This window comes from Hyperoodon ampullatus, assembly GCF_949752795.1.
Source record: "Hyperoodon ampullatus genome assembly, chromosome: 11".
Classification (NCBI taxonomy): domain Eukaryota; kingdom Metazoa; phylum Chordata; class Mammalia; order Artiodactyla; family Ziphiidae; genus Hyperoodon; species Hyperoodon ampullatus.
In genome coordinates, this window is record NC_136924.1 from 75,425,793 (window position 1) to 75,497,881 (window position 72,089).

Sequence of the window (72,089 nt, forward strand, 5' to 3'; positions counted from 1 at the left end):
GAAATAAATGACATAGAAACAAACAAAAATAACAAAGATCAATAAAACTAAAAGCTGGTTCTTTGAGAAGACACACAAAATTGATAAACATTTAGCCATACTCATGAAGGATAAAAAAAGGGAGAGGACTCAAATCATTAAAATTGGAAAGGAAATAGGAGAAGTTACAACTGACACAGCAGATGTACAAAGGATTATGAGACTACTACAAGCAAATATATGCCAATTAAATGGACAACCTCAAAGAAATGGAAAAATTCTTAGAAAAGTACAACCCTCAATGACTGAACCAGAAAGAAATAGAAATTCTGAACAGACAAATCACAAGTAATGTAATAGATCCTGTGATTAAAAATCTTCTAACAAACCAAAGTCCAGGACCAGGTAGCTTCACAGGCAAATTCTATCAAACATTTAGGGAAGAGCTAACACCTATCTTTCTCAAACCCTTCCAAAAAATTACAGAGGGAAGAACACTCTCAAACTCATTCTACGAGACCACCATCATCCTGATAACAAAAACAGACAAAGATATCACAGAAAAAGAAAATTACAGGCTTATATCACTGATGAACATAAACAAAACAGTCCTCAACAAAATACTAGCCCACTGAATCCAACAACACATTAAAAGGATCATACACTATGATCAAGTGGGATTTATCCTTGGGATGCAAGGATACTTCAATATACACAAGTCAATCAATGTGATACACCATATTAACAAATTGTAGAATAAAAATCATATGATCATCTCAATAGATGCAGAAAAAGCTTTCAACAATATTCAACACCCATTTATGGTAAAAACTGTCCAGAAAGTGGGCATATAGGAACCTACCTCAACATAATAAAGGCCATATATGACAAATACCACAGCAAACATTATTCTCAATGGTGAAAAACTGAAAGCATTTCCTCTAAAATCAGGAACAAGGCAAGGGTGCCCACTCTTGGCACTGTTATTTAACATAGTTTTGGTAGTCCGAGTCATGGCAATCAGAGAAGAAAAAGAAATAAAAGGAATACAAATTGGCAAAGAAGAAGTAAAACTGTCACTGTTTGCAGGTGACAAAATACTACACATAGAAAATCCTAAAGATGCCACCAGAAAACTACTAGAGCTAATCAATGAATTTGATATAGTTGCAGGAGAAAAAATTAATACACAGAAATCTCTTGCATTCTCATACAGTAACAACAAAAGATCAGAAAGAGAAATTAGGGAAACAATCCCATTTACCATTGCAACAAAAAGAATAAAATACCTAGGAACAAACCTACCTAAGGAAGAAAAAGACCTGTACTCGGAAAACTATAAGACCCTGATGAAAGAAATCAAAGATAACACAAATAGATGGAGAGATATACCATGTTCTTGGATTTCAAGAATCAATATTGTCAAAACTACCCAAAGCAATATACAGATTCAATGTAATCCCTATCAAATTACCAAAGGCATTTTTCACAGAACTAGAACAAAAAAATGTAAAATTTGTATGGAGACAGAAAAGACCCCAAACAGCCAAAGCAATCTTGAGAGAGAAAAACGGAACTGGAGGATTCAGGCTCCCTGACTTCAGACTATACTACAAAGCTACAGTAATCAACACTGACACAAAAACAGAAATATAGATCAACAGAACAGGATAGAAAGGCCAGAGATAAACTCACGCATGTATGGTCAACTAATCTATGAAAAGGAGGCAAGAGTATACAATAGAGAAAAGACAGTCTGTTCAATAACTGGTTCTGGGAAAACTGGACAGCTACATATAAAAGAACGAAATTAGAACACTCCCTAATACCATATACAAAAATAAACTCAAAATTGATTAAATACCTAAATGTAAAACCGGATACTATGAAACTCTTAGAGGAAAACATAGGCAGAACACTCTTTGACGTAAATCACAGCAAGATCTTTTTTGACCCACCTCCTAGAGTAATGAAAATAAAAAACAAAAATAAACAACTGGGACCTAGTGAAACTTAAAAGCTTTTACACAGCAAAGGAAACCATAAACAAGATGAAAAGACAACCCTCAGAATGGGAGAAAATATTTGCTAATGAAGCAACAATGAGGGATTAATCTCCAAAATATACAGATAGCTCATGCAGCTCAATATCAAAAAAACAAACAACCCAATCAAAAAATGGGTGGAAGAGCTAAATAGACATTTCTACAAAGAAGATATACAGATGGCCAAGAGGCACATGAAAAGATGCTCAACATCACTAATATTAAAGAAATGCAAATCAAAATTACAATGAGGTATCACCTCACACTGGTCAGAATGGCCATCATCAAAAAATCTACAAACAATAAATGCTGGAGAGGGTGTGGAGAAAAGGGAACCCTCTTGCACTGTTGGTGGGAATGAATTGATACAGCCACTATGTAGAACAGTATGATGGTTCTTTAAAAAACTAAAAATAGAATTACCATATGACCTGGCATATACCCAGAGAAAACCATAATTCCAAAAGATACATGCACCCCAATGTTCATTGCAGGCCTATTTACAATAGCCAGGTCATGGAAGCAACCTAAATGCCCGTTGACAAATGAGTGGTTAAAGAAGATATGGTACATATATACGTGGAATATTACTCAGCCGTAAAAATGAACGAAATTTCATCATTTGTAGAGATGGACCAAGAGACTGTCATACAGAGTGAAGTAAGTCAGAAAGAGGAAAACAAATATCGTATATTAACACATATATGTGGAATCGAAAAAAATGGTACAGATGAACCTGTTTGCAAGGCAGAAATAGAGACATAGACGTAGAGAACAAATGTATGGACACCAAGGTGAGGACGGGGGATGGGATGAACTGGGAGATTGGGATTGACATGTATACGCTAATCTGTATAAAACAGATAACTAATGAGAACCTTCTGTTTAGCACAGAGAACTCTACTTAGTGCTCTGGGGTGACCTAAATAGGAAGGAAATCTGAAAAAGAGTGGATATATGTATACATATGGCTGATTCACTTCACTGTACAGTAAAAATTAACACAACATTATAAAACAACTATACCCCAATAAAATTTTTTTTAAAACCATAAAGAAAAAAGAGATTAACTCAAGACCAAAGGAGGTTCGCCTAATTACGATGTCTTTCCAAAGGAATAATAGTACAATATGTAAGTCCTACTGGTACTATAATCTAGAATTATGTATAAAACTGCCCAGTTGTTCCAAAATTGGGGATTGCTATTTTGCATAATGCATGAATAAAAAAGAATATACATTATTTCAATTTACTAAATATTCATATCAAGCTATGAAAAAGTACCTGAATCACCACTATAATACAATATGCTTACATATAAAATGGTGCAAGTTTCTAAATGATGCCTTGTTCATCAGAATTGGTCAAATTCTAATTTCTTTTGGAAGTTTGGCCAGTATTATTGTAAAACTACTTTTAGAGGGAGAATTTTAAAACTTATGTGTTACTACCTACACCAACGTTTTTCACTCTCTCATACTCTACCCATCCACAGGTAGAAAACAATAGAAATGTTCCTGAGACACAGAGCACAAATATAAGACCTGTCCACTATGCAGAGGATCATCACCTAGAATAATAATAGAGCAGTGGGAGAAGTGGGCTTCCACAATTACTGCTGCCAGCTGTACAAGGTACTTCACACCTGCTACCTTAATTCTATAGACTCATTTCTGGATAGATATTTACAGATATGGGAGTGTAGAAAGAAAATATTGCCTTGAACTTGGTATTTGGAAATTCAATTAGATTGAAGATTGGATTAAAAAGGTATATGTTAACTATTCTTCTCTCTCTTATCTCTGGCCTACGTCAACCATGAACTAGAGCAGCACTTTTCAAAGTCCGACCCCAGGATACCTCTGGGAGATGAGGAGGGTTAAAGGTTTCCTTTCAGGGCATAGATGAGGTCAGCATTTATTTTTATAATAATACTAAGCGTTTGGGGGGGAGCTTTTTTGCCCTTTTCAAAGAGTTAAAATTTGTACTGATAGTGTGAAAACAATGATGGAGAAAAGTGCAGGTGTTCCAGCATGAAACAAAAACAAAACTGTGCTGAAGTCATGCTAGTCTTTTTCTTTTAACTTTTATTTTATATTGTAGTATAATTGATTAACAATGTTGTGTTAGTTTCAGGTGCACAGCAAAGTGATTCAGTTATACATATATCTATTTTTTTCAAATTATTTTCCCATTTAGGTTATTACAGAATATTGAGGAGAATTCCCTGTGCTATACAGTAGGTCCTTGTTGGTTATCTATCTTAAATATAGCAGTGTGTACCTGTCAGTCCCAAACTCCCAGTCTATCCCTCTCCCCACTTTTCCCCCCGGTTATCATCAGTTTTTTCTCTAAGTCTGTGAGTCTGTTTCTGTTTTATAAATAAGTTCACTTGTATCATTTTTTATAGATTGCCCATATAAGTGTTATCATATGATATTTGTCTTTCTTTCACTTAGTGTGATAGTCTCCAGGACCATCCATGTTTCTGCAAATGGCATTATTTCTTTCTTTTTAATGGCTGAGTAATATTCCATTGTATGTATATATGTATATATATATATATATATATATATATATATATATATATATATATATACTACATCTTCTTTATCCATTCATCTGTTGATGGACATCTAGATTGCTTCCATATCTTGGCTATTGTAAACAGTACTACAATGAACATTGGGGTGCATGTATCCTTTCAAATCATATGTTTCCCCAGATATATGCCCAGGAGCACTTGATTATATGGTGGCTCGATTTTTAGGTTTTTTAAGGAAGCTCCATACTGTTCTCCATAGTGGCTGTACCAATTTACAATCCCACCAACAGTGTAGGAGGGTTACATTTTCTCCACGCCCTCTCCAGCATTTATTGTTTGTAGATTTTTTGATGATGGCCATTCTGGACAGTGTGAGTTGATATGTCATTGTAGTTTTGATTTTCATATCTCTAATAATTAGTGATGTTGAACATCTTTTCATGTGCGTGTTGGCCATCTGTATGTCTTCTTTGGAGAAATGTCTATTTAGACCTGCTGCTCATTTTTTTATTAGGTTTTTGGTTTTTTGATATTGAGCTGCATGAGCTGTTTGTAAATTTTGGAGACTAATCCCTCGTTGGTCAAATCATTTGGAAATATTTTCTCCCGTTCTGTGGATTGTCCTTTGGTTTTGTTTATGGTTTCCTTTGCTGTGAAAAAGCTTTTGAGTTTAATTAGGTCCCATTTGTTTATTTTTATTTTTATTTTCATTCCTTTAGGAGACAGCTCAGAAAAGATATTGCTGCTACTTATGTCAAAGAGTGTTCTGCCTATGTTTTCCTCTAAGAGGTTTATAGTATCCAGTCTTAAATTTAGGTTTTTAATCCATTTTGAGTTTATTTTTGTGCATGGTGTTAAAGAATGTTCTCATTTCATTTTTTTACATGTAGATGTCTAGTTTTCCCAGCACCATTTATTGAAGAGTATGTTTTTCCTCCCTTGTATATTCTTGCCTTCTTTGTCATAGATTAATTGAGCATAGGTGCATGGGTTTATTTCTCAGCTTTCTATCCTGTTCCATTGATCTATATTTCTGTTTTTGTGCCAGTAGCATACTGTTTTCATGACTGTAGCTTTGTAATATAGCCTGAAGCCAGGAAGCTGGATTCCTCCAGCTCCATTTATCTTTCTCAAGATTGTTTTGGCTATTTGGGGTATTTTGTGTCTCCATACAAATTTTAAGATCTTTATTCTAGATCTGTGAAAAAGACCACTGGTAATTTGATAGGGATTGCATTGAATCTGTAGATGGCCTTGGGTAGTATAGTCATTTTGACAATTATGATTCTTTCAATCCAAGAACATGGTATATTTTCCCATCTGTTTCTTATTCTTTTTTTTTTTTTTTTTTTTTTTTTTTTTTTTTGTGGTATGCGGGCCTCTCACTGTTGTGGCCTTTCCCGTTGCGGAGCACAGGCTCCGGACGCGCAGGCTCAGCAGCCATGGCTCACGGGCCCAGCCGCTCCGCGGCATATGGGATCCTCCCAGACCGGGACACGAACCCGTATCCCCTGCATCGGCAGGCGGACTCTCAACCACTGCGCCACCAGGGAGGCCCTGTTTCTTATTCTTAATTGCTATATACTGACAGAAGAAAAGTCACCTGCTCCACTTAACAGTGATTCAAAAGATTGATGAAGTAGTAAAAATTGTTAATTTTACTAAATCTCGACCTTTGAGTGCACAACTATACATAAAGCAATTTGCTGCATAGTGAAGTACAATGATTGCCTCAAACACTTGTGTAATTTCTTGACCTGCAAACTCAACTTGCCACTTTTTTCATAAAACACTATTTTTACCTAAAAGACTGACAAACTATGATCATTCAGTCTTGGATATTGGGTAGAAATTTTTTTTAAGTGAACAACGTGTGCTCATCCATTCAAGAAAAATCACTGAAAGTATTTGTTGCCAATGATAGAATTGAAGGTTACAAGCAAAAATTAAATTTGAAAACTTTATCTGCCACCATGAGCTTGACAGCTTCCCAATACTTAAAGACTCTCCTGATGACATCAGCAGAAATATTAATAAATGTGATTTGTTGGGGGGGGGCAAGTTATATAATGAAATGTGTCAACATAACCCTGTGAATTAATATTTTACAAATGACCAATGTAATATATTACAAAATCACACATGAGGAAAATACCCACCTATTCAAAGTATAAGATAGATCAATGGTGTTTTAAATCAATAAAGTATAGAAAATTCATTGATGTAGTCTCAGATTCCACGTTGCAACTAACCTTAAGAAACTACAACTTGTCAATTGGTTAATAGCAAAGAAGAATAGCCACAATTATCTGAGAATGCTATTAAAATATTCCTCCCTTTTCCAACTGCATATCTGTGTGAGGCTGAATTCTCTTCATATACTTCAACCAAAATAACATACCACAACTTTTGAATGCAAAGAGGTTATGACAACCCAGATATTTTATATTAAAGCAGACATTAAAGAGATTACTGAAATGTAAAACAATGCCACTCTTCTCACTTATTTTGTTTTGGAAAATACTTTTTATTTTATAAAGACTTTTTTAGGTTAACATATAATGGAGTTATTTTTATTATTTTTAATGCAATAATTGGTAAATGTTTTCTTAATTTTTTTAGTTTTGATTGTTAGTACATTAAATATCATAGCTATAACACATAAACAAAACCTGCTTGGGTATGCTCAAGAATTTTGAGGGTAACAGGATCCTGAGACAAAAAATTGTAAATACCTGCCCTAGGCAAACTCCTCACCTTCCACACACTTCACCAAACCATTCTCTTGTTCAGTCAGTCACTCAGCCCACAGATATTTATTTAACACTTATTGCTAGCCAACATTATATGTACTGGGGCCGAGGCAGTAAATAAAATAGACCCAGTCTATGTTCTCATGGAGTTTATGATCTAGTGGAGTTATGTAATACACAAGTAAACAAATATATAAGTGAGGCAAATTCTGACAGTGATAAATGACATGAAGTAAACAAAACAGAGTGAGGTGATAGAGAGTGACTCTCAGGGCTATTTTAGATTGGATTTTGAGGAGAGACCTCTATGACTAGATGATATTGGAATTGAGACTGAATGACACTAAGGAGGCCATGCAAAGATCTGGAAGAAGACTGTTTCGTGAAAGAAAGAGGAAGTGCAAAGACTATATACAAAAAGGTGGGCCTGAGCTAGATCAGGGAGTGTCTTGCAGGTCAGGGGAAGGAGCTAAAAGTTTATCCTTAGAGGGATATATCTAATCTATATGTTTTTCCTTCAGTCAGCACACTCCCTCCCTCCCTCAACACTTGTATTCATGAAATTCTTTCAGTCACCCCAAAGACCTCTCACTTCCCCTGCTCTAAACCCACACTCAAATCATATGCTGAATGATAAAGAAGCAAACCCTTCCCAGAATAGGAAAACTCCTATGCACACATGCAAAGTGAATTTTTCTACTCAAAGGGTGATAATATAAAGGGCAGCAGACTGATAGCAGGAATATTTCTCTCCCCTCCCATTATCTACCTGAAGGCAGGGCATAAATTTCCCTTTGTGTCCCCTTCTTTTATACCTGGAAGAAGAGAGCAACTCTTATCACTAGAAACAGAAAGGGAGCTTCAAAATGAGTTTGCATAAACAAACCTTATTAAACCCTTATCTTCCATTAGTTTCCCCATGTATTAACTAGTTACTTCCCCACAATCCCTTGAAGCCCAAATCCCATTTTTTGTTAAAATGGTATATAAGTCCCTGAGTCTAAGCATTTCTCTGAGTTTCCTTTCTTTTCTACGAACTCCCATACACATAAAAATTATTTGCCGTCTCTCCTGCTAATTTGTCTTTTGTTAGTGTAATTCATAGACCCCCAGTCACTGAAGCTAAGAGAGTAGAGGACAAGTTATTCCTCCTCAACAACAATTTCAATCTATTCTTCTCCATATATAAGACCTTTCCTCCTTAAATCAAATAAAACTTTTGTTACAATGGGGAGTAGTATCTCAGTGCAAAAAACGTTTGTAGTTTTACTAGTAAACATATTATTACCAAGTATTTTGGTAATTTGTGGCACATCCAAACAGAGGTAAGTCTTATAAGCTAGCATTTTGTTGGCATGCTTCTTAGATGGATTTTTCCACTCTGTATACAAGAATCTTTATTGTAAAATTCAGGCAGTGTCCATTCATCCTACAGGCATACTTATTGAGAATGGTTAAATACATATCCTAGAATGATAACTATATATTCTTATAATAATTCATGTAAATATTATCTGTGCTGTAAATAATCTACAAAGAGGTTCTCAATTTGGAGGGGGTGGGGATCATGTCATTTCCAAGAATCTGATGAGAGTTAAGGACACTCTCACTATAAACTTTTGTACACAGAAAAATGTGCATAGAATTCCAAGTAATATTTTAGACTCCTAGAGCCAAGTTAATAACCCATGCTAGACAGTAAATTATGATATCTTTCAGGTTTTTAATAAGCAAGTGATATGACCTGAGATAGAGATAGATGGATGATAGGTAGATAGAAAGATAGATAGATAGATGATGACAGATATAGAGAGAGAGAGGTAGTAGATATTTGTAGAAAGTAACTCTGGTAGTTATTTAGAGAATGAGTTTTAGAAAAGCAAAAAGTCTTGTTAGAACGATAGTGTAATGGTCTAATGATGAGTAGAGATGCAAACTGAGAAATGACGGTAGCTTGGACTACATAAATTTTAACTGGAGACCTGGTATGAAGAAATTTCTAAAAGATATATTTCAAGTAAAAGGAAAATAATAGTTACCCACAGGTAGGTATGATTATTATCATTACCAAATATAATAATGCAAGAAAATGTAAGAAAAAAATAGAAACATGCATTGAACCATAATTGTTAAATAAGTCAAAGTGGTGGTTTAAATTTTTCCATAAACACACACCAGGCTCAGATGGTATTACTGCAGAGTTCTATAAAACTGTCTGTATCTATAGGATCCAATCTAAAATTTTCGACAGGGAAAATTTCATTAAAAGAATTATTAACTTTTAAAAGTGGTGGAATACAAAAAGAGCACTCTAAAGAATATAAGGAGAACAAACACAGGAAGCAGAACTATTTCTAGGGTCGAGAGTAAACAGGGACAGAACTAAGAACTGTAGAATCCATCCCCATGCCGGTTTTCTAAGGTCCTACAGGTACAAATTGGCAACATCTTGTAACTCCTTTCATATATATGCTATCTCTTCCTAAGAGTAGACCTTACACTTTTCCATCTGGACTATGTTGGACATTAACCCTCATTACAAACTTCAAGGTAATGACATATGCAAAGAAGGTAACTATAAAGTCATTGAAGATTATTAACACAAAGGAGTAATTGTTTGTTTAAAGTGAGATGGAGGGACCTTTCCACTAGCAAAGAAGTTTCAAGATATTATGGAGACCCAAATTTCTCAACTTGGCCTTCATCTGTCCAAATTCTCCACTCAAGGTAGGGTAGTACTCCTTCCCAACCAGTTGCCTTAGCATAAGGGACTTAACAGGTTAATAGGCTTTGCAACTCTGCACATCTACAATCAGATCTGGGATCTGATGGTCAGCAATATCTGCCTTGTGGCTACATAAGATAAGGAAATTCTTTAAGGCCATCATGGAGGCTTTCTGATACTCTATTTATGACATTACTTGGAAATCCAAAGCCTTAATTTTATTTTTATTTATTTAATTTTGTGCTTTTATTTTCATAAGCTCTCCAGCACATTCATAAATGACCAACCTACCTCAATATCTTTGGAATCAACACTGTCACCATAGCAACTAAATCCCAGAGGCGCTATGCCAATAACTTGCCCTCTTCCATCACTCCATTTCATGCCACACCAGTGATAGTTTAAATAATTATAAAGCTGCTGTGTGCCATGGAATACTTCTGCCACATTTCCTCTAGTAAGGAGATTATCTGAGTGCTCATGTGAACAACTGAAACTCAAAGCCTCATTTTGAAGCTTTACTTCATGATACCAGGTCAGGTTTAGAACCAACTTACTTATCAGTCAGGATCCTGACAGAAAGATGGCACACCTTAAAAGGCTTAACTGAAGAAAATTTAATGAGGTAACAATTCACAGAGGTGTGAACATGGTTAAGAGTACAAACCAAAGATGGTGAGGCACCCCTGGCCTTGCAATAGTGGGAAACCACCACCAGCACCAGATCTAAAGGGGCAAGAAGAGGGAATCTGGTTACCAGAGGGCCATGAGAATTAGAACCACACAAGAAGGGATTCCTAGAATAAACTGTAGTTTAAAAGAAAAGCAGCCACTGCTGAACCTGGAGAAATTGGGAAAGTACCTTAATCACTCAGTCCTCCTGTCTTCTCGTCTCCAGTCCTTACTTCCTATACTAAACCCAAATAGAAGGCAGAGAGCAGGGTATCCTGGGTGATTCAGTCCCTAGCAGTTGACCTTTCTGAACATAGAAAAGGGCAGAGTAACACAGAGAAATGATCGGAGGGAGCAAATGGAAAAAAATCATAACAACTCCCAAATTCATTTTGTGAGGCCAGCATAACCTCGATAATAAAACTTAACAAGGACATTTCAATAAAGAAAAATTACAGCCACACTCAAAAACACAGAGGGAAAAACGCTAAACAAATTATTAGGAAACTGAATTCAGTAATATATATTTAGAAAGATAATAAAAGAGAAACAAGTTGAACCTAATTCGAGAATGCAAAGTTAATTTAATATCTGAACATAAATCAGTGTAATTCAACATATAAACAGAATAAATAAGAAAAACCAGGTAATAATCTCAATCAATGCAGAAAAGAATTAAAAATTCAACATTCAAAAAACATTTTAAAATCTATTACTAAACTAAGAATTAAAAATGATTTTCTTAGAAAAAGGAACCTTCCAACACTGTTAGTGGGAATGTAAATTGGTATAGCCACTATGGAGACCAGTATGGATGTTCCTTAAAAAACTAAAACTAGAGCTACCATATGATCCAGCAATCCCACTCCTGGGCATATATCCAGAGAAAACCATAATTCAAAAAGATACAGGCAACCCAATGTTCATTGTAGCACTCTTTACAATAGCCAAGAAATGGAAGCAACCTAAATGTCCATCGACAGATGAATGGGTAAGGAAAATGTGGTATATATATATATATATATATATATATATATATATATATATATATATATATATATATATGGAATATTACTCAGGTATAAAAAGGAATGACATAATGCCATTTGCAGCAACATGGATGGACCTAGAGATTATCACACTAAGTGAAGTAAGCCAGACAGAGAAAGATAAATATCATATAATATTGCTTATATTGGAATCTTTAAAAAAAAGATACAAATGAATTTATTTCCAAAACCGAAAGAGACTCACAGACACAGAAAACAAACTTACGGTTACCAAAGAGGAAAGGAGGAGGGAGGAGGGATACATTAAGAGTTTGGGATTAACATGCACACACTACTATGTATAAAATAGATAAGCAACTAGGACCTATTGTATAGCACAGGGAACTGTACTCAATATTTTATAATAACCTATAAGGGAAGAGAATCTGAAGAATATATTTATATATATATATATGTTCAGTGATATATATATATATATATATTCGGTTATATATATATAACTGAATCACTGTGCTGTATACCTGAAACTAACATTATATTGTAAATCAACTACACTTCAATAAAAAAAATAAAACAAAATTTTTAAATTTTTAAAAAGATGACTTCCTGGGGCTTCCCTGGTGGTGCAGTGGTTGAGAGTCCGCCTGCCGATGCAGGGACACGGGTTCGTGCCCCAGTCCGGGAAGATCCCACATGCCGCGGAGCGGCTGGGCCTGTGAGCCATGGCCGCGGAGCCTGTGCTCCACAACGGGAGAGGCCACAACAGTGAGAGGCCCGCGTACCGCAAAAAAAAAAAAAAAAAAAGTTTATAAAAAAAAGATGACTTCCTTAATCTTTTAAAGTGTATCTGTAAGAAATCAATACCAAACATCATACTTAATGATAATATATTTTAAATTTTCTCATGGAATTTTTTTTTAAATACTAAGTTCACAGCAAGTGAATAAGGCAATAAAAAGAAATATGTTAGAAGGATTATGTACATGTTGTGATTATATATGTAAAACAATCCAAAAGAATATAAAATTAAAATATTAGGATTAGGATTAATAAGTTTATTTAGCAGGATTTCTTGATACTAAGTTAATACCAAAATCAATTGTCTTTATACACACCAGCTGCAAAACACTTAGAATATAAATTTTTTAGTGATGCCATTTCCAACAGCATAAAAAAATCAAATCTCTTAGAATAAATCTAATAAAATTCACGAAGAGCTCTGTACAAAATATTATAAAATATTATGGAGAGAAATTAAAGATGACCAAAACAAGTAGGAGAAAACTATGTTCATAGATTGAAATATTATGTATTGCAAAGATATCAATTCTCTCTAGATTGATTTCATTTCCATGTAATACCAGTCAAAATTCCAAAAAATTTTTGATAAATTGTAACAAGTTGTTTCTAAAATATATATATGGAAATGCAAAGAATCAAGAGTAGCCAAGGCACTATTGAATGAGGAGGAGGAGAAGGCAGTAGTGGTAGTGGTGGTAGTGGTGATAGTGAAATCATATATCAAGTCTTGCAATAAACATACAATAGTGAAGAAAGTGTGTTATTTTTGCAAAGATAGACAAGTAGATCAATGGAATAATATAGAGAGCCCAGGAACAGCCCCCACACATATATATGTACACTTGACCTAAAAGGGAAAAAAAGGAAAAGATATTTTATTTTTTTTAAATTTTTTTATTGAAGTATAGTTGATTTACAATGTTGTGCTAATTTCTGCTGTACAGCAGTGACTCACTTATACACATTTATACATTCTTTTTTTATATTCATTTCCATTATGGTTTATCCCAAGAGATTGGATATAGTTCCCTGTGCTATACTGTAGGACCTTGTTACTTATCCATTCTAAATGTAATAGTTTGCATCGACTAACCTCAAACTCCCAGTCCATCCCTCTCCCTACCTCCAACCCCCTTGGCAACCACAAGTCTGTTCTCTATGTCTGTGAGTCTGAGGAAAAGATATTTTAAATAAATAATACTGAAATAACTGGATGACCATTTGGGATAAATGAAACTTGAATCCAACTTCAGGCCACACACAAAAGGCCCAGCTGATTTGAATGACCTTCTGGCATCTCAGCTAAAACTGAATACTCCAGGATAATCTAGGATGGCCATTCTGGGAGGCCTAAGGGGATTGCTCATCTCTGCTCTACACAGCCTCTCATCCTCTAGTAATCCAGCCCAGCCTGGCTCACATGGCAGCAGCTTTCCAATGGAGCACTGGTTCTCAACTGGGGTGATTTTGCCCCATTCCACAGGACATTTGGCAATGTCTACAGACCATTTTTGTTGTCAAAATTGGCGTTCGAGGCTGTGAGGTCCTGTGTAAGGAGGCTCGCTCCTGACATCTAGTGGGTAGAGTCCAGGGGCTCTGATAAACCTGCTACAATGCACAGGAGAGGCCCCAACAAAGAAGTATCAGATCCAAAATGTCAGTAGTGTTGAAGTTGAGAAATATTGCAATAGAGTGAGTAGAAACTCTAAGGTTTCTTGAGGCCTAGGCTTGGATATCATAAAATATGATTTTCACTTCATTCTACTAAGCAAAATGTCACAAAGTCAGTCCAGATGCAAGGGGTTGGAAAATAGATTACACCTTTTGGTGGGAGGAGCTACAAAGAATTTATAGACATTTGTTAGCTACCACAAAAGCTGATGTTTTAGGGGTGGAGTGGGAGATTGAACTACTAGGTTTTTATGAAATGGAGAAAATTGATCCACATAAGTTGAGGTTAGGCAGAAGGGTTCAAGGATGGTTCTGAGATTTCAGAAGTGGAGCATTAAGGAAATAGAGAGGCAGTAGACTAAGATTAAGATGGCAACAGTACTGTGTAATATTCAGGTCTGACATGTTGATTTTGAGATACCCACATCTAGGGAGGAGAATTGAGTCATTTGAGTTAAGTCCCATGAATGCAGGATGCCACAAAGTCTTGTCAGTTAACATAGATAAATAAAACTTGAAGTTTATCTTATTGCCATACTCACCATAATGTCATAACTCCAAAAATCCAAGCTCAAATTAAAAAAAAAAAAAAATGGGGCTTCCATGGTGGCGCAGTGGTTGAGAGTCCGCCTGCCAATGCAGGGGACACAGGTTCGTGCCCCAGTCCGGGAAGATCCCACATGCCGCAGAGTGGCTGGGCCCGTGAGCCATGGCCACTGAGCCTGCGTGTCTGGAGCCTGTGCTCCGCAACAGGAGAGGCCACAACAGTGAGAAGCCCGCGTAGGGCCAAAAAAAAAAAAAAAATACAGAAAATAATCTAGGTCTTCACTAAGGCCACTTGATGAGTCAGCAAAGGGAGAATTACAAAACACAGCAAACACAACAATCTTTAAAACTCTGTTTAGACATTTCCTTCATTCCCCCAGTCCCATTACACAGGCACCTACTCACATTTCTTCTCTCTTTTACAGACCCCCCAAAATTGCTCTCATCCTACCTGACTTTCTTTTTATTCCTCCACTACTTGTCTTCCTCCCTGCCACCTTCCTTGGATCTTATTTTTCTTGGTAGGATATATCCTAGCAATCTACCCCTTAATATTTGCTTTTCCCTTTTACCACCCCACTCAACAAAACCAAAGAATTCTCCCCGGTTCCTACTTCCTTAGAAAATGAATTAAGTGGAGGTTAATAGATTTTTTTATGTTCTAAATATTTTAGCTCCTGGCTAGCTGCATGGAGAAAAGTGATTCTATGACACTGCCTTGCCTGCAATTTGTCTACACATCTATATACACTTACAGGGATAAAAATTGGTCTCAGCTTCCATTTCCAGGTATAAATGAGCAGAAAGACTTCAGACCTGAGGTGGGATCAGGGCTTGCCTCAAACTTTAAGTGATTTCCCCTGAAGTGTAAGCTATGTGAACACACAGAGCATATCCACAGGACATGATGTTTCACGGAGAAATAGCATTTATCCTGCCTAACAATGTTTGAAGCATGTCAGTACTGAACAATTCATTTCCACAGGCTCAATGATAGGGCCCTGTCTTAGTCTTCAGGAGCTGCTATCACAAAATACCATAGACTGAATGGCTTAAACAAAACATTTGTTTTCTCAAAATTCTGGAGGTCGGGAGTCTGAGGTCAGGTGCCAGCATGGTTGGGTTCTGGTGAGAGCCTCTTCCTGGATTGCTGATGGCCACCTCCTTGATATATGCTCACATGGCCTTTCCTTGGTGCATGTGAAGAAGAGAGAGAAAGCTCTGGGGTGTCACTTTCTCTTCTTATAAAAGCACTGATGCCATTGTGGAGGACCCAGCCTCATAATCTCCTCTAAACCTAATTACTTCCCAAAGGCCCCACCTCCAAATACCACTACACTGGCAGTTAGGGCTTCAACATATAAAATTTGGGGGAACACAAACATTCAGTTCACAATGTGCCCAAAGATTCTAAGATCAGGAAGAAACAACTTTATAGGAGAGTGTGAAAACCACTGTCTTTCATACATAATTTTTTCCTGGAGTTGAATTCAGAGCAATTCTTACCTTCATGATAAATATAATTTATATCAAAGCCTAAAATAAGATCTATATTTATTCCTGATTTTAAAGTATTTTAGTGCTTCTCACAAAGCCACCAGTCCCTGACTTTATTAACTTTAAGCAAACATGCTCTGTTTTTTAAAATTTTATTAATTCCTACAATTAGAAATCCTTTTCTGTCCTTTTTCATGACAATATCTTCTCTTTTCAAACATCAATTTTTCTTCTTACTGAATTGAAGAGGTAAAAAAAGAAGTTGAATAGCATTGTGAATGTAAACACATTTGTTGCCATGGGAGCAGCAGCAGCTGAACGAGGAGAACCACTTGTGGCTGCAGTATCTGCAGGAGACCAATTATCAAATCTGGAATCTCTAATTCAGTAAACAGGAGCAACAGTGAGCATAGTTAGAGAAAATTACTTATTTTAGTGGGAGGGAAAGAGGTAAGCCAGGAGACTTCAAGAAATATAGGAGGCAGAGATAAAATTGATGTGCATGTCCATTGCCTAATGAAGTGGTTGTTTTCAAAGGAGCCTGGGGAAAATGCAATTTGCAGCTACTGTGACTGCAACATGGGAGTCTAATATCACCTCCTATGTTTACCGGCAGTTCCCCAACAAGCCTGGATGGTGCCACCCTACAATTAAGCTGACTGTTGCCAAGCTGCTGCCTACTGTGTACCATAAAATTCTGAGCAATGTAAAACAAGTCCAGTAGGACTTGGCCATTCACTTAGCTTTACAGAAGAAAATCTGCTTAAATGCTCAGTGCCATGGAAATAAAGCTACAGCTACATTTCTCATTCTTCTCCATCTTAATAATGAGGAGAGTAATCAAGGAGACTTTTTATTTACCAAAAGCATCATTATTTGTCCTCTGGGTCTTAGGGGTTGGGGAGCATCTTGGTGCATTTTGTTTTCCAGTTGTCTTAAGAAAAAATGTTAATAGGAACAATTAAGTACACCCACATTTCTGAGATTTTGCACACAAGAACTGAGGACCCACCTCATGAGGACTTGTACCTACTAGAGGGTATGCAATAAAAATTATTTGTGTCCTATATGACATCACCAGAACCAGGACCCCAAGAACTAGGGCCTCAAGGATCTAGTTTGTCACAATCACAAAAAATAGTCCAATGAACTCCTTGATGAATTATTTGACTATTCAGGCTTTTTGATCCTTCTCTGTTGTTCACTAAACAGAACAGTTTCCTGCACACATCACTGGTACTTAATAAAATTTATTTAATTGAATTTAAGTAGACAGAATGAAAAGTTGTTAAAACAATTAGTTGTACCAAATATGAATAGTTGAATTTGATTGACGTGTGATAATATATCTTAAAAGACTTTAATTTCTGCATTTTAAACTAAACTAGTGGGTTTTTAAATTTTATTATAAAACTATTAAATTTATTTCTCTGTGGGCCCCAAAAAGATGGTCAGTCTTGGTTTACAGAGGTTGAGTTTGTACAGTGGAAACAACAATGCCCAGATTTTTTTTTAAGTTTTGTGTACAGCTTGGACTCTAATTGGCTGCATGACTTTGGGCAAATCTTTAATGCTCATTTTCCTATTCTGTAATGTTCTCCCTGGTGAGGTCCAAATGACATTATAAATCTGAAGGCAATTCAAAATTTGTAAGTTATAAAATAAACTATATAAACCTAACCTCCTTAGCGTCTTTACACAAATGCCATCTTCTTAGTGAGGCCATCCTTGAGCCCCTTGTCTAAAATGCAGCTCACCACCAACCCCATTCCTGCTTTTTTTGTCTCTTTACCGCCTATCAGTGTGTTGCACAATACATCCTACTTATTTGTTTTGTGTAAGGACTCCCTGCTTCCTAGAATATAAGCTCCATGAGAACAGAGTTTGTTGTCTGTTTCTTTCCCCAGCTATATCCACAGACCTAAATATTTATTAACTAGATGTTTATAAATACTTTTGAATGAATGAATGAATGCAAAAGTGAATGAATAAAAAATTCATTGTCAATTTTTTCTAAATGGATTTTCAAAATGATGGAAACATAGGCAGAGTCATTACATCAAGGTTTCTGATCAGATCTGTTAAAGTCAACAAACTTCAGTGAAAGATTTAGGACACCCACAAAGCAGACGGTCTTAGGCATACCTCTCAACCATTCCCACTCTGTCACATGGAGAAGCCAACTAGTAACATCAGCTCCAGCCCTCTGATAGGATTGTTATCAGCATAAAATATGATTATGTGAGCAAAGTGCTTTAAAAGTTAAAAACACCCATAAAGTATTACATTCTGTATTATTATTTAACAGTGGGGTTTCTGGTTCCTTAGTATTTTGTCATGTCATTAAGCCATGGTGGGAGGAAGAGTGACAGTTGCAATAAAAACGTTTTCCAAAGAGTGAAGAGAAGGAAGTTGTAGCTGGTCTCAGCCCCTCTACTCTGAATGCATTTGGAACCTCAGTCATGAGCTACAGAGTAGAACACAGACCACAGGGCTTTGGCCAGAGATCAGGGACACCCTCAGTGTTCTTCATGAAACTTGGAAGAGTCGAGCTGTTAAGCAAACTCAGGTATTCTAGCAAACTAAAATGTGTAATGTGCACTGTTCAGTACCTCATAAAAGGGATAATTAAAAACGTTTAAAAATTAGTCATACATTTTAAAATAATAAATCCCTGCTTCTTTCAAAATGTCATGAAAATGTGAAGTTTCTCCTGACAGATTCAATTGTTCTTTAGGTACTATTTTCCTTTAGTACCTATGCATATGATTAACTTTCAAATAACACTACGTTTTTAGGCATTAAAATTCAGACTAGTTTTCCACATTTTGTGTTTCTCTTTTCTTCAGAATCATTATATGTTAGGTGTTGAGAATGGTTTTTAATGACAAACCTTCTAGAATAAGTTGAGTCAGAAACAAGGAAAGTTCTAGGCCTACGTGTTGGGAAATGATGTGATTATTGAAGAACGAAACACTTTGGAGTCACACTGCCCTGTGTTTCAATCACAGCTAAGGGACTGTTTCAGCCAGTTTCCTGGCTGATTTCAAAATAGGTTCCAGATTCTGGCTTCTGTGTATGGAAATGGTGGATACAAGATACTTTTCAGATGTCTATTGTATGAGCTGGTATGCATAAGGGTTTTTAATCTTTAATCTGAAGACAGAGGGATAGGTGGAGAAGAGAGGAGTGTGAAAGAGAGAAGATGAAGGCAGTCTGTCTCCTCAAATGAACCAGGCATTAGTTTGAGGTCCAGTGGAAAGAGGAATGAAGAACAGAAGTTGAAGAAGCAGTAATTTATGAGGCAAGGAATGGGGATGTGTGTGCACTAATGGTACAATAAGTGCAAATTCAGGTCTGGGTGAAAATGTGCTGCACAGAGATGAGAATAAAGCCATCCTTTAGCCTGAATTCCTTTTACCCTCTTACAGCAACCCATGCTGCCGCTGAACTCAATTCAGACTTCGGGATCCAAGGGCAGCTGCCAACCCAGTGGCTCTGCTTGGCAGAAACTCTTGGAGAGGTCATTCTCAGCAGAAGTGATGCTGACCCCCATCAATGTGGGAATCAGAGTGGAGGAACAGAAGTAGCCTTGCTCTCAAATCCATGTGAGACACCATGGAGAGAGACTGGAAGGGTGACTCTCACACAGGAAGTGATAAGGGCACTGCCGTTTTGGTGGTAGTGTTAGCAGGACCTCATCTATACACAGGTAAGACTTGGAGCAATTCTGGTTATACAGAATATAGTTACCTCAAAGTCCTATTGAAAGGATTGAATTAGATGACAGTGAGGTGTATGGCACTTTGATTTGACACATAGACGGTACTTGATAAATGTATCAGTCTTAGAGGATTTCACAGGTACCTGAATGCAAAAGAGCAAAAAGCATACCCACAGCCCTCAGTGTCCTTCTCTGTTGCCCACCACTTACATAAGCAAACTTACTGAAACTGTAATGGCTCCAGGGGTTTGGATGATTGTCCAAGATGATATCTAATAGGTTTCTGTTCCCTGCACAAATAACAGTCTGGACTTTGATCCCATTTCCATGTCAGGAGTCAGGGGACAGATAGGCACATTGGAATATGCCATGTGTGTTTGTATTCCACCTCTCTGGCATCGCTTAAGTATCGTATAAATTAACAATATCCTTTGAAAGAGAGAACATTTTTTGACTTGAAATAGTGCCAATATTAAATGAACAGATCTAAATAAAGTTAGCCATAAACATAATCATCTGGATCAGAGGAAATTTTTATAGCCAAATCACCATCCCATAGTAGTCCAACATGATATTTTTAAAGCCCCTGTAATGTTGCCCTCTCTAAGGGGCTTTATGAAAAGAAGTAAAAAAGAAAGGCCTAATAATAAAAATCAAAATGAGGCTGTATACCAAACACTACAAAATAAAACATTTATCTTTCCCAGTGGTTTTTCACAGCCAGTTCTTCCACTTCATCTACTGCCGAGAAGTTTTATGTTCTCTTGATTACATCCAGAGCAAAATTGCCCCAAATTATTTAATCATATGCGTACCAGGAATGCACTACATCTGGCAAATATAAAGTGAAATCAGCTGCCTCTGTTTTTCCCAGAATTAAATACGCAGTTGTGTGGACTTTCTGAGTAACATAGATTTATGAAATCAGTGTAAATTAAAATAAAAAAATCGCGGTTTTTCAGTCAGATGAATGATTCAAAGGACAAGAATGTGAAACTTCTTAGCTGTGTTCTCAACCATAGGAAATTCTCATTAGGCCTGAGTAAATGTGCATAGTAGTATGTACTAGGTTATAAAAGATCTTCAAGCTAGGAGCCACATTTTCTTTTTCTTGAGAGATTTTTCCACTCTCTCCAACCCTACTCCCTACCCCATTTATATTGCAATGTAGAATTATAGCTATATAGGAACTTAGATAGCAACCAGTCCAATCACTCATTTTAAAGATGAGAAACAAAACTCAGTAAAAATAGTCTTTTTGGTTTAAAACTTTCTGAAAAGATAGTTAAAAATCCTAATCCAGGAGAATGTTTATAAAGGCTCTCTTTGCTTGGGTCTAACCTTAGAGGCCTATAAAGGAAGACATTTTTGTCACCAAGCAATAGGAAATATGAGGCAAAAAGATTGCATGTTTATCTCTTCCAAGAGACTATGAATTCTTCAAACAAAAGTACTAAGTCCTATTATGTTTATAGTTTAATAATGCCCAATATAGACATTAAATAAACATAAAAATAATACACTATCCCATATGTGAAATAAATCAAATATTTCTCCTCCTCATCCTATTTCAGGAAAGATTTGTCAGATCTTCCATAAAATTTTCCTGTTATGGACTGTGTCAGCAGCAGATGCCAAATATTACATGTAAATTAAATACTATATAACTGTTTTCAGTGACACAGATCACAGCACATAGTCAATGGTCTCGACTAGCTAGTGACTTAATTTCTGCATGTGCACAAAGAGAACATACAGAAGACTGCAATAGAGTTTAAAATATCCACATTTATAAATGCCCAACTTTTGATATGCATGTAAAATCATTCTTTTTAAAAAGAACATTCTCCACAAAGAACGCATGAAGATCTTGGAATTTGGTCGTATTTATGTTGTTAATAATATGCCTATGTAAACAAGTAGTTTTCAGCTGCTTTTTGAAACTGCCAAAGAATCATTATTTTTAAAAAAGTATTTTTACTTAGTTCTTAATAGGTAGAGAATTCTCTGTAAGAATCTCCAAGTAGTTTTACAGAGAATAATTTCACTAACCTTTACAGTATGCTTCTCTGCAAAAGAGTTTCTAAAAGGAAAGTTATACTGGCACATTGCACTGAGGGTGGTGATGGGAGATAAAAGCCTGACTCTCACCATACTGCTCACACTGGGGGCCTTTTGTAGTAGCTTTACAACTATCCCAATATGTGAAGGTGTACTTCACCTAGCATGTGCAGACTTAGTAACAGCAAAAAACAGCCACTGAGGGGCTTCGAAATGTCAATCTTAATATAATTCAAGTTCCAGCAAGTAGAAATGTAAACATTTTAAAACCCACACAGACACCATTGCCCACTCTCTCTCATATCCCCTCACACCCATTCTGAGTTCCTATAGTTCTTATGGACAACTTCTGGGCACACTGACAACTTCACATCTCAAACACCCTGCCCTATCCTTTTCTCCACTTGCAGGTTCTCCCTATGAGAGACTGCTTGCACAAATGGTCATGCAAAAATCTTAACTTTATTCTGCTTCAGGTGTGCTTTATATTCCACACTCTTGCTATTATGATGCAAATCTACTATAAGCAAGGCTCCTTTTAGCCATATTTGTGGGCATTCTGGAAGTGCTGGGGATTAAACATAAGAAGCAATCCTCACCAACAAGGGAAGGAAATGAATACCCCAACTTCCTTGTCGCTCAGTAAGATTACTTTAAGTTCCTGACGGCATCCCTAGCTGGACTGAACCTCATTGCCTACATAGGTAATCCACCTCGTTTAATGCACCCTCTAATGGCTTTTCTCCCTTCCCTCTCCAACCTTCTCACTCAGCTCCTTCAGCTGTGCAACCCAAGATCCATCCAGACAAACTACTTATACACAAGTCCTTTTTTTCAGGGTCAGGTTTTAAGGGATCACAACTAAGACAAAACCTTCCTTCAAACAAAGTCAGTGGTAATGAACAAATCTCAGGTAGTGGGAGGCTGGGAGAGGAGGAGGGAAGAAGTGTCACCTTTTACTAAATATTGGGAAATGTGTTCCAATCATAATGTACCATTATGCTAAGAAAATCTCATAAGGGGCATATTCTTCACTTTCAAACCACAGATGTTTTCAGGTGTAGTTTCTGGAGCTATATCTCCCTCAACATATTTTTCTAATGATACTTGGTTTTCAGAGTCACTACATTTGTCTATAGGTGCCAGCCTTTGTCTTATCTGGCAAAGCTTGCGGAATTACAAGTTATGTTTCCATACTGCTTTACCTTTCAGTCTCTCCAGCTACTATCAGTCTGGTTTATAGTAACAGTTAAATATTTAAGTGAAGAAAGAAGAAAGGAAAGAAGGAAGGAAGGAAGGAAGGAAGGAAGGAAGGAAGGAAGGAAGGAAGGAAGGGTGAGAGGGAGGGAGGAGATATAACAGAGTTTGAAAATGCATTTGGTGCTAAACCATGAAGTTCTAAAGGGCCAGTTTGATTCATTCTGTGTATATAAATTATAATATTTGCAAATTACTTGGTTATCTGTAATTCTTAACAGTAAGCCCAGATATTCTTTAATGTCAAGTGAAAATGTAACTTTCACATACCAGAAACTCAGGAAAAACACTGAGATCTGAGGCACATTCTTCAAAGGAAATTAAAAAGTCTGAACACCAAAGCAGAGCTCAGTAAAGAGAGTCAAACCAAGGCATTCCAAGGTCTTAGCGGGTGGTTTAGTTCAGGAATATTTTATTCCATTCCATAGAAGAACAAAGAATTCAAAACTCAAATGTGCATAAAGGAAAACACAGTGTATGATGTTTCTGGGTCTTTAAAACATAATAAAAGTTTGTCTACATGAAGATGAAGTGAATGGTGAAAAAAAAAAATCTTGTGAAAATTAAAGTAGTGATACTCTTACCCTACAATCCAGCAATACACTCCTTGGTATTTACCCAAAGGGGTTGAAATTTTATGTCCATGCAAAACCTGCACACAGATATTTATAGCAGTGTGCAGATGTTAATATCAGTGGCTGGCAGGGGTTAGGGGGAGGGAGAGATAAATAGGTGGAGAATAGAAGATTTTTAGGGCAATGAAACTACTCTGTATGATACTATAATGGTGGATACATGTCATTACACATTTGTCCAAACCCATAGAATGTACAAAACAAAGAGTGAACCCTAATGTAAACTGTAGACTTTGGATGATAACGATAGGTTGATCAATTGTAACAAATGTACCACTTTGGTGTAGGATGTTAATAATAGGAGAGCTTATGCAGAGGGTATATGGGAAATCTCTGTACCTTCTATTCAATTTTGCTATGAACCTGAAATTGCTCTAAAAAATAAAATTTATTTTAAAAAAAATATTAAAGTAGTGCATGATTTTGTTCTCCCCAGCAATTAGCTATCTTGAACTGACTTGTTCAAAATTGCTCTTAAGAAGTTATTTCTTTCTCCACCCTCCTCAAAATAAAATCAAAATAAAGAGGAAAATAATCAACCTTGAAATGCTTGTGAGTTTTTATTTTCTTCATACCACTCTCTCCAAATCATGTTTTTACAAACGGTCTGGAGATGCAAAATTTTTATGAAAATATTCTCTTCAAATTATAGTGCAAACACCTTGGAATCTGTGTGATCTTTTAGTTCCTACCTCAAGAATTAATTTTCTTGGTTTTCTTTCCAAGACAAGCAAGCTGTAATTCAGTTGAGGGAATACAATAAGTAATTCATCTAGGCTGTAAATTCAACCTGTTGAGCTTCTGGCAACTTGCCCCTCCTCACCATTTCTTCAGATCTTCCTCTCCTCCTCCCTTTATCCTCTTCACTCCCATGCATACACAGCCCACCCCCTCCCCCAGTAGCCTCCTTGGAAGCAAGGAGGAAGGTTTTGAAGTCACTCAGGCATAATAATTTGCTTTCTATTTTTCAAAACAGATCTACCGGTAAAACAAATCAAGTGTCAGGCAAAGTGGTATAATCAAATGTTGTGTTTTGTACCTCTTTCTGAAGGACAAATAAATTTTCCCTCCATAGGGATGAGAAATTATTTAGAGGTTTGGAATAAACTTCACCTCTGCCCCCAAAGTCTTGATCTTCAAATATTGACTGTCTTGATGAGAAATGCAGACTATTCCCAACAGGCCAGACTCAGAGAGAATGCCAGGCTGCTCAATAACAGGGAAAGCAGTGCCTCTAGCTTCCTTTTCAGCATTCAGGTCACAAACTAGATCCCTTATGGTCTGCATTATATTTACAAGTTATAATATTTTAGTCTTCCTTTGCTTCTTCTCTGCCTCTTTGGAATGGAGGGATAGAAATTAATAAATATTAAAGTAAATATCATTTTAAAACCCACGCAAGTAGTAGGAAAAGAAATGCTGTTTTATTACATATTTATAAATGTATACCCAAAGCTTCTCATTCCAGGTTTCTGTTCATTTTAGAGATGGGGCCACACTAGTACTCTTCCAAGTCATTTTCAAAAAAGATGAACACTGAGGTCAAATTCTATGCAACATGACTTACGGTAATTAAATGCCATTCTCAAAGTAATTTCAGCAAAATCCCATGATCCCAGGTATATCAGTGATGAAGATTCTCTTCTTGACCAAACTCTAGAAGCATGGCCTCTAGCATCTTTAGGCCTGTCCCTAGGGTGACATTGGGCCCTCTTCAAATGCTGCCTGAGAAAGCTTATAATTATAAACCTTTCTCTGTTCCTTTAAGATGTAAATATTTCCCCCCACCCCCTTAACCGCCACCCCCACCCCACCCCACCCCCGGCCACACTGACCCATGCCCCATGCAGTGGAAGTATGAAGTCCTAACCACTGGGCTGCCAGGGAATTCCCTAAGATGTAAATATTCTACCACCGAAATCTGTCTCCTCAAGGTCCTGGAGGCCATCTCTTTGAAATACATTCAAGTATATAACTCTCACCCTGGCTCTCAGTAGCCATGGGAGAGGAAGAGCCTAACTTCAGATGACACCTTGCTCCAACTTGCATAACCACCCCCTTGTCATAAATATGCAAGAAGTTTGTTCCTCCTTGGGATAAGCACCAATTAGCCAGATAGCCTACGTACATGAACCAAATGCCCCTTTAGTGTCCTTCCTTTACCACATCTCAGTGTTTAAAAAGGCTCCTGCCTTTGATTTCAGCAGACTTGAGCTCAGGTTACACTGAGTTCTCTCCCCTATTGCAATAGTTATTACTGAATACAATCTGCCTTTGTTGCCATTAGCTACTGTCCTGCTTTATCTCTTTTGGGCTTTTTGTTTGTTTGTTTGTTTTTTGTGGTATGCAGATCTCTCATTGGTGTGGCCTCTCCCGTTGCAGAGCACAGGCTCCGACGTGCAGGCTCAGCGGCCATGGCTCATGGGCCTAGCCACTCTGTGGGATCTTCCCAGACTGGGGCATGAACCCGTGTCCCCTGCATCAGCAGGTGGACTCTCAACCACTGCACCACCAGGGAAGCCCCTGCTTTATCTTTGACATCAGTCAAGGTTCAATGAAAGAAACTGTAAGCACTCTAGGCATTTCAGACAGAAGAAATTTAAATACAGGTAATTAGGTATTTACAAAGTTTTATTGCAAGATGACTGGAGAGTATTGAGAGTTCAGTATGAGAGTATTGAGAGTTCAGTATGAGAGTATTGAGTATTGAGAGTATTGAGAATTGAGAGTAGAGTTACTACTTTTACCATTTACACTAGGAGCATTTTTAAGTGTGAGTGGTACTTTATTAATAATTACACTGGTACGAGGAGGAGTCAAGATGGCAGAATAGGAGGATGCAGAATTTGTCTCTCCTCACAAGTACATCAAGAATACATCTACAAATGGAAAAATTCTCAAGAACAACTGCTGAGCATTAGCAGAAGACTTTTGGACACCTAAAAGGACAAGAAAAATCCCCTCACAACCAGGTAGAATGAAAGAAAGAAAAAAAGAAAAGAGGAATTAGAAAAGGGATCAGCAACTCTGGCAGGAAGCTGAAGGTGAAGAGAGGTTCCTGCACTCAGAAAAAAACCCTCATGGTGGGGAAATCAGCTGGGACACAAAGGTACCTTCAGGTGATCAAAGGAGAAAGCAGTGGATGGTCTGTGGAAGGGAGGGCAAAGTAAGAATTGTGCACATGGTCTGTGCTGCAGCCCTATGTACGCCAGCCTGAGTCGTGTGTCTCCTGTTGTGAAGGGGGGCTGGGTGCTGGAAAGTGGGGTTTGGAATGTGGACCCAGAAAGGGGACAGCTGTTGGCTGTGAAAAGACATCCTGAAGGGACAGGGGTAAGGAGTGCCACAACCGGGAATGTTTGCAGTAAAAGCCTGGGACACGATAGAAGCAAGGCGTCATTGTTGAGTGGCGTGCAAGGGGTGGGGCCACCATTACAACCCCTTTCCCCACCTGCCAGCTTCTTCAGCCTACTCGGGCACTAGGAGGGGCACCCATCTGAGCAGGCTCACCTGCCCCTCAAGCCAAAGCCTCCTAAATGCCGCCCATCCCAATGCCTCCTTGGGAATCAGCCATGGGCACCCCTGCCTGAGATGGGAATCCACCATTGCTGACAGGGTCTGAGTGCTAAAGCATGAGGGTGAGAGAGCAGATCCGGGGAGAGGAATGCTGTTGGCTGTGGGATACAACAGGAAGGATCTCATCCAGATTTGACAGAGAAATACAAAGCTTTACAGAGAAACAATAGCTAACAGAATTCATCACAACCAAACCAGCCTTACAACAAATGCTAAAGGAAACTCTCTAAGAGAGAAACACAAGAGAAGAAAAAGACATATAAAAACAAACCCAAGGGGCTTCTCTGGTGGTACAGTGGTTGAGAGTCCACCTGCTGATGCAGGAGATATGGGTTTGTGCCCCGGTCCGGGAAGATCCTACATGCCGTGGAGCAGCTGGGCCTGTGAACCATGGCCGCTGAGCCTTCACGTCTGGAGCCTGTTCTCCACAATGGGAGAGGCCACAACAGTGAGAGGCCCGCATACAGCAAAAAAAAAAAAAAAAAAAAAAAACCAAAACAATTAAGAAAATGGTAATAGGAACATACATATTGATAATTACCTTAAATGTGAATGGATTAAATGCTCCAACCAAAAGGCACAGACTGGCTGAATGGATACAAAAACCAGACCCATACATATGTTGTCAACAAGAGTCCCACTTCAGACCTAGAGACACATACAGACTGAAAGTGAGTGGAGAAAGATATTCCATGCAAATGGAAATCAAAAGAAAGCTGAGTAGCAATACTTATATCAGACAAAATAAACTTTAAAATAAATACTATTAAAAGAGACAATGAAGGACACTACATAATGATCAAGGAATCAACTCAAGAAGAAGATATAACAATTGTAAATATTTTTGTACTCAACATAGAACCACCTCAATACGTAATGCAAAGGCTAACAGCCATAAAGGGATAATTTGACAGTAACACAGTAATAGTACGGGACTTTAACACTCCACTTACACCAATGGATAGATCATCCAGACAGAAAATTAATAAGAAACCACAAGCCTTAAATGACACATTCGACCAGATAGACTTAACTGATATTTATAGGACATTCTCTCCAAAAGCAGGAGAATACCGTTTCTTCTCAAGTGCATATGGAACATTCTCCAGGATAGATCATATCTTGGGTCACAAATCAAGCCTTCGTAAATTTAGAAAATTGAAGTCATATCAATCATCTTTTCTGACAGCAACGCTATGAGACTAGAAATCAATTACAGGAAAAAAAACTGTAGAAAAACACAAAGACCTGGAAGCTAAACAGCATGCTACTAAATGATCAAGAGATCACTGAAGAAATCAAAGAGGAAATCAAAAAACTGCTAGAAACAAATGACAATGAAAACACAACAACCCAAAACCCATGGGATGCAGCAAAAACAGTTCTAAAAGGGAAGTTTATACAATCCTACCTCAAGAAACAAGAAACACCTCAAATAAACAACCTAACCTTACACCTAATGCAATTAGAGAAAGAACAACAAAAAAACCCCATAGTTAGCAGAAGGAAAAAAATCATAAAAATCAGATCAGAAATAAATGAAATAGAAACAAAGAAGACAATAACAAAGATCAATGAAACTAAAAGCTGGTTCTTTGAAAAGATAAACAAAATTGATAAACCTTTAACCAGACTCATCAAGAAAAAAAGGGAGAGGACTCAAATCAATAAAATTAGAAATGAAAAAGGAGAAGTTACAATGGACACCGCAGATGTACAAAGGATCATAAGAGACTACTGCAAGAAACTATATGCCAATAAAATGGACAACCTCAAAGAAATGGACAAATTCTCAGAAAAGTACAACCTTCCAATACTGAACCAGGAAGAAATAGAAATTATGAACACACCAATCACAAGTAATGAAATTGAAACTGTGATTAAAAATCTTCCAAAAAACAAAAGCCCAGGACCAGATGGTTTCACAGGCGAATTCTATCAAACGTTTAGAGAAGAGCAAACACCTATCCTTCTCAAACTCATCCAAAAAATTGCAGAGGGAGGAACACTCCCAAACTCATTCTACGAGGCCACTGTCATCCCAATACCAAAACCAGACAAAGATATCACAAAAAAAGAAAATTACAGGCTAATACCACTGATGAACATAGAAACAAAAATCCTCAACAACATACTAGCAAACAGAATGAAACAACACATTAAAAGGGTCATATACCGTGATCAAGTGGGATTTATCCCAGGGATGCAAGAATACTTCAATATATGCAAATCAATCAGTGTGATACACCATATTAACAAATAGAAGAATAAGAAACATATGATCTCAATAAATGCAGTAACAACTTTTGACAAAATTCAACACCCCTTTATGATAAAAACTCTCCAGAAAATGGGCATGGAGGGAACCTAACACAACATAATAAAGGTCATATATGACAAACCCACAGCAAAAATCATTCTCAATGGTGAAAAACTGAAAGCATTTCCTCTAAGATCAGGAACTAGACAAGGTTGTCCACTCTTGCCACTATTTTTCAACATAGGTTGGACGTCCTAGCCATGGCAATCAGAGAAGAAAAGGAAATAAAAGGAATACAAATTGGAAAAGAAGAAGTAAAACTGTCACTGTTTGCAAGTGACATGTTACTATACATAGAAAATCCTAAAGATGTCACCAGAAAACTACTAGAGCTAATCAATGAATTTGGTAAAGTTGCAGGATACAAAATTAATTCACAGAAATCTCTTGCATTCCTATACAATAACAAGAAAACCTCAGAAAGAGAAATTGAAGAAACAACCCTATTTATCATTGCAACAAAAAGAATAAAATACCTAGGAATAAACCTACCTAAGGAGGCAAAAGACTTGTACTACGAAAACTATAAGATGCTGATGAAAGACACCAAAGATGACAGAAATAGATGGAGAGATATACCATGTTCTTGGACTGGAAGAATCAATATTGTGGAAATGACTCTTCTACCCAAAGCAATCTACAGATTCAGTGCAATCCCTATCAAATTACCAGTGGCCTTTTTCACAGAATTATAACAAAAATTTTACAATTTGCATGGAAACACAAAAGACCTCGAATAGCCAAAGCAATCTTGAGAAAGAAAAACAGCTGGAGGAATCAGACTCCCTGACTTCAGACTATACTACAGGGCTACAGTAATCAAGACAGTATGGTACTGGCACAAAACAGAAATATAGATCAGTGGAACAGGATAGAAAGCCCAAAGATAAACCCGCATACCTATGGGCACCTAATCTATGACAAAGGAAGCAAAAATATACAATGGAGAAAAGACAGCCTCTTGAATAAGTGGTGCTGGGAAAACTGGACAGCTTCATGTAAAAGAATGAAATTAGGGCTTCCCAGGTGATGCAGTGGTTGAGAGTCCGCCTGCCGATGCAAGGGACATGGGTTCGTGCCCCGGTCCGGGAAGATCCCACATGCCGTGGAGTGGCTGAGCGCATGAGCCATGGCCGCTGAGCCTGTGCGTCCAGAGCCTGTGCTCCACAATGGGAGAGGCCACAACACTGAGAGGCCCGTGTACCACAAAAAAAAAAAAAAAAAAATGAAATTAGAACATTCTTTAACACCATGCACAAAAATAAACTTAAAATGGATTTAAGACCTAAATGTGAGACTGGCCACTATAAAACTCTTAAAGGAAAACATAGGCAGAACACACTTTGACGTACATCACAGCAATATCTTTTTCAAGCCATCTCCTAGAGTAATAAAAATAAAAACAGAAATAAACAAATGGAACCTAATGAAACTTAAAAGCTATTGCACAGCAAAGGAAACCATAAACAAGACAAAAAGACAGCCCTCAGAATGGGAGAAATTATTTGCAAACAAATCAACTGACAAGGGATTAATCTTCAAAATATACAGTCAGCTCATGCAGCTCAATATCAAAAAAACAAACAACCCAATCAAAAAAGGGGCAGAAGATTTAAACAGACATTTCTCCAAAGAAGACACACAGATGGGCAACATACACATGAAAAATGTTCAACATCACTAATTATTAGAGAAGTGCAGATCAAAACTACAATGAGGTATCACCTCACACTGGTCAGAAGAGCCATCATCAAAAAATCTACAAACAATAAATGCTGGAGAGAGTGTGAAGAGAAGGGGGCCCTCTTACACTGTTGGTGAAAATGTAAATTGATACAGTCACTATAGAGAACAGTATGGAGGTTCTCTAAAAATCTAAAAAAATAACTACCATATGACCCAGCAATCCCACTCCTGGACATATACCCAAAGAAAACCATAATTCCAAATGATACATGCACCCCAATTTTCATTACATCACTATTTACATTAGACAGGACATGGAAGCAACCTGAATGACCATCAACAAGGAATTGTTAAAGAAGATGTGGTACATATGTAGAATGAAATATTACCCAGCCATAAGAAGGAACGAAATTGTGCCATTTACAGAGATGTGAATGGACCTAGAGACTGTCATACAGAATGAAGTAAGTCAGAAAAAGAAAAACAAATATCATAAATTAATGCATGTATGAGGTATCTAGAAAAACAGTACAGATTAACCTATTTGCAAAGCATAAATAGAGACACAGATGTAGGGAACAAATGTACAGACACCAAGGTGGGAAAGCAGGCTGGGGGGTGGGATGAATTGGGAGATTGGGATTGACATATATATGCTGCTATGTGTAAAATAGATAACAAATGAGAACCTACCGTATAGCACAGGGAACTCTACGCTTTGCTCTGTGGTGACCTAAATGGGAAGGAAATCCAAAAAGGATTATACATATGTATATGTACACGTCTAGCTGCTTCACTTTGCTGTGCAGCAGAAACTAACACAACATTGTAAAGCAAGTATACTCCAATTAAAAAAATAATAAAGGCACTAATAAAATTTTGAAAATATGTCTTACAAAAATATGTTTACAGTGGCCCAAGGAAAAAAGTAACCTTTTTTTATTCCATTAGAGATGAAATATATATATATTAGGCTTTTCTATAGGAGGGTTCTCAACCTGGTTATTCATTAGAATCACCTTAAAAGTCATTAAAATGTTAATGACCAGGTCCCACTTCAGGTCAGTTAAGTCAGAATTTCCTAAGCAAAAAAGAGCCTGGGTAAGAGTACTTGTTAAAGTTTCCCAGTTGTTTTTAATGTGCACTGAGAGTTGAGCATCACCATTATATTGTGTATTGTACTCTCACTCTCTTTTCCTTGCACAGGTGGAACTTAAAAACAAAAACAAAAACAGTCAGAGGTTCTCTTCAGGTTACTGACTCCACACTAGTAACTGAGACACAGGTGCAATCAGAATATTTTAAGTGCCCAGAAAGGACAGAGAGGCAAGCGCTGACTTCCAAAAGTTTTCCTCCCTCAATACGGATAAATGAAAGATAAAAAAACTTAAAAAAAAATAAAATATACTGATTCACAGTTTAGGTTCCTTTTTGTTTTGTTTTGCTTTTACTATAAGACACAGTTGAGAAATAAGTAAACCACCGTTTGGGACACTCCTAGTGTGTCACAATGCCCTGCCTAATTGCTGGTAGGTTATATCATATACTGGTTAGTAATAAAAACTAGTAACTTACATCTCAGATGATTTTAATTTTAAGAACACAGTTATGGGTCAGTCTTTTGGATTATTTATTTAAAACTAAGCATTTGATTAAATCTATAGAAGAAATTATCTAAAAGTCCAATAATAGGGGATTGATTCAACAGATCATGGATGAAAAATAAAGATGTATTAAAGTAGACCAATACTGTTGTGTGTAAAACAAGTCAGGTTTAAAAGTAGTATAAATACTTTAATCCCATTTTTATAAAATATACATAAATATATGTAATATATACAGGCCAAATATATTATTTTTCATATATATTAGTCTTCCATATGTTGGGAAGAGGGAATCAACAGTTGGCAAGCCATGAGGGAGACTGGCTGGACCTTGCTTCCCACCCTGAGGCTGCTACAGCTAACAGATTGTGGAACATCTGACAAAGGTCAGCAGAAGGTAAAATTTCTTACCACATCAGCCTCCCAGATCTCTACCTGCAAGGTCTGGTGGAAAAGGAAAGTGGTGAGGGTCCCTTTCCTCTCTCTCTCTCCACTTAGATTAGCAGGAGAAAATATTTGTGGAGCTAGCTCCTTGGACTTAGTGACTGTTGGATATCATTTTCCTCCCAGATGGTCACTGTTTTTCTTTGTCTCTGTCTATTATGTCATTTGTTATAAGGAAGGAAACCATTGGTCTAATTAGGTTTTCCTTTCTTCTTGTTCTATATCCTAAGAGCTTGGATTTATGTCCACTGAGAATATTCACTCTGGTCTTTGCCATCCAGAAGGTCTATTTACCAAGGTGCCTCTGGTGGCCTGTTGAATAGACTAGGAATCTGAGACATTAAGTCATAAGCAGCATTCTTTTTGTCTGACTATGCCAGTTCTCAGGGGAATGTGTCATAAGAGGTACCAGTCAATAAAGGGCCTTTGTCATCTCAATCTTCATTGTCTTCAGTACACCTGTCTTACTGCCTGTAGCAATGAAGGACTTTTACTTTCTTAGACTAACACTGGGAGTTAACTTCTGGATCTTGTGAGGGCTACATACCCTCTTATGAGATGCTTCTTACATCTTTGGTTAAGCCATTTTTTTAGAAAAGGCTCATTAGTTTGAGTCACTATTTGAAATTAAGAGCTTACTCATCAATGGCCAATTGATGGATTCTTTAAATTGGTTATATTTAAAAGGAAGATTTTGAAGGAGGAGATCAAGATGGTGGAGTAGAAGGATGCTGAGCTCATTTCCCCAATGAACATATCAAAAATACATCTACATGTGGAGCAGTTCTCACTGAAAACAAACCAGAGACTGATAGAAAGACTCTTCTACAACCAAACCTATAAAGAAATACCCACACAGAGTCAGGTGGAAAGGGAGGATAAACAATCCTGTTTGGACAAAATGTTAGGACCCACATTCCCAAGAGGAGAAACAGAAGAGGAGTAGGGGGATATCCTGGGCTCAGATATCCTCCCTGGGGAGTGAGGTGTTTGAACCACATATTGGGCACCACAGCCCTGGGGTTCAACACCAGGAAGATGAGTCCCCTTAGCTGATTTGAAAACTAGTGGGACTTACAGGGGAGCTGTAAGAAACTGAGACTCTGCTTGTGAAGATCATGTATACACTTGCTTATTCCCAGCAACAAGGTGGGGGAAGAAGATTAAAACTGCCCAAGGCTCTGCCCAGTTTCCCATGACCGCCCCAGCATGTGCTATGACCCACACTGAGTGCCCACTCTGGCTCCTCTAGCTTATGTGCAGCTCCCGTCTAAGGTGAAGGCTGCCATTGCCAAGGAGAGTGTGCAATTTGGTTGGACAGAGCCAACTCAGACCCAAACCTCAGAGCTTCTGCTCCAGTACCTTGGGAAACAACCCCACCCCTGATAGGGCACTGTCAACCACTGAGCATAGGAGAAACCCTGGCTCACACCTGGCTCTGGCTCTAGACCTTCCATCTCCACCCCCAGCTCCCACCAACATGATAGCTGCCTGCATACCCGGGGGAAAATGTGACCCATGATAACTTCAGATCCAGCTCTCTCACCAAAGCCACTAGGCACATGCAAACTGTGTAGGGATGCTTCCACACAAGGACACCCCTTCAAAACCAGGATAGGTAACTGTTGCACCTAATTTCATAAGAATAGAGAAAGTTAAATAAAATGAGAAGACAGAGAAAATTGTTTTAAACAAAAGAACAAGAAACAAACCCTGAAAAGACAACTACTGAAATAGAGCTAATTTAACAAAGAGTTCAGAGCATAATCATAAGAATGCTAAGTGAATGTGTGAAAGGACTAGATGATCACAGAGAATTTTAACAAGGAACTAAAAAATATAAAAAAGAACCAGTTGGAGGGACTTCACTGGTGGTCAAGTGGTTAAGACTCCATGCTCCCAGTGGAGGGGGTGCGGGTTTCATCCCTGGTCAGGGAACTAAGATCCCGCATGCCATGTGGCATGGCCAAAAAAAAAAACCAGTCCGGGCTTCCCTGGTGGCGCAGTGGTTGAGAGTCCCCCTGCCGATGTAGGGGACACGGGTTCGTGCCCCGATCCGGGAAGATCCCACATGCCGCAGAGCGGCTGGGCCCGTGAGCCATGGCCGCTGAGCCTGCATATCTGGAGCCTGTGCTCCGCAACGGGAGACACCACAACAGTGAGAGGCCCGTGTACTGCAAAAAAAAAAAAAGAAGAAGAAGAAAAGAACACACGGGCACAAAAAACAGATGCATACATCAATGGAACAGAATGAAGAACCCAGAAATAAACCCACCCACTTATGGTCAATTAATCTAAAACAAAGAAGGCAAATATATGCAATGAGAAAGACAATATCTTCAATAAGTGGTACTGTGAAAACTGGAGAGCTACATGTAAACGAATGAGATTAGAACAATCCTCACACTGTGTGCAAAAATAAACTCAAAATGTATTAAAGACCTACCAGAAGAAAACACAAGCAGAACACTCTTAGACATAAATCATAGCAATACTTTTTGGATCTGTTTCCTCAGGCAAAGTAAACAAAAGCAAAAATAAACAAACAGGACCTATTTAAACTTAAAACCTTTTGCACAGCACAGGAAATCATCAACAAAATGAAAAGACAAAGGGGTTAATATCCAAAATATGTAGACAGTTCATACAGTTCAATATCAAAAAAACAAACAACCCTATTAAAAAATGGATAGAATAACTGAATAGACATTCTTCCAAAGAAGACACACAGATGCCCAAAAGGCACAGGAAAAGATGCTTAACATCACTAATCATCAGAGAAGTGCAAATTAAAACCACAATGAGATATCACCTCACACCTGTCAGAATGGCTATGATCAAAAAGACTACAAATATGTTGGCAAGGATGTGGAGAAAAGGGAACCCTACTGAGAATGTAAGTTGGTGAGAATGTAAGTTGGTGCAGTCACTATGGAAAACAGTGTGGAAGTTCCTCAAAAAGTTAAAATAGAACTACCATACTATCCAGCATTTCCACTTCTGGGTAAATATCTGAAAAAAACAAAAATATTAATTTGAAAAGATACATGCACTCCAATGTTCATAGCAACATTATTTACAATAGCCAAGATATGGAAGCAACTTGTGTTCATCAACAGATGCATGGATAAAGAACGTTTGATATATATATATATATATATATATATATATATATATATAAAATACATATAATATATATAAAACACATATATAATGCAATAGTACTCAGCCACAAAAAATAATAAAATTCTGCCACTTGCAACAATGTGGATGGATTTAGAGAGTATTATGCTTAGTGAAATAAGTCAGAGAGAAAGGCAAATACTGCATGTCATCACTTATATATGAAATCTAAAAAATAAAACAAATAAATGTATATGATAAAACAAAAGCAGACTCACAGATATAGAAAGCAAACTAGTGGATACCGGTGGGGAAAGGGAAGTGCAGAGCAAAGTAGGGGTATGGGATTAAGAGTTACAAACTACAATGTATAAAACATATAAGCTATATTGTATAGCACAGGGAAATATAACCATATTTTTGTATAACTTTAAGTGGAGTATAATCTATAAAAATATAGAATCACTAAGCTGTATACCTGAAGCTAATATAATATTATAAATCAACTATACTTCAATAAAAATATTATAATAATAATTTTAATAAAGGAACAAATAAATAAAACTAGCCCAAGTCTCATTTACTACCAAAGCCTTCCAACCAATTTGCTAATCTCTCCCTCCTCTGAATTCTTATACTTTTGTCTATACAACACATTTAGATCAATTCAATATCAAGTTATATTGTTATTTCACTTTTTTTATGTATAAAACTGCCCTTTCCAATGAGAATATAAGCAAACTGAGGACAAGACTATACAGTACATGAGCCCAAGGCAGCTTAACCCACACAACTATTCAGTACCCACTTTCACATTCATGAAGGTATGTCTTCTTCACAATGGCACTTGCTCAATTGCACATAATCATGAGAGGGCCAAGTTTCTGATAATCTCCTGGCACCTGCAGCTAAAGCAGTAAGTCCTTTCAGTGATGCGTCACAGAAGACAACACCATAGCATGTTTGACAATGTTTCCAATTTGTATAATCGATTGTTGTTTACAATGACTATGTCTTCATCTGATCATATGCCCATTGCTTAATTAAGCAAGAAATGCTTTACCTATGTCATCTGTATAGCAGTCAACATATTTTTCAAAGGATGAATTTAGAGCAAATCCTCTCAAAGTTTGCTTTGGAGAACATGAGACTATTAAAATACTCTGTTTAAAAAGTTTATAGTAAAATAAGAATGAAAATGCTGCATATTTTACCCAACTCTTGGAAATTCACGCTGTGCATTAATACACTAAGGCTCCTGTGAATTCTTGCAGTAAGCAAACTTGCTTAATTTGGTTTAACCCAGCATTTCTTAGTGAATCATTTGTTGTATAGCATTCAGTAACATCCTGCAGAACACTGTTTGGTAAATGCTGATTCTGAGATTCAGAATTTCATTTCTTCTGTTTTAAAGGACACAGAAAAATATCATACTTTATCACTGAGTTATCACCATAAAGATTATTGGGGTTAATTAAGAGGAATCTTAACATCATAAGCCTTTGTTGTGTCCAAACTTCTCCTTAAAGATTTTTCATTCATAAGATTGGCTTTAAGTGTCTGGAGAACTAAATAAACAATCCAAATATTTTAAGTTTCTTAGAAACAAGGACAATCATTTTATTTACCAGTTAGCTGCCCTAGTGAACAGGAAGGCTGTTAACTTTCTGTTTGCTAATATGGTTTTCCCAAAGGTTCATTCTTTTTCTCTGGTTCAACTGTTAGATCACAATGGTAATACTTCAATATATTCTATCTGGGAATGAACCTGTTAATACCAAAGGAAGCTTTGAACTATGCGCAGTGAGAGTGCTTGACAAAAAAGGATGATAGAAAAGAACATCTATCCTGATAGAGAACAAAGCCTCCTAGCTATCCTTAAAATATTAAAAATCTGGTTTGCAGCACCTTCTGTCCTTCTGTGAAAACAGAAAAAGATGGTGAAAGCACAGAGCTGGAATAAGGTTCTGGATGCCATAGTAACGGCATCTTCAGTGATGACATTATGTACCACCTGGTGTTCTCCCGACTAAATTGCAATATTATGTCTCTGTATTCACCAAGGTGGGAAAAAGCCCAGGCATAAAACAAAATAATCACATTAAAGCAACAATTCACCTACAGGTTAGGATAGAATACATCAGTCTTTTTTAAAGACCTAATAATGTCCTTTGTGCTACTGGGTGTTAGCACCACAGCAAGATTTATGAGTACACAGCAAGATCCAAAATACTCTAAACGTAAAACAGAGAACGAGAAATTTGTAAATCACAAACCTGCACAGAAGGCCCTACTGAAATCTAATTATTTCAGTAAGAAACTCTTGCCAAAATTTTAGCCTATTTAATCAATAAAGGTGCAAAGGCAGAGGCTGAATAATCAACTTTGGGGAAACATGGAGGAGAGCTGGATAACACCTTGGCCTACAGGAACTTCACCACATTAAAATGAAATACTTCTGTGATACAGTCACAATGGTTCACAGCATTAAAACTGAACAAGCTGTTTGAGTTGAGAAAATTCACACTTTTCCACCTAAGTAGGGAAAACCCAGTTTTCCTCCTGTGTGTCTGCTTACTCTCACACTATCATCACACTCACAACACTTAGGCCATGAAATGTAGTGGGGCTTTTCCCCCTCCAAGCAATTCTCTGCAACACGAGCTGAGTGTCCTACAATTTAACTCAATTCTGACACTATCTACCTGGAGGTAGTGTCAGATCGCACAGGTTTAGGGCTCAGTTCAACAAGACTACCTCTGATTCCTCCCACCACATTTCACATGCCAATTCTAAGTCCAGGTTGTCACCTGTGCTTCTGACTGACTGGCTATAAACTGAAGGTTCTCAATTTATTGAGAACCCCACTTGGGTTCAATTAATTTGCTAGAGCGGCTCACAGAAGTCAGGAAAACTATTACTTACATTTACCCATTCATCAATGTATATGATAAAGGGATACAGATAAACAGATAGATGCATAGGGCAAAGTCTGGGAGGGTCTCAAGCACAGGAACTTCTCTCTCCATGGAGTTGAGCTACATCACCCTCCTGGTATATAGATGTGTTCGCCAACCTGGAAGCTCTCTGAAACCCATAGTATTGGGATTTTTACAGAGGCTTCATCACGTAGGCATGATGGATCATTAACTCCATATCCAGCCCTTCTCCCTTCTCAAGAGAATGAGGGGTGGGGCTGAAAATTCCAAACTTTTAATTATGCGTTGGTCTTTCTGCTGGCCAGCCCCCATCCAGGTGCCACCCAAGAGCCCACCCAGAGTTGCCTCATTAGAACAAAACATAGTCCTATCACCCAGGAAATTACAAGGATTTCAGAGCTCTGAGTCCAGAACCAGGGTCAAAGACCAAAAAAGGTGCTCCTAGTGTTCTCATCACTTAGGAAATTACAAGAGTTTTAGGAGCTCTGTGACAGAAATCAGGGGTAGAGAACAATATATATATTTTCTATTATCTCACATTACCAAATAAACATAATGATAATTTCCCATGAAAGAAAATCTTTTATAGTTTTGTGAACTTATTCAAATAAAGCTTATATTTAACTGTAGGCTCTAATTCATTCTGACACATGTCAATATTCATTCAACAAACATCTATTCATGGAGAATTTTTTCCATGTACAGCATTACAAGTGCTATGAAAGATATATCATCATTAATATTCACCAAATATTTCTGGCTAGAGAGCTTTCAGGATACATGGTGATTGTACTTCCTGCCCCTTTTTGAAGTTAAGCTTGGTCATGCAACTTTTTTGACCAATGGCATGTGAATAGAAGGGAAGTATATTACTTCTAAGCAGAAGTTTTAAGAGCCAATGCATTTGCCATGTTCTCTCCCCACTGCTTCTCTGATGCTGGAAGAAAATGTCAAAATGAAGTCCCTATTACCCTGCATCTTTGAGACACTCCATTGAGCAGAGCCCCACAGCTGACCCATACTGGACATGAAATCCAAGAGAGATAAACTTCTGTGTTATGTGACTGAGATTTGAATTGTCTGTTACCACAGAATAATCAAATCTTTCCTATCTGGTAAGAAAAAATATAATTGCTTTTTAGAGTACTTACTATGTACACAGCACATTATATATTATCACATTTAGTCTACCACAGTCTCATGATGAAGGTATCTCTACTTTCATATAACAGAGAGGAAAATTGTGTATCAGAGGGATTAAGTAACTTGCCCAAGATCAAACATCTGGGAAATGGCAGAGCCACAAATCAGACCAGGTTCTGAATCCATGCTCTTTCTACCACCCATGCAGCCTGTTCTTGAGGGAGTTAAATTCTAGCCAGACAATTTTTTAAAAAGTGAACACAATAATTTTGAGTCAATACAAGGGTGTAATGTATACACAGACATTATGAATAAAATCTTGGCAGAAACACAAACAAAAAAAGATCAATTTAGACCAAATTTAATTAGTAATAGTGATATAAATGGGTTTTGAGCCAAATCTATAAGATTTAGCAAAATTCTGATGAATAGAAAGAATGGGGAAAGCAATAGAGGCTGAAGGCACTGCACAAGCAAGCATGGACAGGAAGGAAGTTATTAGAAGAGAGCTGTAGCAGTGGATCTTATGGAAAAGAGTGAAAAAGATGTAATAAGTTGGCCATGCATGGTCTTTTTACGTTTTTTTCCTATGGAACTAATTTTTAAATGTAAGGGTAAGCTGTAAAATTCTAAGCAGTTCTAGAAGAACACTTTGAGAAATGCAATTAGGACAATTGTAACATATTTGAAAATATTACAATCTAAATTTAGAACTAGCAGAATCATGTTTTACCTTAGAATTGGAATTCACAATTCTGTTACATCTTAAACTCAATTGTTAATTTTCTCAGTAAAGTCCATATCAAGAGACTCTTCTAGAACAAGCTAGGAAGGAGTTACTATACAGGCAGCAAGATCCAGTGAATAATGCCATCCTCAAATGGATGCATGTGTCACCATCAGGGTGAAAGCAGCTCTTTTGCCTCTTTCCTGTTTGCCCATTTCTGTTTCCCTCTAACTTTAAAAGAATCTAATTATAGAAATGAGATCACTAAGTAATTTAACTTAACTCCTGGCTTATGCTCTCCTGAATGCACACCATGCCTTCCCTAACCTGTTGATTCTTTCCCTAAGTAAAAAGAAGTAAAAATGAAGAATTAAGCAATTCAAAAATGACTAGCTCTCTACTCCCAACAGCTCCCTTAGCAATCCTGCAGGCAGATTACACAGGCAAGATAATACCTGAAGAAATAGTCAGCCAGTCTACATGTAATGGAGAATGGTGCAGAATCCAACCTCCTACATCAATGTGTCACTGAGATTCTTCCCCTTTTTCCCCTTTGAAACTGCCATGGCTGAGCAGAATCTTCGGAGTTGGTCTCAGGACATGAGTCCAACTTCTCCTCAGATTGCCTTTTCTGATTAAAGCACTTGCCTCTTGAATTATTAGTTTTTGAATGGTGAGCATCCAAACCTGAGTTTGGTAACAAGAGCTCCCTCTCAGTCAACCCTAATCCTGAAGTTGAAATCGTACAACCTTTAGACTATCCAGAGTAAATAATAATAGGAAATGCATTATTTGAAATGAAAAAAAAAGTGAATTGGAATATTTGAAGGAAAAAAATTGGTTAATAAGTATGCCTTAATGGATGGTAGGTGTTGAATAAATGAAGAATCAAGTTATAAAAAAAAACTCAGTGAAGTATACAGCATATTTAAATTACAGCAAAGATTATGGAAGGTAAGAGTAGAAGGAAAAATAGAAAAGTACCTGGCAAATACATGTTTGTGAAAAGAATCCACCAAATAGCCAATCAATAGATTAATGTGCTAGAATTAGAATCAGATTATTGATGGGTTTTAAAGCTGAAGAAGATATCCCAAAAGTACAGGGAGGCAGCAAAGGCTTTTGAAAAGAAGACTAATATAATTTAATTCATTTATTTTTATTTAGTACATTTGCATAGTGGTTTTTTCATGTTCCCTACAGTGCTAAAAATTGGTGAAAATACTGAGAAGCAATTATTTAGAAGCCTTTTTAAAAATTTCATGAATTCTTTATTTTAAAAAACATCAAAATGTTTTAAATGTGTAGGGGAGCAAAATTTGCCACCCCAAAAATGTGTCTTTGGCATAAGGATTAATTTAGGCTGATTATTTTCAAGAAATAGGATACTCAAGAAGTCTTTCTTTTTACCTCCCCTTTAACTTCCTAAAGAATTTAGATAAAGAGCCTGTCCCAGAATAGAGCTATTACCAGAGATATCTGCAAAAAGTATGGGCTAGTGTAGTGGGGGAAACTTGGCAGGGCTTGGAGATCAGAGTCCACTCTGTGTCCCATTATCTCTGCATGGCCCAACAAACATTTTGTTTACCAAGCATTTGCTTTTCCATTTCCATGTGAATTGCCTTCCTCCCCTTTGAAGTTGAAAACAATTACCAACAACATCCTCTTTTGTCTTTAGCTGAAGATGGTATTTAAGGTGAGGACTTCAACAGTTTGGGGGAGGTACTCAGATTTCCTGAATCACTCCTGGGTATACATATTGCTGGGGAGGAAGAAATTTTCCTCTACCCTTCTAGGTTCTTCTGGCTGGTCTAAGAATTAAATTGACATGAGACAGCTTAACAGGACAAACTCAACCAAAGTTTTAATAACATGTACACATGGGAGAGACCCAGGAAAACAGAGTAACTCACCAAAATGACAGAAGAAGCCCTCACCTTAAATCTCATCCTCGGCTAAAGACAAAGGATATTGACAGTGGGGAGAGCCAGTTCTTGGAGTTTATCATGAAAAGCACAGTAAACAAGAGTAAGGCTGTTATGCAGATATAAATTATAGCCTTCTCCATTGATAAGAGTTTCTAGAGATTTGGTCATCCTCCTCTTCTTAGTACAGAGAGAAATACATCTGAAAAATGGAGATTTCCCATATAAATGTAAGTGTTTCTTACAAAAGGGTAACTCATACTTGGTTTTCAGAGTTTCTCCCATGTCTGCTGTTTCTTAGAATATAACCAGCTTAAAATAATTAATATGCCAGAAATATCTTGGGGTGGCAAATTCTGCTCCCTTACCATGTTATTAAACAGCTTGTTTGATATTTGCCTGTCAGTCTGTCTCATGTCAATTTAATTCTCAGACCAGATACAAGAACTTAGAGGGGAAAGGAAAATTAATTCCTCCCAGACAAATGAAAATAGTTGTTTATTATAAATGTATACACAATGACATTTCCTATATTAAATTTTAAAATATATAATTTTAATAAATAGTAAATAAGAGAGAGACCTTCAAAATGGCAGAGGAGTAAGATGTGGAGATCACCTTCCTCCCCACAAATACATCAGAACTCCATCTACGTGTGGAACAACTCCTACAGAACACCTGCTGAATGCTGGCAGAAGACTTCAGACTTCGCACAAAGCAAGAAACTCCCCACGTACCTGGGTAGGGCAAAAGAAAAAAGAAAAAACAGAGGAAAAAGAATAGGGATGGGACTGCACCTCTGGGAAGGAGCTGTGAAGGAGGAAATGTTTCCACACACTAGGAAGCTCCTTCACTTGCGGAGACAGGGGGTGACGGGGGAGAAGCTTCAGAGCCATGGAGGAGACCACGGCAACAGGGGTGCGGAGGGCAAAACGGAGAGATTCCTGCACAGAGGATTGGTGCTGACCAGCACTCACCAGCCCAAGAGGCTTGTCTGCTCACCCACTAGGGAGGGTGGGGTCTGAGAGCTGAGTCTCGGGCTTCGGAGGTCGAATCCCAGGGAGAGGACTGGGGTTGGCTGTGTGAACATAGCAGCTGAAGGGGGCTAGTTCAACACAGCTAGCTGGGAGGGAGTCCTGGAAAAAGTCTAGAACTGCCTAAGAAGCAAGAGACCATTGTTTTGGGGTGCACGAGGAGAGGGGATTCAGAGCAAAGCCTAAACAAGCTCCAGAGACGGCGCAAGCCATGGTTATCAGCGTGGACACCAGAGACGGACATGAAATGCTAAGGCTGCTACTGCAGCTACCAAGAAGCCTGTGTCCAAGCACAGGTCACTCTCCACACCTCCCCTCCCAGGAGCCTGTGCAGCCCACCACTGCCAGGGTACCATGATCCAAGGAGAACTTCCACAGGAAAATGCATGGCGTGCCTCAGGCTGTTGCAACGTCATACCAACCTCTGCCACTGCAGTCTTGCTCCGCATTATATACCCCTCCCTCCCCACAGCCAGAGTGAGTCAGAGCCCCCTAATCAACTGCTACTTTAACCCCGTCCTGTCTAAACAAAGAAGAGATGCCCTCAGGCAACCTATACGAAGAGGTGGGGCCAAATCCAAAGCTGAACCCCAGGAGCTGTGTGAACAAAGAAGAGAAAGGAAATTTTCTCCCAGCAGCCTCAGAGAAGCGGATTAAATCTCCACAATCAACTTGATGTACCTGCATCTCTGGAATACCTGAATACACAATGAATCATCCCAAAATTGAGGTGGTGGACTTTAGGAGCCACTGTAGACTTGGGGTTTGCTTTCTGCATCTAATTTCTTTTTGGTTTTATGTTTATCTTAGTTTACTATTTAGAGTTTATTATTATTGGTACATTTGTTTATTGATTTGGTTGCTCACTTCCTTTTTTTTATATATATAATTTTTTTTTTCCTTTTTCTCTTTTGGTGAGTGTGTATATATGCTTCTTGGTGTGATTTTCACTTTTACCATTTGTCACAGGGTTCTGTCTGTCTGTTTTTTAGTTGTTTGTCTTTTAGTATAGTTTTTAGTGCTGGTTATCATTGGTGGATTTGTTTTTTGGTTTGGTGGCTCTCTTCATTCGTATTTTTTCTTTTTTTAATCACTTTTTATTTTTTTAATAATTTTTTTTAATAACTTTATTTATTTTCTTTCTTTCTTTTTCTCTCCCTTTTCTTCTTAGTCGTGTGTCTGACAGGGTCTTGGTGGTCTGCCTGGGTGTCAGGCTTGTGCCCCTGAGGTGGGAGAGCCAGGGTCATGACAATGGCCCACCAGAGACCTCCCAGCTCCATGTAATACTGACCAGCAGAAGTCCTCCCAGAGATATCGATCTCAACACCAAGATACAGCTCCACTCAACGACCAGCAAGCTACAGTGCTGGACAACCCTACACCAAACAATTAGCAAGACAGGAACACAACACCACCCATTAGCAGAGAGGCTGCCTAAAATCATAATAAGGTCACAGGCACCCCAAAACACACCACCGGACATAGTGCTGCCCACCAAAAGGCAAGATCCAGCTGCATCCACCAGAACACAGGCACCAGTCCCCTCCACAGCAAAGTCTACATAACTCACTGAACCAACCGTAGCCACTGGAGGTAGACACCAAAAACAGTGGGAACTACAAACCAGCAGCCTGCAAAAAGGAGACACCAAACACAGTAAGTTGAACAAAATGAGAAAACAGAGAAATATGCAATAGATGAAGGAGCAAGGTAAAAATCAACCAGACAAAACAAATGAAGAGGAAATAGGCAGTCTACATGAAAAAGAATTCAGAGTAATGATAGTAAACATGATGAAAAATCTTGGAAATAGAACAGAGAAAATACAAGAAACGTTTAACAAGGACCTAGAAGAACTAAAGAGCAAACAATGATGAACAACACAATAAATGAAATTAAAAATTCTCTAGAAGGAATCAATAGCAGAATAACTGAAGCAGAAGAACAGATAAGTCAGCTGGAAGATAAAATAGTGGAAATAACTACCACAGAGCAGAATAAAGTAAAAAGAAAGAAAAGAATTGAGGACAGACTCAGAGGCTTCTGGAACAAAAATAAATGCACCAATATTTGAATTACAGGGATCCCAGAAGAAGAAGAGAAAAAGAAAGGGACTGAGAAAATATTTGAAGAGATTATAGTTGAAAACTTCCCTAATATGGGAAAGGAAAGAGTCAATCAAGTGCAGGAAGCAGAGAGTCCCATACAGGATAAATCCAAGGAGAAACATGACAAGACACATATTAATCAAATTATCAAAAATTAAATAAAAAGAAAACATATGAAGAGCAGCAAGGGAAAAACAACAAATAACATACAAGGGAATCCCCATAAGGTTAACAGCTGATCTTTCAGCAGAAACTCAGTAAGCCAGAAGGGAGTGGCAGGACATATTTAAAGTGATGAAAGGGAAAAACCTACAACCAAGATTACTCTACACAGCAAGGATCTCATTCAAATACAACAGAGGAATTAAAAACTTTACAGAAAAGCAAAAGCTAAGAGATTTCAGCACCACCAAACCAGCTTTACAACAAATGCTAAAGGAACTTCTCTAAGCAGGAAACACAAGAGAAGGAAAAGACCTACAATAACAAACTCAAAACAATTAAGATAATGGTAATAGGAACATACATATCGATAATTACCTTAAATGTAAATGGATTCAATGCTCCAATCAAAAGACACAGACTGGCTGAATGGATACAAAAACAAGACCTGTATATATGCTGTCTACAAAAGACCCATTTCAGACCTTACGGACACATACAGACTGAAAGTGAGAGGATGGAAAAAGATATTCCATGAAAATGGAAATCAAAAGAAAGCTGGAGGGAGAAGGAACTTCAAGATGGCAGAAGAGTAAGACGTGGAGATCACCTTCTTCCCCACAAATACATCAGAATTACATCTACATGTGGAACAACTCCTACAGAACACCTACTGAAGGCTGGCAGAAGACCTCAGACCTCCTAAAAGGCAAGAAACTCCCCACGTACCTGGGTAGGGCAGAAAAAAAAAGGAAGAAAAAACAGAGACAAAAGAATAGGGACAGGACCTGCACCAGTGGGAGGGAGCTGTGAAGGAGGAAAGGTTTCCACACACTAGAAAGCCTCTTCACAGGCGGAGACTCTGGTTGGCAGAGGGGGGAAGCTTCGGAGCCACGGACTAGAGAGCAGCAATAGGGGTGCGGAGGGCAAAGCAGTGAGATTCCCGCACAGAGGATCGGTGCCTACCAGCGCTCACCAGCCCGAGGGGCTGGTCTGCTCACCTGCCGGGGAGGCAGGGGGTGGGCGTTGAGTCTCGGGCTTCGGAAGTCGGATCCCAGGGAGAGGACTGGGGTTGGCTGCGTGAACACAGCCTGAAGGGGGCTTGTGCAACAGAGCTAGCCGGGAGGGAGTCAGAAAATGTCTGGACCTGCCGAAGAGGCAAGAGACTTTTTCTTCCCTCTTTGTTTCCTGGTGTGCAAGGGGAGGGGATTAAGAGCGCTGCTTAAAGGAGCTCCAGAGACGGGCATGAGCTGCGGCTATCAGCGTGTACCCCAGAGACGGGCATGAAATGCTGAGGCTGCTGCTGCAGCCACCAAGAAGCCTGTGTGCAAGCACAGGTCACTATCCACACCTACCCTCCCGGGAGCCTGTGCCGCCCGCCACTGCCAGGGTCCCGTGATCCAGGGACAATTTCCCCGGAAGAACACACGGCGCTCCTCAGGCTGTGGCAATGTCACACTGGTCTCTGCCACCGCAGGCTCGCCTGCATCCATGCCCCTCACTCCCCCAGGCCTGAGTGAGCCAGAGCCCCTGAATCAGCTGCTCATTTAACCACGTCCTGTCTGAGCGAAGAACAGATGCCTTCAGGCAACATACACCCAGAGGTGGATCCAAGGCCAAAGCTGAAATCCTGGAGCTGTGTGAGCAAAGAACAGAAAGGGAAACTACCCCCAGCAGGCTCAGAAGCAGCAGATTAAATCTCCGCAATCAACTTGATGTACGCTGCATCGGTGGAATACCTGAATATACAACGAATCATCACAAATTGAGGAGGTGGACATTGGGAGCAAAGATATTTTTCCCCCTTTTCTCTTTTTGTGAGTGTGTATGGGTATGCTTCTGTGTGTGATTTTGCCTGTATAGCTTTGCTTTTACCATTTGTCCTACGGTTCTGTCAGTTTTTGTTTTTTTTTTTTTTTTACATTTTAAGTTTTTTTCTTAATAATTATTTTTTTAATTTTAATTATTTTATTTTACTTTATTTTATTTATATTCTTTCTTCTTTTCTTTCTATTTTTTCTCCCTTTTATTCTGAGCCATGTGGATGAAAGGCTCATGGTGCTCCAGCGAGAGTCAGGGCTGTGCCTCTGATGTGGGAGAGCCAACTTCAGGACACTGGTCCACAAGAGACCTCCCAGCACCACACAATATCAAATGGTGAAAATCTCCATGAGGTCTCTATCTCAACGCCAAGACCCAGGTTCACTCAATGACCAACAAGCTACCATTCTGGACACCCTATGTCAAACAACTAGCAAGACAGGAACACAAACCCATCCATTAGCAGAGAGGCTGCCTAAAATCATAATAAGTCAACAGACACCCCAAACCACACCACCAGACGTGGACCTGCCCACCAGAAAGATAAGATCCAGCCTCATCCACCAGAACACAGGCACTAGTCCCCTCCACAAGGAAGCCTACACAACCCACTAAACCAACCATAGCCACTGGGGACAGACACCAAAAACAACGGGAAGTACGAACCTACAGCCTGAGAAAAGGATACCCCAAACACAGTAAGTTAAGCAAAATGAGAAGACAGAAAAACACACAGAAGATGAAGGAGAAAGGTAAAAACCCACCAGACCTAACAAATGAAGAGGAAATAGGCAGTCTACTTGAAAAAGAATTCAGAATAATGATAGTAAAGATGATCCAAAATCATGGAAATAGAATAGAGAAAATACAAGAACGTTTAACAAGGACCTAGAAGAAGTAAAGAGCAAACAAACAATGATGCACAACAAAATAAATGAAATTTAAAATTCTCTAGAAGGGATCAATAGTAGAATAACTGAGGCAGAAGAACGGATAAGTGACCTGGAAGATAAAATAGTGGAAAAAACTACTGCAGAGCAAAATAAAGAAAAAAGAATTTAAAAACTTAGGACAGTCTCAGGGACCTCTGGGGCAACATTAAATGCACCAACATTCAAATTATAGAGGTCCCAGAAGAAGAAGAGAAAAAGAAAGGGACTGAGAAAATATTTGAAGAGATTATAGTTGAAAACTTCCCTAATATAGGAAAGGAAACAGTTAATCAAGTCCAAGAAGCACAGAGAGTCCCATACAGGATGAATCCAGGGAGAAACATGCCAAGACACATATTAATCAAACTACGAAAAACTAAATAAAAAGAAAACATATTAAAAGCAGCAAGGAAAACACAACAAATAAGGTACAAAGCAATCCCCATAAAGTTAACAGCTGACCTCTCAGCAGAAACTCTGAAAGCCAGAAGGAAGTGTCAGGACGTATTTAAAGTGATGAAGGAGAAAAACCTACAACCACGATTACTCCAACCAGCAAGGATCTCATTCAGATTTGAAGGAGAAATTAAAACTTTCACAGACAAGAAAAAGCTAAGAGAATTCAGCACCACAAAATCAGCATTACAACAAATGCTAAAGGAAGTTCTCTAAGAGGAAACACAAGAGAAGGAAAAGACCTACAAAAACAAACTCAAAACAATTAAGAAAATGGTAATAGGAACATACATAATGATAATTACCTTAAATGTAAAAGGATTAAATGCTCCAGCCAAAAGACACAGACTGGCTGAATGGATACAAAAACAAGACCCATACATATGCTGTCTACAAAAGACCCATTTCAGACCTACAGACACATACAGACTGAAAGTGAGGGGATAGAAAACGGTACTCCATGCAAATGGAAATCAAAAGAAAGCTGGAGTAACAATTCTCATATCAGACAACACAGACTTTAAAATAAAGACTATTACAAGAGACAAAGAAGGACACTACATAATGATCAAGGGATCAATCCAAGAAGAAGATATAACAATTGTAAATATTTATACACCCAACATAAGAGCACAAGAGTACATAAGACAAATACTAACATCCATAAAAGGGGAAATCGACAGTAACAAAATCAGAGTAGGAGACTGTAAAACACCATTTTCACCAATGGACAGATCATCGAAAATGAAAATAAATAAGGAAACACAAGCTTTAAATGATACATTAAACAAGATGGACTTAACTGATATTTATAGGAAATTCCATCCAAAAACAACAGAATACATATTCTTTTCAACTGCTCATTGAACATTCTCCAGGATAGATCATATCTTGGGTCACAAATCAAGTGTTGGTAAATTTAAGAAAAAAGAAATCATATCAAGTAACTTTTCTGACCACAATGCTACGAGACAGGATATCAATTACTGGAAAAAATCTGTAAAAAATACAAACACATGGAGGCTAAACAATGCACTACTTAATAACCAAGAGATCACTGAAGAAATCAAAGAGGAAATCAAAAAATACCTAGAAACAAATGAAAATGAAAACACGATGACCGAAAACCCATGGGATGCAGCAAAAGCAGTTCTAAGAGGGAAGTTTATAGCAATACAATCCTACCTTAAGAAACAAGAAACATCTCAAATAAACAACCTAACATTACACCTAAAGCAATCAGAGAAAGAAGAACAAAAAAAACCCAAATTTAGCAGATGGAAACAAATCATAGACATCAGATCAGAAATAAATGGAAAAGAAATGAAGGAAACAATAGCACAGATCAATAAAACTAAAAGCTGGTTCTTTGAGAAGATAAAAAAAATTGATAAACCATTAGCCAGACTCATCAAGACAAAAATGGAGAAGACTCAAATAAATAGAATTAGAAATGAAAAAGGAGAAGTAACAACTGACACTGCAGAAATACAAAGGATCATGAGAGATTACAACAAGCAATTCTATGCCAATAAAATGAACAACCTGGGAGAAATGGACAAATTCTTAGAAATGCACTACCTTCCTAAGTTGAACCAGGAAGAAAGAGAAAATATGAACAGACCAATTACTAGCAATGAAATTGAAACTGTGATTAAAAATCTTCCAAAAAACAAAAGCCCAGGACCAGATGGCTTCACAGGTGAATTCTATAAAACATTTAGAGAAGAGCTAACACCTATCCTTCTCAAACTCTTCAAAAATATAGCAGAGAGAGGAACACTCCCAAACTCATTCTACAAGACCACCATCACCCTGATACCAAAACCAGACCAAGTTATAACAAAGAAAGAAAACTACAGGCCAATATCACTGATGAACATAGATGCAAAAATCTTCAACAAAATACTAGCAAACAGAATCCAACAGCACGTTAAAGGGATCGGGCTGCCCTGGTGGCGCAGTGGTTGAGAGTCCGCCTGCCAAGGCAGGGGACGCGGGTTCGTGCCCTGGTCCGGGAAATTCCACGTGGTGTGGAGTGGCTAGGCCCATGAGCCATGGTCAATGAGCCTGCGCATCCAGAGCCTGTGCTCCACAACAGGAGAGGCCACAACAGTGAGAGGCCCATGTACAGCAAAGAAAAAAAAATGGATCATACACCATGATCAAGTGGAGTTTATTCCAGGAATGCAATGATACTTCAATATATGCAAATCAATCAATGTGATACACAATATTAACAAATTGAAGGAGAAAAACCATATGATCATCACAGTTGATGCAGAGAAATCTTTCAACAAAATTCAGCACCCATTTATGATAAAATCCCTGCAGAAAGTAGGCATAGATGGAATTTTCCTCAACATAATAAAGACCATATATGACAAACCCACAGCCAACATCGTCCTCAATGGTGAAAAACAGAAACCATTTCCACTAAGATCAGGAACAAGACAAGGTTGCCCACTCTCACTACTCTTATTCAACATAGTTTTGGAAGTTTTACCACAGCAATGAGAGAAGGAAAATAAATAAAAGGAATCCAAAATGGAAAAGAAGAAGTAAAGCTGTCACTGTTTGCAGATGACATGATACTATACATACAGAATCCTAAAGATGCTACTAGACAACTACTAGAGCTAATCAATGAATTTGGTAAAGTATCAGGATACGAAATTAATGCACAGAAATCTCTGGCATTCCTATAAACTAATGTTGAACAATCCGAAAGAGAAATTAAGAAAACACTCCCATTTACCATTGCAACAAAAAAATAAAATATCTAGGAATAAACCTACCTAAGGAAACAAAAGACCTGTATGCAGAAAATTATAAGACACTGATGAAAGAAATTAAAGATGATACAAATAGATGAAGAGATATACCATGTTCTTTGATTGGAAGAAACAACATTGTGAAAATGACTCTACTACCCAAAGCAATCTACAGATTCAATACAGTCCCTATCAAACTACCACTGACATTTTTCACAGAACTAGAACAAAATATTTCATAATTTGTATAGAAATGCAAAAGATCCCAAATAGCCAAAGCAATCTTGAGAACGAAAAACGGAGCTGAAAGAATCAGGCTCCCTGACTTCAGACTATACTACAAAGCTACAGTAATCAAGACAGTATGGTATGGGCACAAAAACAGAAATACAAGTCAATGGAACAGGATAGAAAGCCCAGAGATAAACGCACACATATATGATCACCCTATCTTTGATAAAGGAGGCAAGAATATACAGTGGAGAAAAGACAGCTTCTTCAATAAGTGGTGCTTGGAAAACTGGACAGGTACATGTAAAAGTATGAAATTAGAACACTCCCTAACATGATACACAAAAATAAACTCAAAATGGATTAAAGACCTAAATGTAAGGCCAGAAACTATCAAACTCTTAGAGGAAAACATAGGCAGAACATTCTATGACATAAATCACAGCAAGATCCTTTTTGACCCACCTCCTAGAGAAATGGAAATAAAAACAAAAATAAACAAATGGGACCTAATGAAACTTCAAAGCTTTTGCACAGCAAAGGAAACCATAAACAAGACCAAAAGACAACCCTCAGAATGGGAGAAAATATTTGCAAATGAAGCAACTGACAAAGGGTTAATCTTCAAAATTTAAAAGCAGCTCATGCAGCTCAATATCAAAAAAACAGACAAACCAATCCAAAAATGGGCAAAGACCTAAACAGACATTTCTCCGAAGAAGATATACAGATTGCCAACAAACACATGAAAGAATGCTCAACATCATTATTAGAGAAATGCACACCAAATCTACACTGAGATATCATCTCACAATGGTCAGAATGCCCATCATCAGAAAGTCTACAAACAATAAATGCTAGAGAGGGTGTGGAGAAAAGGGAACCCTCTTGCACTGTTGCTGGGAATGTAAATTGATACAGCCACTAGGGGGAACAGTATGGAGGTTTCTTAAAAAACTAAAAATAGAACTACCATACGACCTAGCAATCCCACTACTGGACATATACCCTGAGAAAACCATAATTCAAAAAGAGACATGTACCAAAATGTTCTTTGCAACTCATATTTACAATAGCCAGGACATGGAAGCAACATAAGTGTCCATCAACAGATGAATGGATAAAGATGTGGCACACATATACAATAGAGTATTACTCAGCCATAAAAAGAAATGAAATTGAGCTATTTGTAATGAGGTGGATGCACCTAGAGTCTGTCATACAGAGTGAAGTAAGTCAGAAAGAGAAAAACAAATACCGTATGCTAACACATATATATGGAATCTAATTAAAAAATGTCATGAAATACTTAGGCGTAAGACGGGAATAAAGACACAGACCTAGTAGAGCATGCTTGAGGATATGGGGAGGGGGAAGGGTAAGCTGTGACAAAGTGAGAGAGTGGCATGGACATATATACACTATCAAACGTAAAATAGATAGCTAGTGAGAAGCAGCCACATAGCACAGGGAGATCAGCTAGGTGGTTTGTGACCACTTAGAGGGGTGGGATAGGGAGGGTGGGAGGGAGGGAGATGCAAGAGGGAAGAGATGTGGAGACATATGTATATGTATAACTGATTCACTTTGTTATAAAGCAGAAACTAACACACCATTGGAAAGCACTTATACTCCAATAAAGATGTTAAAAAAAAACAAAAATACATAAAGAGTCATGTACCAAAATGTTCATTGCAGCTTTATTTACAATAGCCAGGATATGGAAGCCACCTAAGTGTCCATCAACAGATAAATGGATAAAGAAGGTGTGGCACATGTATACAGTGGAATATGACTCACCCATTAAAAAAAACGAAACTGAGTTTTTTGTAGTGAGGTGGATGGACCTAGAGTCTGTCATAGAGAGTGAAGTAAGTCAGAAAGAGAAAAACAAATACCGTATGCTCACACATATATATGGAATCTAAGAAAAAAAAAAAGGTCATGAAGAACCTAGGGGCAAGACGGGAATAAAGTCATAGACCTACTAAAGAATGGACTTGAGAATATGTTTTTGTTTTTGTTTTTTCTGCGGTACGCAGGCCTCTCACTCTTGTGGCCTCCCCCGTTGCAGAGCACAGGCTCTGGACAGGCAGGCTCAGCGGCCATGGCTCACAGGCCCAGCCGCTCTGTGGCATGTGGGATCTTCCTAGACCGGGGCATAAACCCATGTCCCCTGCATCGGCAGGCGGACTCTCAACCACTGCACCACGAGGGAAGCCCCTGGACTTGAGAATATGGGAAGGGGTAGGGTAAGCTGTGACTAAGTGAGAGAGTGGCATGGACATATATAAACTACCAAATGTAAAATAGATATCTAGTGGGAAGCAGCCGCATAGCACAGGGAGATCAGCTCAGTGCATTGTGACCACCTAGAGGGCTGGGATAGGGAGAGTGGGAAGGAGGCGGATGCAAGAGGGAAGAGATATGGGAACATATGTATACGTATAACTGATTCACTTTGTTATATAGCAGAAACTAACACACCATTGTAAAACAATTATACTCCAATAAAGAGGTTAAAAAATAAAATAAAACAAATAAAAAATAAAAAAAGAAATCTGGAATACCAATTCACATATCAGACAAAATCAACTTTAAAATAAAGACTATTACAAGAGACAAAGAAGGACACAACATAATGATCAAGGGATCAATCCAAGAAGAATATATAACAATGGTAAATATTTATGCACACAACATAGGAGTGCCTCAATACATAAGGCAGATACTAACAGCCATAAAAGGGAAAATCGACAGTAACACAATCATAGTCGGGAACTTTAACACCCCCCTTTTACCAATGGACAGATCATCCAAAATGAAAATAAATAAGGAAACACAAGCTTTAAATGATACATTAAACAAGATGGACTTAATTGATATTTAAAGGACATTCCATCCAAAAACAATGGAATACACTTTCTTCTCATGTGCTCATGGAACATTTTCCTGGATAGATCATACCTTGAGTCACCAATCAAGCCTAGGTAAATTTAAGAAAGTTGAAATCATATCAAGTATCTTTTCCAATCACAATGCTATGAGACTAGATATCAATTACAGGAAAAAATCTGTAAAAAATACAAACGCATAGAGGCTAAACAATACACTACTAAATAACCAAGAGATCACTGAAGAAATTAACAAAGAAATCAAAAAATACCTGGACACAAATGACAATGAAAACACGACAACCCAATACCTATGGGCTGCAGTAAAACCAGTTCTAAGAGGGAAGTTTAGAGAAATACAATCCTACTTTAAGAAACAAGAAACATCTCAAATAAACAAGCTAACCTTACACCTAAAGCAAATAGAGAAAGAAGAACAAACAAACAAAAAAAACCCACAAAAGCTAGCAGAAGGAAAGAAATCGTAAAGATCAGATCAGAAAGAAATGAAAAAGAAATAAAGGAAACAATAGCAAAGATCAACAAAACTAAAAGCTGGTTCTTTGAGAAGATAAACAAAATTGATAAACCTTTAGCCAGACCCATCAAGAATAAAAGGGAGAGAAGACTCAAATCAATAGAATTAGAAATGAAAAAGGAGAAGTAACAACGGACACTGCAGAAATCCAAAGGATCATGAGAGTTTACTACAAGCAACTATGTGCCAATAAAATGGACAACCTGGAAGAAATGGACACATTCTTAGAAAAGCACAACCTTCCAAGATTGAACAAGGAACAAATGGAAGATATAAACTGACTAATCACATGCCCTGTAATTGAGACTGTGCTTAACAATCTTCCAACAGGGGCTTCCCTGGTGGCACAGTGGTTGAGAGTCCACCTGCCGATGCAGGGGAGACAAGTTTTTTGCCCTGGTCCAGGAAGATCCCACATGCTGTGGAGCAGCTGGGCCCATGAGCCATAGCCACTGAGCCTGCACGTCCAGAGCCTGTGCTCCACAACGGGAGAGGCCACAACTGTGAGAGGCCAGCGTACCGCAAAAAAAAAAAAAAATCCTCCAACAAAAAAAAGCGCAGGACCAGATGGCTTCACAGGCGAATTCTATCAAACATTTAGAGAAGAGCTAACACCTATCCTTCTCAAGCTCTTCCAAAATATAGCAGAGGGAAGAACACTCCCGAATTCTTTCTCTGAGACCACCATCACCCTGATACCAAAACCAGACAAAGGTGTCACAAAGAAAGAAAACTACAGGTTGATATCACTGATGAACATAGATGTAAAAATCCTCAACAAAATACTAGCAAACAGAATCCAGCAGCACATTAAAGGGATCATACACCATGATCAAGTGGGGTTTATCCCAGGAATACAAGTATTCTTCAACATACACAAGTCAATCAATGTGATACACCATATTAAAAAACTGAAGAATAAAAACCATATGATCATCTCAGTAGATGCAGAAAAAGCTTTCAACAAAATTCAACACCCATTTATGATAAAAACCCTCCAGAAAGTAGGCATAGAGGGAACTTTCCTCAACATAATAAAGGCCATATATGACAAACCCACAGCCAACATCATTCTCAATGGTGAAAAACTGAAACCATTTTCACTAAGATCAGGAACAAGGCAAGGTTGCCCACTCTCACCACTATTATTCAACGTAGTTTTGGCAGTTTTAGCCACAGCAATCAGAGAAGAATAAGAAATAAAAGGAATCCAAATTAGAAAAGAAGTAAAGCTGTCACTGTTTGCAGATGACATGATACTATATATAAAGAACCCTAAAGATGCTACCTGAAAAGTACTAGAGCTAATCAATGAATTGGGTAAAGCAGCACAGTACAAAATTAATGCACAGCAATCTCTTGCATTCCTATACACTAATGATGAAAAATCTGAAAGAGAAATTAAGGAAAGACTCCCCTTTACCACTGCAACAAAAAGAATAAAATACCTAGGAATAAACCTACCTAAGGAGACAAAAGACCTATATGAAGAAAGCTATAACACACTGATGAAAGAAATTAAAGATGATACAAACAGTTACAGAGATATACCATGTTCCTGGATTGGAAGAATCAACATTGTAAAAATGACTATACTACCCCCCAAAAATCTACATATTCAGTGCAATCCCTATCAAACTACCACTGTCATTTTTCACAGAACTAGAACAAAAAAATTCACAATTTGTATGGAAACACAAAAGACCCCGAATAGCCAAAGCAATCTTGAGAAAGAAAAACGGAGCTGGAGGAATCAGGCTCCCTGACTTTAGACTATATTACAAAGCTATATTAATCAAGACTGTATGGTACTGGCACAGAAACAGTAATATAGATCAATGAAATAGAATAGAAAGCCCAGAGATAAACCCACACACATATGGTCACCTTATCTTTGATAAAGGAAGCAAGAATATACAATGGAGAAAAGACAGCCTCTTCAATAAGTGGTGCTGGGAAAACTGGACAGCTACATATAAGAGAATGAAATTAGAACACTCCCTAACACCATACACAATAATAAACTCAAAATGGATTAAAGACCTACATGTAAGACCAGACACTATAAAACTCTTAGAGGAAAACTTAGGCAGAACACTGTATTACATAAATCACAGCAAGATCCTTTTTGAACCACCTCCTAGAGTAATGGAATTAAAAACAAAAATAAACAAATGGGACCTAATGAAACTTAAAAGCTTTTTCACAGCAAAGGAGAACATAAACAAGATGAAAAGACAACTCTCAGAATTGGATAAAATATTTACAAATAAAGCCACTGAAAAAGGATTAATCTCCAAAATTTACATGCAGATCAATATCAAACAAACAAACAGCCCAATCCAAAAATGGGCAGAACGCCTAAATAGACATTTCTCCAAAGAAGATATACAGATTGCCGACAAACTCATGAAAGGATGCTCAACATCACTAATCATTAGAGAAATGCAAATCAAAACTACAATGAGGTATCACTTCACACCAGTCAGAATGGCCATCATCAAAAAGCTACAAATAATAAATGCTGGAGAGGGTGTGGAGAAAAAGGAACACTCTTGCACTGTTGGTGGGAATGTAAATTGATACAGCCACTACACAGAACAGTATGGAGTTTCCTTAAAAAACTAAAAGTAGAACTACCATATAACCCAGCAATCTCACTACTAGGCATATACCCTGAGAAAACCATAATTCAACAATAGTTATGTACCACAATGTTCACTGCAGCTCTATTTACAATAGCCAAGACATGGAAGCAACCTAAGTGTCCATCGATGGATGAATGGATAGAGAAGATGTGGCACATATATACAATGGAATATTACTCAGCCATAAAAATAAAGCAAATTGGGCTTCCCTGGTGGTGCAGTGGTTGAGAGTCTGCCTTCCGATGCAGGGGACATGGGTTTGTGCCCCTGTCCGGGAGGATCCCACATGCCATGGAGTGGCTGGGCCCGTGAGCCATGGCCACTGATCCTGCGCGTCCGGAGCCTGTGCTCTGCAACGGGAGAGGCCGTAACAGTGAGAGGCTCATGTACCACAAAAAAATAAATAAATAAAAATAAAGCAAATTGAGTTATTTGTAGTGAGGTGGATGGACCTAGAGTGTCATACAGAATGAAGTAAGTCAGAAAGAGAAAAACAAATACCGTATATTAACACATATATATGGAATCAAAAAAAAATCATTCTGAAAAACCTTGGGGCAGGACAGGCATAAAGATGCAGGTGTAGGGAATGGACTTGAGGACATGGGGAGGGGGAAGGGTAAGCTGGGATGAAGTGAGAGAGTGGCATGGACATATATACAGTACCAAATGTAAAATAGATAGCTAGTGGAAAGCAGCCATGTAGCACAGGGAGATCAGCTCAGTGCTTTGTGACAACCTAGAGGCGTGGGATAGGGAGTGTAGGGCGGGAAATGCAAGAGGGAGGAGATATGGGGGTATATGTATGCGTATAGCTGATTCACTTTGTTATAAAGCAGAAACTAACACACCATTGTAAAGCAATATACTCCAATAAAGATGCTTAATAAAAAATAGTAAACAATAAGCCTCTGATTAAACCTAACAAAAGATATGTAAAATTACACAGTTATGGAATATTATCCTAACACAGCTATGGAATATTATCCTAATAGAGTTTTTATGAAAAGAAAAAATACATAGATATAAAAATAATTAGTGTAATACTTTGATATATGTCCTTCCAGATGCTTTTTTTTTTTTTTTTTTTTTTTTGCGTACGTGGGCCTCTCACTGTTGTGGCCTCTCCCACTGCGGAGCACAGGCTCTGGACGCATAGGCCCAGCGGCCATGGCTCACGGGCCCAGCCGCTCCGCGGCATGTGGGATCTTCCCGGACCGGGGCACGAACCCGTGTCCCCTGCATCAGCAGGCAGACTCTCAACCACTGCGCCACCAGGGAAGCCCTTTCCAGATGCTTTTACATAAAATGGAATTACACAATGCATGCCATTATGAAATCTACTCTTTTGGTTTGACATGATAAGACTATTTTTACAAGTCAATGAACCTTAAAAATCATAATAATGGCTATATAGTATTATTCAATGAAAAATAAGTCAATATCTCAAAAAATAGATAATTTTATTTGAGCCAAATTGAGGATTATAACCTTAAAACAGCCTCTCAGAAAACTCCTAGAACTGTTTCACCCATTAGAAGTCAAAGCACAGCTACATAAGTTTTTTGAGATAGAGGGCTATACATTAGATGATGTATTATTGACAGTTTACACAATCCAGGTCTAAGCGTCATCATAGGTCACCGTGGCCCGTTACGAGATCAAGAAAAGGGACTTCACTGGTGGTCCAGTGGTTAAGACTCCATGCTTCCATTGTAGGGGGAATGGGTTTGATCCCCGCTTGGGGAACTAAGATCCTGCGTGGTGCGGCCAAAAAAGAAAAAGAAAAAAAAAAGATTAAGAAGGAATATTATCTTTAAAAAGTTGTCTTGTTGGTGCTAGGAGACTCTTTATTGTTGAGCAAGTATTTCTGCCGATGGGCAAGGTCTGGTTGATGCATAATGCAGTTACACAATGCATAGTAGAGGGGAGAGAGTAGGTCAAAGGGCAGAAAAAAATTTTTATGTTAATTTTTTCTTGTCTTGCCATAAAATATCAATATAAATTTTATTTCACACTTTATATGGATATACAATAATTTATCAAGTCTATTGCTTGGCTATTACAACATTTTCAAATTTTTGATGTTAAAAGCAATGATGTGAGAATATTGTCAGTTTATTTCTATGGATACAATTCTAGAAGAAAAATTGTGGATCAAAGAAAATTACATATTTTAATGTACATGTTACTGAAAAAGTTACAACAATTTAAATTTTGAGAACTCCCCTTTTCACACACTTTTATCTAAATTCAAAATTATCATTTTATATCTTTGTCAAGTGAGAATTAGTGTATCATGGTTACCTTAAATTGCATTTCCTTAATTGCTAGTGCATTTCAACAATTTTTTATACACGTACTCACAATATGAATTTTCAATTGCCTACTCATATCCTTTGCCCATTTTTCTACTGATATGTTTGTTCAAGTGGTTTTGAAAGATAAATCTAGTTAGGATATGCTAAAGAGATTGAGGCATGTGTGCCTCCTGACTGTAACTGAAGGAAAGTAAGATTTCCGAACCATAAATCTTCATTTCATTTATATTGCTGTAAAGCTGCAGCTTGTTTTGTTTAGGAACAGAATGATACTGTGGCCAGAAGAACAATATACTAAAGTAATTTCAATTTTTAACGCAACATAGTCAATAATCATGGTCCATGTAGTCAAAAGCCATTTCAATTTTTAAACCCAAGTCTTTTACTCTGTTTCTTGAACGCTGTGAAAGAAAATGGATATATAAAGTGACTAATAGTATTTGTTAAAATTTTTCTTTTTTCCTCTCCCATCCATTCTCTCATTTTAGTTCCTTTTGACCCTAATTTCTCTCTTCAAAGCCACATAAAAACTCCTCCTAGTGCAGGCAACATTTGTTCCTATCCCTACCCTCTGTCTCACTACTATTTATCATGTGTTGTGCAACTGTAATTAAAAACAAAATCTCAGGAGTGCCCTGGCTGTCCGATGGTTAGGGCTCCACGCTTCCACTGCAGGAAGCCCAGGTTCGATCTCTGGTTGGGGAACTAAGGGCTCACAAGTTGTGCAGCAAAAAAAAAAAAAAAAAAAAAAACTCAAAAAACAACACTCCTGGCCACTCAGATATCCTCTCCTCAAAGGTAGAAGGGAAAGAAAACAGTTTTATTAATGAATAAGCATTAAACCTGAATGTTACGCACATCACAGGTAATCCACTAAAAGACTGCAAAGACCGAAAGAAATCTCACCCTTTTATATAGACAGGCATATTCAACACATTACGTTCATGTTCTTAAGCTAAATGACAACTAGTCCTCAAGTAGGAACTTGAGAGCACCATTTGTCACACATTGTCCATCCTAGATTCACTTGGTAATTGAGGTGACCATTTGCGTTACACAATTGGCTTTATCCAGAGGAGAAACAAACCTCTCAGATCTTTATAGCAGGAGGTAGTTTTGAAGTGAGGCACCCACAGAAACTAGGCTCCTACCCTCAGAGGGGGAAAATGCTCTACTGTCCCTGAGGAAGTTTTCCGGAGGTGATTAAAACACATTTAAAGTGGGAAGCAGCCGCAGAGCACAGGGAGATCAGCTCGGTGCTTTGTGACCGCCTGGAGGGGTGGGATGGGGAGGGTGGGAGGGAGGGAGATGCATGAGGGAGGGGATGTGGGAACAGATGTATATGTATGACTGATTCACTTTGTTATAAAGCAGAAACTAATAAAAAAATAAATAAATAAATAAAAATTAAAAAAAAAAAGAGTAGGCACCTGGCTCAAGGTGGGCTGGTCACAGTACCTGGCCCTGCACCCATGGATAACTGGTCTAGGGATGAGCACCTACTCATGTTGGACCAATCTAAGTCCTTCCCTTAAGGAAGGCTTAAAGTTCTGTCAAGACTAGAAGCAGAAAGCCTCTGTCTCACTAGTGGAGCAGCTGAGAGTTGTTGAGTGCTGAGAGCTGCTGCAGCCAAGTGTCCAGTCTTGAGGAGAAAAGCTCACACACAGAGAATGAAAGACAAGGACTGAGGAAAAAGAGTCCTAGCAACACCCAAGTCCCTGATCCCGTCATTTCAATTCTCTGAGCCTGGCTGTCCAGCCTTCCCATCAGTTCTGGGAGCTCCCCAATACCCTTTTAATAAATTCCTTTTCTGTTTCTGTTAAAAAAAAAAAAAAAAAAAACACATTTAGACTAACAGTCAGTGTCCTCAAGCTCCAATCCTACTTCTGCAATTAATTTGCTAAGTGCTCTTGGGGCAAAGTAATTTAACTTCTGTAAATCTAAGTTTCTTCCTCAGAAAACTGAGAGAATAATTATTATGTAGTTCCTTCCAACTACAAAGTTCTGTTTTTCATGAGAAAATAAATGGTAATGGATTCTACAAACAGATGCCCTAGTAAACACTGAAGTGGACAAATTTCCACAAAATTGAAACATGACTTCAGATAATGAAGAGAAGCAGCTGAGAAGGTAGAGAAGCAGAAGGACCAGTTTTTCTCATCCAGAACAACGTGGAGCCATTGACTTAGAACCACCAACAGCCATGAAGCAGCAGGCACAAACTATACTGGGAAATGATTACCAAATCTCTGTGCACTGAATTCTACTAAATTACATTTCTGATCCTCCAGCCATATCCTGAAAAGTCATCAGTTCAATCATCTGGCATAGGATAATAATGATATCTAAATTATAAAACAAGTTTAAACACAAATACATAAATATAATGTTCTTATACATTAAGGGTTGTTCTGTTCTTTATTCCCTAATTTGTCAGTAAATCTAAATAATATATATGTTAAATAAATGTAATTAGGTGTATCACTTATCTACTGCACAATAATGCTGTATAGCAAACACCCACAGTGTCATTCAACAACGGATATTTATTTAGCTCAGAGTCTGGATTTGAACAGATCTGGCTGAGCTCATGCATGGATGCATGGTCCACTAAAGATCAGCTGACGTACGAATCCTCAGCTGGGAGAACTGGGAGAACACAACTCTGCTCCAGGTATCTCTCACCATCCAGCAAGCCAACCTGAGCAATCTCCTCAAAGATGAGGCAAGAGTGGAAAATGAAGGCTCCCTTCCAGCCTCTGCCTTTTCACTTTGCCAAGTTCTTAACGTGATAGACTCATCTTGGTTTGCCTGGCCTTTCCCAAATCCAGGAAGCCCCCTCAACTCCAGGCAAACCAGGGCTGTTGGTCACCTTGTAATGGAAAGTGGGGTCTGGCTGCTCGCCGTTCAAAAGCCCGTAAGGAGGCAAGGTTGGTGGAAAGGAAAGTTTCTTTATTTTGGATTCCGACAACTGGGGGTGGGGGGGATGGTGGACTCCTGTCCAAAGGCCGACTCCCCCCGCCCCCAACAATCAGGGGGCAAGAGCTTTTATAGACAGAGGGAGGGGACTACATGCAGAAACAGCACAGTCAGCTCTGACAGCCTTGAAATTGGTCATCGGTGGTCTGACCAGCATCATATTGATTGTTTTAAGTACAGTTAATCTTCAGTTCCATGGTCAGTTTGTTCCCATTTCTTTGAGGCCAATTCTCAGACTTGTGGCAGCTAATGTCATGGCAGCTAACTTCTTCCATGTGGTGGAGGTTTCAATACCTATAAGACAGCTCACAGGATATGGCTCAGAATATTATCTATAGCCCTTGAGAGGAAACTAAAGGTCCTTGACTATGCTTAATGACTAAACTATTATTATTTAGTCTTGTTGGACTGTTTTCCTTTGTTTTTGCATTTTCTCACTTCTCTGATTAAACTTATTCTTTGGCTAAAGTTTTTGTTCACAGATAAAAGGCAGGCTGAAGATATGGCGGGGGAAGGAACAGAGGGTCCTGCTTCCTTTCAACCTTACAACTACCCATTGGACAAAGCAAGTAACGTGGCCCAGCCCAGAGTCAGAGTGGGAGAGCCTTACATAGCAAAGAGTGTGGATAGAGAGGGTCATTAATGCCATCAGTCTACCACACAAAGTTTTTAATTTCTTGCTGCCTGAGTGTTCTATTCTTGAGTTTCCAATAAAACAATCCACAGGGATGGTTTTTGTCCCATGCCTATGATTCCACCTGGCTAAGGTGTGGCTTTTGCATTGCAAAAGTAGGGAAGTACAAAGCTCTTGACTTGATATTAAAACTGCCTGACCCAGTAAAATGATGTCTAACCTAGAGGCTTCAGACCTACAGAGATAAGCCCTTTGAATGTTCCTCCTCAAAAACACAGATCAAATACGTTCTGGCTTAACCTATTAATAATGTTCTCATTAACAAGAGACCTGCTAGAACTCACCAGTGTATCTCCAAATTAAAGAACTTTACTTTGACCTAACCTACAAAACTAATTAACAAAGGTGTATGAGACCCTTCCTCCTCAAAAAAAATTAAAAGTTTACTCTACCCATATGGTCAAATCACATAAACTTTCCTGTGAAGTGTGTAGCATTAGGCACATATTTCAGAGAAAAAAGAATATTCCATAGTTTAAAACATGTAAATCTAATATTCATTTGTGGTCCATCCAGTTGTTATTTCAACAGATGTGAAGAAGCCTTATCAGCTCCACATCTGAGCAATTTTTTCTTTTCTGTATTCTTACTAAAGTCTCTATTGCCCACAAGGATCTCATAGAACCTCTTTTAGGGAAGATAATATCATTAATCATCTAATTTGGGTGGGATAATTTTTTGGTATCTCGTTTAATCCTCATAATAACCTCATACAATTTACTAATATCCATCCTTCATCTTTTTTTTTTTTCTATTTCAGAAACTTGAGAATGAGAAAACTGTTATCTTGTTCTTTGGGATTATTCTGGTCTTTCTTTCAACTGTCCTTAAATATTTAATGATTATGTTTCCAGGAAAGGAGATAATGTGTTATTAAGAATAATTCTCAATGACTATGTTTCTCAAACATAAGCAAGACCTATCTGAGATGTCCCTAATAGTACATGTGAAAAACATACAAACTCCTACTCAGCACAAGGATTTTGTCACCATAGTCCCTTGTTATCTCCCATAATCCTCAGCTTTGACAGCAATAAAAGCTAGATCTTCATACATCTGTCAATTTATATAATATTGAGACTCTATTGACAATATTTATTAAATATGGTTACTGATTTTTTGCAAAGAAAAAAAGTAATATATTCTGTCCTTTCCACAATAAAAAATCAGGGAAATAAACAAATCTGTAAAATGTAATAAAATTATAAAACAGATTATATGTTGTCTTATATATTATATATGACTATATCTTATACATTTTAATATATATTGTATATATAAATTACCTATGTTTACTATTGTATTATTATTGTGTTTTGTATACAGTTATGGATTGTATTATTATTATTATATTATATGTAAAAATCATGACAAATGTGACACCTTAAATCAGTGGGGAAATGATAGGTAAGTCAACAAGTGGTATTAGAAAATTATCTAAACTTATGAACAAATAAATTCTAGAATGCTTAAAGATTTAAATGTCAGCATAAAAAATAAGTGATAATAAGTGATAATAAAAAATAAGTGAAAATATAGAAAAACATATATAAATATCAGGGTGGGACAGGATTTTGCAATATAATATAAAATCATAATAATATGCAATGGGCAAGAAAAGCAGCAATACTGTTTCCAAAATATTACTGTTAAAAATAGATGATACCAAAAATGAAGGAGGGCTCTGAAGATTTTATCAAATTATCCCCAGTACCTCCAGTCTACTGGCACAGCTATTTGACTGTATGGTGATGAGGGGATGGGTCAGAATTGATCCATCCATACCTATGAGATTACCCATGATGTGCTAGGCACCATGGCAGGTTCTGGGAATGATGAGATTATCCCATATTATGATGGAAAAACTTGGAGTCTTGTGAATCAGATAGATTTCTGCTCATAAGACAGGGAGCTCTGGATAGGCAGGGAGACTCAGAAGGTACCAACCCTGAAATTGGATATATATCTTCAAGTAGAAAAATATATATCAAAGTTATTGGAAATGATGAATATCAGAATAATAATCTAAAAATCTAAAGATCTGCTTAGATTTTACTCTGCTCATGAGTATGTTAGAAATTTTCCTGTGATCCTAACAAATAATTTGTTTTCCCTTAACCTCAGTGACCTTAAGATCAGTTCTTCTTGTACCATTACAACAGTCTATCAAGCAGTTTCATAGTCATAAGACAGTTATCCAAGTCATAGATCACACTATGACCTGGAATATATGTATTCATCTTATGTGCTAGAACTGCTTAGGTCTACTCTGTAAATTTTCCTGAGCTGAACTCTTTCTAGAATATACTAAATCTCTCACCTTTCTGGGGTCTAGGAATTCATGAAAAATTCTCCTAAGGTTTCATGAATCTTGTGCTGGCAGTTTTGCATTCTCATAAAGAGATTTGCCTTGTATAAACTCCTCAGAAAATTTTCTTTTACAAGTTTGTAAGTATATAGCTTCTCAAAGACTTTGGTTAAGAAAATTAGGCAATTGCTTTCTTAAGTACATATGCTGTATATAATGGAAACAGCATTAGCCTGAGAGTGAAAAAACCTGGATCCTTGTTTCAGAAAAGTCACTAGCCTGTATATCATTAGACAGTATCTTACACATAGCAGGCACTCAGTAAATGCCTAGGGAATTGGAGCTGCTAGGCCATTATTGTGAAGGATTTTGATGTTGTAACGCTACCACCTAGTGGGAAATCTGACCAGAAAAAAAATTCAAGGTACTGCTAAAAACATCCTTTGAACATCTTTGAATCAAAATATTTGAGGTCTATTTTTAAACAACAGCCAAATGATAACGCAGAATTTCTTGATAGTTGGAGTCACAATATATGAATAGGTGATATATGAAAAAAGACATTTGTGGTCAAGTAATTTTGGAAAACCCTGGAAAAAACAAAAATAAACAAGCTTTTTTAAATGTTAGGCTTCTCAGAGCATTTTTACCTTATAATGTTCACCTTGTAATGTTTTTAGAATTGAGGATTTGACCTATAATTGATGCGTATATTTCATGTAGCAATAGACTTTTCTCCAAAAGTTATTAATCAATGGCAAGACTTAAAATCGCACCTACGTGGGACTTCCCTGGTGGTCCATTGTTTAAGACCTTGCTTCCACTGCAAGGGTATGGGTTTGATTCCCAGTCGGAGAACTAAGATCCTGCTTGCCACGCCGCCAAAAAAAAAGATAAGATAATTTACACCTACACTTTTATTGAGGATAAATATAACAATTTGCAGATCTCACAACCTTTATTTGAATACTGGTCTCTTTTTTCTTGGAGCATCCCATAGGAATATGTTCCACATAACACATTTCTATCATAGATCAAATTTAAAATGTTGATCTAGTTATACTGATAAATTATCATGATAAATTTGTTAGTTGCACAATTATTTTGGCACAATTATTTTTGCTGTGCAAATCTGTTTCACCTCTGTGATCTGTTCAATGGCTTGAAGCCCAGAATTAGAGCAGCTGGAAAAAGTAAAACCTGGCTAAAAATACTAAATTTAGTAGGGTCATAGGAATATGTCCTATAGAAGAACAGTGAGGATATAGGGACTCATCTTTTTAATCTCAAATTGTGCACCAGGGCACCCCGGGGCACGGCAGGAAACTTTAAGGGTTAATGCAAGATATGTTAAATTTTCAAGTGAAACATATCTTGACCTCTGTTGAATACTGCATTAACTATTAGCCCAAGGTAGTTCAGTTTCACCATTACTTCACACTACATTCCTTTAATTGACATCATGTCTTGTGAAGCTTGAGTTTTCTATAGTTACTGTGATACAAAAAAAAAAGGGCACTGTTTGAAAATCAATTGGAATTATTACCGTTTTTCTTTTTTTTTTTCCACCATGAACCAAGAAAGTTTGAGAACCTCTGGATTAATCCATTCACTATTTAACAAACTTTTGAGAATTGACCAGATACAAGGCATTGTTTTGAAAGCTGGCAATAACAGCAATAAAGCAAAACAAAATCCCTACTCTTCTGGAACTTACCTTTTAGAAAGGAAAGACAGATAATAACAACTTAATATGCATTACCAATGTGGTATGAAGAGCAATTTATTGCTGCCCAATTCTGCTTTGTTTCCATTAATCTTGTTCAAAAATCTCTGATGGATTCCCACTACCTATCAAATAAAATTTAAAGTTCTTAACCTGGCCTTCAAGTCCCTCCACAATGCATTCAATAATTCAGTGGTTAAAATTTCTGCCATGAAATTCCTTGATATATAGGTTTTTTACATACTGCCTTACAGACAGTCACCTATGTGAATGTATCATCTTCCTTATTAGGATATAAATTACTTGAGGGAAGGGACAGACTCTCATTCAATTTTATATTCCTTTCAAGATCAATATAGTTCCTTTTCTATGGAAATCACTCATTAAATAATTGTTGAATAAATGAAAGACACTAGATAATAACATTGTACAACAAACAGGACCACTTCAATTCCCAACCTCACTAGAGATTATTCATGTACATAAATTTCTTGAGGACTAATCCAATCTTCTCCACTTACTCAGTGGATATCCAAAATTGCATTCTTACATACCCATTCCTTTGGGTTAGGATTTCCAGTTCAATGAGAATATACCTTGAAAATCTTCTTAACCTTTTTTGCCTTCCTAGAAATTCACTTTCTTAAATCTAAATTGTGAACAGTTTTATGCATTCAGTAAATACTTGTGGGTTGGCAAATATCATCAATTACTTTTCTTGAACTGATAGGCTCACATTGCTCGTTTTCAACAAAATTATGTTAATACCCAAGTCAAAATAAACATAGCTTTGTGTCAGTTGTTCTTCCAAGTAAATATTGGTTTCAAGGAAGTGCTGCTTTTCAGCTTACAACTCAAGTGCTTTTCTTCAAGCTAACAATCATGCTTGAGTAATCAGCAGAAGTACTTTATGCCTACTGCATATTTCAGCACAAAGAGTATTAAAAGTTTGCTCTTGAGGGTTAAAAATTAATAAAATTATTAACTTTTACTGTTTCATTAAGTGAAAAAATACTCGTGGGTTGGAAAAGAATGAATTAATAAGTAGATGAGTAATAGTGAGGAGGATGATTCCACAATTAACACAAAATACAGAACGTATGCCAATCCAAAGATTACAAGACCTAGCTGGCTATCACTTTCCACTAGACATAGACAATCCTTATTAAAAATTCTCCTGATTGTGATTATTAAAGATAAATAAAACATAACAATTGAAAATTAAGTACCCTATGGTCTGTATACTATCATTTAGTATAGGCTCTAACTGGTTTCCACTGCCAGGCTACAAATTTAAAAATTAAAGGCCCCAATAATAGTTCATCTTAAGATTAAAATGAATGGAAAATGAATTATTCCCAGAAAGAGACTGAGTTAAAGGGGAAACAATTTGCTTAATATCACTTTGAAAACCATCAAGTCCAATATCTGTGCCTGTCTAGAAAATGCCATTCCTTTTCAGTAATTTCTACATATGGACTCTGTGCATAGTTATCTTGACAAATCATGTTTATGTACTGTCCAAATACCATATATCTCACCACCACCACCACCAGCACCACTAGAATATAAGCTATAAGTCAGGGGCCTTGTCTGTCTTATTCTCCACTGTGTTATAGTGCCTACAAGAGTGTGTAACCCATAATAAGCACTCAATTAAAGAAGATACCAGTGTAGGCTTGGTTTACCACCAGATTTCTTTCCAATGCTGAAATGCATATTAGAAAGAACAATATTAGCCAGAAGACACTAAACAAATTTTTATAACATCTCTACTACAGTGAAAGTGTCTGCCAGGTCTTACCATGAATTTCTCATTTTAATAAGTCATTTTTTAAATTAGTGTTTTAAATTCCCAGGGTTCCCTGGTGGTGCAGTGGTTAAGAATTCGCCTGCCAATGCAGGGGACACGGGTTCAACCCCTGGTCCAGGAAGATCCTACATGCCCAGGAGCAACTAAGCCCATGAGCCACAACTACTGAGCTGATGTGTCACAACTACTGAACCCCACACGCCTAGAGCCCATGGTCCACAACAAGAGAAGCCACTGCAATGAGAGGCCGGTGCACCGCAACAAAGAGTAGTCCACACTGGCCGCAATGGGAGAAAGCCTGCACGCAGCAACAAACACCTGACGCAGCCAAAAATAAATAAATAAAATTTTAAAATCTTTAAAAAAAAATAATAAATTCCCTAAAAGCAAGTTTAAACAAGAAAAATCCAAGCATTTTCTTTTCAAAACAATTTTGAGAAGTATGTTTGACTTTATTCAGCAGGCAAGATCTTCCCCCTTAACATCACCCTGCCATGCTTGATTGGGGATACTTTTTCAATATCTAGACATAGGGACTAGCAGGAATCTGAATTTACATATAAATGGAATCATCCTATGGTATTGCCCTGTGATTTTTTTCTTTATACTTAAAATGATATGTATCATGGACGTTTTTTGGTTTCAGAACATGTTTATCTTTTTTATCTTATTTCTGCCAATCACCTCCTGAATAAGAGAAATGACAGATCATAGACAGATCATGACACTGTTGACTAAAATTTGAGAATTCTGCTATCAACTACCCTATCCCTCACGCCCAACTCCCCACCAAAAGGAAAAGGTTTACCTCTCCAGAGATAGTAAATATCAATTTTTCTAGACTCTCCCATTCTTTCTCAAAACAGCCATTTGAGACTTTGTGTTAGTTTGATATGACTACCACAGCAAGTACCACAAACTGTGTGGCTTAAACAATAGAAATTTATTTCCAAACCGTTCTGGAGACTAGAAGTTCAAAATCAAGGTGTTGACAGGGTTGTTTCTTCTAGTGCCTCTCTCCTTTGCTGCAGATAGCTGTCTTTTCCTTGTAGCTTCACATCATCTTTCATCTGTGCATGTCTGTATCCTAATCTCCTCTTCTTGTAAGGACATCGACCTATTGGATTATGGCCCACCCAAATTACCTCATTTTATCATTTTTAAAGACCCCCATCTTCAAAAACAGTCATATTCTGAAGTATTGGAGGTTAGGACTTCAACATATGAAATTGGGGGAAACAGTTC